The following is a 60,028-nucleotide window of genomic DNA, read 5'->3' as shown; positions in this document are numbered from 1 at the left end:
GAAGGGAGAAGGATAGAGAGTTAGAAACACTGATGAAAGAGAAACATCCATCAGCTGCCTCTTGCACACCCCTTACTGAGAATGTGCCCGCAACCCAGGTACATGCCCTTGACCAGAATCGAACCTGGGACCCTTTAGTCCACAGGCTCTATCCACTGAGCCAAACCGGTTCCGGCTTAAATATACATTTTTATTGATTTCAGAGCGGAAGGGAGAGGGAGAGATAGAAACATCAATAATCATAGAGAATCACTGATCAGCTGCCTCCTGCCTGCCACCTACTGGAGATTGAGTCCGCAACCCGGACACGTGCCCCCACACCAGAATAGAACCTGGGGCCCTTCAGTCTGCAGGCTGACACTCTATCCATTGAGCCAACCTAGCCAGGGTGCATAGTATTATTTTCTATTGCTTCATAAGGAGCACAAAAATGATTTTAAAAAATTTGCCCATAAATGTTCAGAAAAGGCAAATCCACAGACAGGAAGTAGATTAGCAGTTGCTGGGGGGTAGGGGGGCGGGGGCTGACTGTGCTAAGGGATATGGGTCTGTTTTCTGGGGTGATGACAATGTCCTGAAATTGTGAATATTCTAAAGCCACTGAGTTGTACACATTAAATGTACAATTTAAATGTGAAAATAAAATAAAATAAAATCATTAGAAATAAAAATAATAATAAAAAAATAAAAAAAATTGTCCATAGATACAGAAAACAGTCAGCTGTCAGAGGGGATGGAGTGGGTCTGGGTTAAACAGGTGAAGGGATTAAGAAAAAAAAACCCCACCTCATAGACACAGATAACAGTATGGGGATTACCAGAGGGAAAGGGGCGTGGGGGCAGGTAGAAGAGGGTAAAGAGGGATAAATGGTGATGGAAGGAGACTTGACCTTGGGTGGTGAACACACAATATAATATGCAAATGATGTATTATAGAATTGTACACCTGAACCTATACAATTTTATTAACTTATGTCACCCCAATAAATTCAGTACAAATTTTTAAAAATTGTTCTTCATAATGTTATTTTTATTTTAAAGTGTTTTTATTGATTTCAGAGAGGAAGGGAAAGGGGGAGAGAGAAACATCAGTGATGAGAGAGAATCATTGATTGGCTGTCTTCTGCACACACTCCCCCTCCCCCCCCCACTGGGGATCGAGCCTGCAATGCAGGGCATGTGCCCTGACCAGGAATCAAACTGTGACCTCCTGGTTCATAGGTCAGTGCTCAACCACTGAGCCACACCAGCCCGGCAGTGCATCTTTTATTGATGGTGAATATTTAGTTCCTGCCTCTCCAGGGTACAGCATATGGCTCTCTAGCTCTCCTGGATGCCTAGACCAGGATCCAGTCCTTGTATCTTCTCCTTTCCCCTCCCTCCACCCCTGCAAACCTGTTCCCCTGGAACTCTCCCAGATCACAGGAAGTGATAAGTCCATACTTCCGGTCGTCAGGCCAGAAACCTGGGCGACATCCTTAACACCTCTCCTTCCTTCCTCCCTACATTCAGGAAATCCTGTTGGCTCTTCCTTCAAAATATTTGCACAGTCTGGCCACTTCCCCCGTCTCCATTGTAGCCTCTATTCCACTCCATTGATGGATTAGCTCCCTGCTTTCCCGTGTCTGCCTACATTCTTTTTTTTTTTAACAGCCTGTATTTTGTGTGTGTAATCTTTCCAGTGTTTTTTCTTTTAGTTTTATTGAGATGTAATTGACATACAGCACTGTATAGGTTTGAGGTATACAGCATAATTTGACTTACATCTACTGTGAAATGATTACCACAGTAAGTATAGTTAACATCTATCATCTCATACAGACACAAGGGGGAAAAAAGGTTTTTATTCCTTGTGATGAGAATTTCTGGGATCTACTATCTTAGCAACCTTCAAACATACAATAGAGCAGTGTTAACTACAGTCATCATGTTGTACATTACATTGTGCCTGAATTCTATTATTCATACAGCAGCCTGAGTATTAATCATATTGCCTCTCTTCTCAAAACGTTCCAATGGTTCCAATTTCTCAAAGGCCAAACACTTGGGGGGAGGGGTAGAGATGGAAGAGAGTATAGGGGAATAAATGGTAAATGAGAAAAAATAAAATAAAATGAAGGGGGAAAAAGGCCAAAGACTTTACAATAACCTACAAGGTTAGATGATTCTCGTCATTATGTTTCTATCAAAGGATCCCTCCTCCCCAAATCCTCCCAGTTAGAATTGGAACACCCTCCCCACCGGCATTCCTAATCTCTTTTATCATCCAGCTCTATTATTTCCCATAGCATTTGTCCCGTTATAGCAGGCCACATAATTTATTTATTTTGGTTATTGCCTGATTTATGTAATTTGCAAGAAGGCATGAATTAAAAAAATATATAAAATCTATACTAATAAAACTGTAATATGCTAACTAGACCAGATAGATAGGATGTCTTCCGAATGTCATTTTGGACCTCCTTCCTGACAAAGCCAGGGGTGTGGCCAGCTTGCAAACCACCCGTGGCCCCTTGCCCCGCTGGCCCTGCCCGCAGCGGGGACCCACCTGATCAGGGGCAGGGTCAGCCTACAAATCCTGTAGCCCACATGTGTCAAACACAAGGCCCGCGGGCCAAATCCGTCCCGCCAGGCCTTGCAATGTGGCCCGCACCGCGCTGTCATCACTGCACTCCGCTGCGTTTCCATCACAATGACAGTTTATGACTGTTCAGTAAACCATTCGGCCCGCGATTTAGGCTGGATTTTAGATTTTGGCCCCTTCTCTGATTGAGTTCGACACCCCTACTGTAGCCCCTCGCCCCAGCCAGCACCACCCCCAGCGGGGACCCTCCACCCCGATCCAGGGCTCCCTTCGGGGCAGGCCAGCTGGCCCCCACCCATGCACCAGGCCTCTATTCTGTATAATAAAAAGGTAATATGCAAATTGACCCTAATGGCAGAATGACCAGAATGACTGCTGGACCAATCACTATGAGGCCCACTGACCACCTCTTGGTTTCTTTCCCCAGCCAGCAGGCTCTGATCGCCTGACGGCCATCCAGCTTGCAGACTGAAGGGTCCTGGGTTCGATCCCAGACAAGGGCACATGCCCAGGTTTCGGGCTCAATCTCCAATGGGAGGCGTGCAGGAGGCAGATGGCTGATGATTCTCTCTCGTCATTATGTTTCTATCTCTCCCTCTCCCTTCCTTACTGAAATCAATAAAAAAAAAGAAACATCAATAACGAGAAAATTATTGATTGGCTGCCTCCTGCATGAGCCCACAACTGGACATTTGCCCTGACCAGGAATCGAACTTTGACCTCCTGGTTCATAGATCAACATTCAACCACTGAGCCACGCCGACTGGGAAAGGCATGGATTTTTATATGTTTGGTTGCTGATAGATTCCCAGTGCTTACAATGGGATTTATAGTAGTCATTCATAAATATATATGAATGATGTAAGTATTCTAGTATAGTAGATTAAACAGGAACAATTTATGGAATTAAGTAGGAGTAAAAAAAATGCAACAACGTGAAGATTATTTGCTATGTTAATCCCTATAACATGGTACAGTGGAAAGAGCATGGGGTGAGAGGCAACACAAGAGGGGAGAAGCCCTGACTGCCAAGGTCTACTATTACTAGACCCATGGTCGGCAAACTGCGGCTTGAGAGCCACATGCGGCTCTTTGGCCCCTTGAGTGTGGCTCTTCCACAAAATACCACAGCCTGGGCGAGTCTATTTTGAAGAAGTGGCGTTAGAAGAAGTTTAAGTTTAAAAAATGTGGCTCTCAGAGATGGAACCTGGATGTTTCTGAACACCTGCTGATTGGCCCCAGGTCAAAGCAGTTATTCTTTTTAAAATATATCTTATTGATTTTTCACAGAGAGGAAGGGAGAGGGATAGACAGTTAGAAACATCGATAAGAGAGAATCATCGATCAGCTGCCTCCTGCACACCCCCCATCGGGGATGTGCCCACAACCAATGTACATGCCCTTGACCGGAATCGAACCTGGGACCCTTCAGTCCACAGACCAATGCTCTATCCACTGAGCCAAACCGGTTTTGGCCAAAGCAGTGATTCTAACAACGGCCAGCAGAGGATTGTTTGCTGGAGCTTTAAGGAGGGAAATGAAATAGGAAGAAGCAAAGTTCCAGGACGAATCCCATAGTGGAGTCCACTTGGACTTGTAGATGTGTCATGTGATCAGTTCATTTTCCTTTAGGTAGTTTCATGGGTGTGGCGGGGGAGTGCCCTTTGAAGGGTTTTTGTTTATTTTTGCACTTACATCACTTTGTCATATTTAGGGATTTGGTATTCTTGTAGCTGAGCCCAGGGTGGGGTTTGAGAGGAACACGTGGTATGTATGCTCAGGAAAGGGTTCCCACGACTACAGATCATAGAGACAAGAAGAGAGGACTCTCTGTGTAGGGATCGCTAGAAGCCATGACTTGTTTATTTATTTATTATTATTATTATTATTATTATTATTTTATATATATTTTATTGATTTTTTACAGAGAGGAAGAGAGAGGAATAGAGAGTTAGAAACATCGATGAGAGATCGATCAGCTGCCTCTTGCACACCCCCACTGGGGATGTGCCCAGAACCAAGGTACATGCCCTTGACCGGAATTGAACCCGGGACCCCTCAGTCTGCAGGCGCTCTCTCTCCACTGAGCCAAACCGGTTTCGACATCATTCCTTGTTTAAAGAAACTGAAGTTTCCTTGTCTTTGCTTTGCTAGGAAAGTGGAGGGAGAGTCGTGTTAGTCAGGAAGTGGAGAGAGAGAGAGGGTGAGCGAGCGCGCTGGAGAAGTGTGGAGAGGTGGTGACAAACCAGAAGGCCAGAGGTGATGGGACAAACTAAGAGGAGCCACTGGTGACAGGTGACCAGCAATGACCAAGATGTGTATCAGCCAGGAATCCTCCAACATTCATGAAGACACCCGTTTCCTATCAGTCGTGTAACATAAAAGCTCAAGTCGCCTGGCCGGGTAGTTCAGTTGCTTAGAGCATCGTCCCAATAAACCAAGGTCGCGGGTTTGATCCCCAGTCAGGGCACATATAAGATTCCACTAATGTGTGCATACATAAGTAGGACAACAAATTGGCGTCTCTCTCTCTCAACTCAATAAATAAAAAATTTAAAACCTCGAGTTATTTTATTTGGCTGTTAAAGCAATAAACTTGAAAGCCTGGAAAATTTTGGGATCCTCCAATTGCATTTTGAAGGTTACATCAGGGTTAGGAACCAGGAATTAATACTTAGGACACATGTGTCAAACACAAGGCCCGCGGGCCAAATCCGTCCCGCCAGGCCTTGCAATGTGGCCCGCACCGCGCTGTCATCACTGCACTCCGCTGCGTTTCCATCACAATGACAGTTTATGACTGTTCAGTAAACCATTCGGCCCGCGATTTAGGCTGGATTTTAGATTTTGGCCCCTTCTCTGATTGAGTTCGACACCCCTAGCTTAGGACAACAGCTATCAGCCTGCGGCAATGTGTCAGTGGCCAGAGTATGGACCCACAGAAGTTAGTACTGATTTGGAAGATACTGGGGGACCCCCAGGGACTGAAATAGACTACTCGCCACAAGACCCCTTAAAAAGCCTCAAGCCATAGAGCATTTGGCACACAGTTTTCAAGAGAAAAGAGAATGCATATGGGGCTTTATTAGAGTTTGCTGAAGATATAACTCTTAGACTCCCAGAGTCTGGGGTGAGGCTAGTTACATGGAAAGTGATTACCAAGGTAAGTGGCACAGACTGGATGTCTGAAAAGCCTCAACTTAATTTTTTTTAAAAAGTGGGGCAGGGGAGACAATATCCTAAATCCTCAGAACTCCTGGGGAGGAATTTCTCCCAACTCAACTACCAGCTCTCTAACCTGTGGATAATCTGGAACCGCTAAGGTAGATACGGGATTTGAGGTCTGTATACTTAAGCTACAGGGCAAGGAAAATACTTTATCTGCCCTAGGAGGGTCTCTACCCACGAGAAAAAAATGTTCTCAGGGTATTTAGTACCATTGTTCCAGTAATTGGTGGGGAAAGTAATCGAATTACCTGGAGGAGTTAATTTTATTTATTTATAATATTGTAATTTTATTAATTTTTTTTTTTTTTTTTTTTTTTTTTTTTTTTTTTTTTTTTTTTTTTTTTTACAGAGAGAAAGGGAGAGGGATAGTTTGAAACATCCATCAGCTGCCTCCTGCACACTCCCCACCGGGGATGTCCCCACAACCAAGGTACATGCCCCTGACCAGAATGAAACCTGGGACCCTTGGGTCTGCAGGCCGAAGCCCTATCCATTGAGCCAAACCAGCCAGGGCTCATTTATTTAAATGACTTGGTTTTACTTTGCTTGGTGTTGGAGTAGCAAAATGCTTCTTATTGTATCAGACCCTTCTATAAAACACGAGAGAGAGAGAGAGAGAGAGAGAGAGAGAGAGAGAGAGAGAGAGAGAGGCATCCTCCATTAAAGATCACTATTTTTTTAGGGGTGGGCACTACATAGTAAATATATAGATTGGTGGAAAGACAGCCTGTTTTCAGAAACAGTTAAGTATATTCAAAAATTACATTTGGACATATCACAGGAGACCACATAATGTCAGAATAAGGCTCACGACATCACTGTAGGTATATTCCCACTGCACAAAACACACACAGTTCAGTTCCTGAATCAAGAACAGAAATCCCTTTCTAGACAGTTTAGTGTCACAATATGTACTATATAGCTCCAAATGTACGTTAGCTAATGTGCAAAAAAAAAAAAAATCAGCATTTTTAGATATTCAGGAATAATGTATGAAAACAAGTGTTCAAAATTGAATATATGCCATTTTAAAGTTTATTTGATGGCTCCTGGTTATTTTTAAAGCTTGTTTTACAGTTTAAATGGGAAAAGGGAAGCTTATTTCCTTATTTCCCGAAGATGTAGGTGCTTCTCTCTTCTCTCTTTCCCCCCCCTCACGAAGTAGTCTGTCTACTTCAGCAAAACAGTACACCGTGTGCTATTTTGGCCTCTTTAGGGAACAGGACGTGTTTAAGTTTGCTACAAGGAGATAATGATCGTTGTAGCAATATATGTATCTCACGGAAAGTACGTGGGGATATTGGTCTCGAGAAAATGGCGGCGGGGGGGTTGGGGGTGGGAGGCGGAAAAATTCCATAGTTTAGGATCTGAAGTGAGCAATGGATGACAATTTCAGGTTAGTAGTAGAACCACTGGCCTCCAAGTGTGTATTTCTCTCATCTACACTTTCCCCAAAAGGTTTCACAACAATGAAGCGACAAAACAGTCCTATAATGCTATTTTCTATTCTAAATCAAGAAAAAAGCGCTGTTTAAAAAAGCGCTTAGCTAGAGCTGATCTGTTAAAAAAAAAAAGGACACCTCCCCGCCCCCCAAATCACTGCGGTCTGCCGCTGCTTGGACGCAAAAGGAACAGAACAGCGTTTTTGAGATCCGGCATTTCTCTGCGTGGTGCAGACACGCCGTTTTCTATGAATCCCCCCACCTCTGGCAAATGTACTTCTGAAACGTGTAATCGCCGTGTACCCAGCCAAGTGGCACCGTGACGCAAGTATCCCCTGCAAGTTGCCTTACTAAACCATGATGTCATTTGCTGCAGAGGCAGTGGCTTCCCTGACACAGGTAGGGCTGGCCAAACTCCCTCCACGTCGTGCCCGATCCCCCCGCCCCCACGGAAGGCAACATGCAAAGCCGTTTCCCCCTCAACTTGTCGGGAGTGGGCGCACTGCGGTGCCCGGAGCCCACGGCTACCGCAGCCGAGCGGGGACCGCAGCGCGGCGACCAGAGCGCAGCCGAGCGCTGCCAGCCCCGACGGCGAGAGACGCCACGTCGGGCCGGGCTGCCGGCCACAGCGCGGGGCCCCCCGATCCCCGCCCCCCACCCCCACCCCCGCCGTGGGGCCCGCGGGCTCGGCCGGCCGGAACGTGGGGGGCCCCCGCGAGCGTGGGGCGGCCCTGCCCCCACCCCGCTCCCACCCCCGCTCCCGCTCCCGCGGCGCCGGAAGTGACGCGCGCCGGCTGAGAGATGGCGGCGCTGGCGCTCGACCAGGGGGAAGGTAAACACCCTCTGGGCCGCCGCCCGCACGCGGGGCCCCCTTGAGGCCCCGGCGGGGACTGGGGGCGCCTCCCGGGCCTCCTGTCCATCTCGCGGCTCCCCACCCCCTCGGCCTCCCTACCCACGTGGCAGGCTTCCGCGTTGCAGCGACCGCGCACGGAGCTCTCCCGCCGGCGGCCCCGCCTCCTCGGGGCGGGGCCCCGGGGCTGTCGCCGCCCGCAGGGGGCGCGCGGCCCGGAGAGGCCCCTGGCTCGCGGCCCCGCTGGCCCCGCCCCTTGCCCGCCCCCCGCCCGCCGCCTCCACCCCCGGCGTGGGTGATCCCGAGGCTCGGCGCGCTTCGGGGGAGAAGCCCGGAGACGCCGTCGTCGACGCCGTCCCCTCCAGCGCTCCCGCCGCTGCCCGCGGCCCCTCGGCCCCGTCCCCGCCCGCGGCCCCCGGCCGGCCCTTCCGCCGACCTCCTCGAGGTGCCGCGCGCCCCGGGCATAGGTAAGGCCGGGCGGCCCCGACGCCGCGCCGCCTCCCGACCGGCTCGACCGTCTCGACCGGCGACTCAGCGCTGTCTCCTCTCCCAGGACCGGTGCGAGGGGGCGGCAGGCGCGCCCTCGCCCCCCGCCGGAGCGCCCCGGCCCGGGAGCGGCCCCTGCTAGCCGGTGGAGGAGCCCGCCGCGTGCCGTCCAGGCGCCCGACCGCCCCCCGTCCGGCCGCCGGCCCGCTCCTTCCTGATGCAAACCGCCGTCTGCTAGGGATCGGACGGACCCCCGAGGTAAGTAGCCGCCCCCGGCCCTCCTGCCTGCGGGGGCCCGGGCTCCGGCCTCGGCCCCGCGCTCCGCACCCGTTCGGGAGCTCTTTTCTGCACCGACCCGAGTCCAAAACGTTGGGGAGATGCCGGGACCTCATTTGTCTTCGAGTTTACTTAATTGTTTGAATGTTCATTTTTTTTTTTCCCAGAGAGGAGGGAAAAAAGGAAGAAGCATAATTCAGCCATTTTTTGCAGCATACAGCTGCAGGTACCATGACTATTTTCGCCCCAACCCGTTCTAGCCCTTTAAAAACCCCATTTATGCCCGAAATAGAACGATAGGCAGTGCGAGGGATAAAAATGTGGAATCGGAAGGTCTGGGTTCCACTGGGGGACTCGGAGGAAATCGCTGAGCGAGCTTTGGTGTCTTATCTATGAAATCGAGTCACATCACAGGGTAGTGAGGGACTGCGAAGCCATATATATGAAAATAATCTGTAGCTATAGGGTGTGAAGGTAAAAAAGGCAAGGCAATTTTGGGAGTAACCTTTGCTGAAGCGGTTAATGTTGAAGTGGCTAACTGTTGCTGCCTCTTTATTTCTTTATTATGAGTATAAGCAATAAGTAGGGAATGTCGAAGCAGTGCTGTAAATCGACTGGATATATAATAGTCACGTTGCTTGGCCTTCTACAAAATGCCAACTGCTTATTTAAATAACGGTATTCTTTAATTCAAATTTAACGTGATTGTAGTGCTTTGCTTTTCATTTACCTAGGCCGCTTATTTCCTTCTTCTCACTCGCAATATGTAATACCTGACATTTGTCTGGTGTCTTCTATTTTCGGAATTGATATTTTCTTTTGTTAACCTGATTAAATTGTCATTCAGAAGATGCTTTTAACATGACTACCCTAATTTGAATGCCTTTTTTCATATCTAGGAAATGGGAGGCATGAATATTTTTTGAAGAGCTTCTAAATGCATTTGGATGTCTGTAATGCTTAATATATCTAGAAATGTATAGAAACTGTCAACTTTCTGACAATATTTATATCATTTAATTCTCGCTTTCAACCACCACAACATTTAGGTGATTAGAAACAGTTTTTCAGTGGTAAAGGATGTTAATTTGCACTCTTTATTGCTGATTAACTGGGGGAAAATAATAGGATAGTAAATATTTGTGGCTTGAAAATTGCACTTATTTGTCAGAATTTATAACATGTATGTGTAACAGATATGTATGGGATCATTCTTACTCGACACATCAAAAATGTAGTATGGTTTGGCTTTAAAAATGGTCCACAAAAAGTGAAAGAAGCATTTGTGTAGTATATTATTTTTAGCTAACAAATGATTTTTTTCTTTTGAATGCTTATTCAATTTATAATCCAATACCAGTTGTCTTTCAGAGTATGCTTTTGTGTTTTGTGAAAAGGCAGAATAATAAAAGGCAGGCAGGATTCAATTCCCAAAGGAAGAGCCTACTTTATAATGTTAGGTTTTCTATATAGGACTTATCGCTTGTCCTGAAGGTAAAATTTTGGGAAATCACTGCTTTAGTGGAAATGTGAAGGTTTGACCTCTCTGCTTTGATTTGTGTTATCTGGGGCTAAAATCTTGGAACCTGGGCTAGCTTGGCTTCATATGTGTTCAGGGTCCCAAACTTGGTTTAATAATCTGCGTAAAACTTGTACAATATAAAGGTGAACAGTAAAGTTCATGCTAATAATTTAAGTTTTACATTTGTCTTTACTTAGAGTGAATTAAACAGCAAATAAACACCATGACAAGTGGAGAGAGACCATAGACGAAAGGAGAAAGCTTTATGTCTTAGTATCTTTAATGATACTTTCTTCCTGGTTTGAACAAGGGGCTCCGTGTATTCATTTTGCCCTGGACCCCTAAAATTTTGTAGCTAGCCTGTTGTCAAGGTTGCCCTTTCTCAGTGTCAATGTTTTGAGAATGAATAACATTACCTGTGAGGAGAATGAATCTTTAGCTAATGTGGGATTGAATTAATTTATTAGCATACATCTCTGAATTAAATGCTATACCTTGTGACAGAGTGGTGGTGGTTTTTATTGAAGAGATATGAAAGACAGTCATTGGTAAAACATTGTAGGAAGGATGGCTCTGATGTCAGGCAGACCCAGCTCTGTCACTTATCAAGAATTATAGCCGTGGGCAACTTAACCTCTGAGCTTTGGTTTTTATTCTCTTTAAATCAGTGGCAGTTACAGAATATGGAGGGTTGTGAGGATTAAATTTATCTATTCGTTCAACAAATATACACTGAGTGGCCAGATTATTATGATCTCTGAACGCATAATAATCTGGCCAGTCAGTGTGTGTGTGTGTGTGTGTATTACAGGCCTGATGCACAAATTCGTGCATGGGTGGGGTCCGGCCAGCCTGGCCAGGGGGAGGGGACATGGGCAGTTGACTGGCCAGCCTGATGGTCGAATTCCTGGTTGAGGGGACAATTTGCATATTAGCCTTTTATTATATAGGACAGTGGTCTGCAAACTCACTAGTCAACAGAGCCAAATATCAACAGTACGATGATTGAAAATTCTTTTGAAAGCCAATTTTTTAAAACTTAGACTTCTAACACCACTTCTTCAAAATAGACTCACCCAGGCCGTGGTATTTTGTGGAAGGGCCACACTCAAGGGGCCAAAGAGCCGCATGTGGCTTGTGAGCTATGGTTTGCCGACCACTGATATAGGATATACACTGAGTGGCCAGATTATTATGTGTTCAGAGATCATCATAATCTCGCCACTCAGTGTGTGTGTGTGTGTGTGTGTGTATGCATGTATGTGTATTATTGATTTCAGAGAGGAAAGGAGAGGGAGAGAGAAACATCAATGATGAGAGAGAATCACTGATCACCTGCCTCTTGCACACCCCCTATTGGGGATCTAGCCTGCAATCCAAGCATGTGCCCTTGGTTGGAATTGAACTTGGGATCCTTCAGTCCTCAGGCCGGTGCTCTTATCCACTGAGCCAAACGGGCTAGGGCTCCAACAAATATTTATTAATCATTTATTATGTGCCAGGTGCTGTTCTTTCTAGGTTCTGGGGACACAACCGTCAAGGAAACAAAACAAAAATTTTAATATACTAAGGAAAAATTAATCAGAAAAAGAATGTGGGGATTTTCTGGTTGATGGGGCATATAGGAGGTTTTCTTATTTTCTTTTTTTTTTTTTATATCTTTTGTATTGATTTGAGAGAGAGAGAGAGAATGAGAGAATCATCGATGATGACGTGAGAGAGAAAGGTTTCCTAAAACAACTTCTGTATGCATCCTGCCCAGGGATCAAACGTGCAACCTAGGTGTGTACCCTGACCGGGAATCAGACCCATAACCTTTCAGTGCATGGAATGACACTCAACCAACTGAGCTACACTGGGCAGGGCTGGGAGGCTTTTTAAAAATTAAAAAATATATATTTTATTGATTTTTTACAGAGAGGGGGAGAGAGCCAGAAACATTGATGAGAGAGAAGCATCCTCCTGCACACCTCCCACTGGGGATGTGCCCGCAATCAAGGTACATGCCCTTGACCGGAATCGAACCTGGTACCTTCCAGTCGGCAGGTCTACGCTCTATCCACTGAGCCAAACCGGTTTTGGCTTTTTTTTTTTTTAATTTTAAAGAGGGGATAAGGGGAAGGCTTCACTGAGATGACACTGAAAGAAAAACCTGAATACTATCTGGGAATGGAGTGATTCAGGCAGCGGGAAAGGCAGAGGTCTTAAGGTGCGCTTTGGCTGGTTTTCGAGAAACAGCAGAGGCCAGTGTATCTGGAGGGAGGGGGGGTAAGTAATGGGAGATAATTATTATTGATGTTTTAGGAATCATTCACTGGAGGGGCTCTCATTGTTCCTCTTTGCCTGGGGCATATCTTGTGCTGCTGCTAGTCCGACAGGGGAAGGCCTTGTCAGAATTCGAAATTCTAACTTCGGAATAAAGAAACTGGAAAAGGCAAGATATTTCCTCAGATATTTTCCTAATATAAGACCTCTAAAACTCATCTGGCTAAATAATTAAAGCAAATAAGAACAGATTGAAAATTTGTTGTCTCCGATAAGATCATTGAATTTAGTTAATGGTTTTTGCGTCACTGAAAGATTTGCAGGATACTCAGATCATAACACTGAGACCTTCAGAAAGATTTAATTATTGCGGAGAACTAGAATGTTCACATTACCGTTTCAGTGATTTCGAGTTAGGATGTAACTTAGAAGATTCAGGGTTTTATTCCCCAATAGAGGTTTTTCCTAGAATCCGCACTGGATCCAGTCTCTGAAGGCTGGGGAAGCTGTTTTCCATGACATCACCCTTGGATTACTTCTACTTGTAGTGAGGAATGAGCAGAGGAGCATTAAATTAAAATCTTCTGATGAAAAAAATAGCATTGAAGCAGGAGTGGGTTTTTTTTTTTTTTTTTTTTTTTTTTTTTAACAAGGCAAGGTTTCGTGTGTTGCAGGATGACTAAATGCTAAACATACCTGAAAAGTGAAGTAATTTGGGTAATAGGTGCTAACCTGGAGGCTGGAGGGCCCAGCCCCCTCCCTAACAGCTTAGTTAAACCGTCATTTGCAATTTGGTCTTGAGCTATAAAAACATTTAGATGGACAAGGAAGAATTTAGTATGAAACAAATGAAAGTTAATTCACACAGCCTTCCCTCCCATATCAAACATATTTCTCAATTTAGAGTATTGTAACTGAGGGTAAACTGACTGCTAACAGAGCGAATGAAGTTAGTCTATTTCCAAATTTTTCTTTCTTTTTTTTTAAAAAAAAATATATTTTATTGATTTTGTACAGAGAGGAAGGGAGAGAGATAAGAGAGTTAGAAACATCGATGAGGAGAGAGATAGAGAGTTAGAAACATCGATGAGAGAGAGTCATCGATCAGCTGCCTCTTGCACACCCCCTACTGGGGATATGCCCGCAACCAAGGTACATGCCCTTGACCGGAATCGAACCCGGGTCCCTTCAGTCCCCAAGCCGACGCTCTATCCATTGAGCCAAACCGGTCTCGGCATATTTTCAAATTTTTCTATCCTTTTAGATTGAGAAGCTGGCCTCTTTGAAATTGTTCAATTTAAACATGTTACAATCTAGGTTACAGAAATTGTGAGAAATTGTATGAACCAGAAGTTAATTCTGCTTTATCTGTAGTAATTCTTGCATTTTCTTTTTAGTATGAAAGTATGGCATTTTGTGCCTAAGCATCAACTTGGGTAGGCTAAAGTTTGAGGATGAAGGTAATATGAAGTACCGTATTTTTTGGACCATAAGACGCACTTTTTCCCCCCACTTCTGGGGGAAAAAGTCCCTGCGTCTTATGGTCCAAATATAGCCTACACATATATTGTACTTTAAAAAAAAAGTTTTTTTACTTGCCCGGCTCTGTGTGGTCTCTGTGTGCTTGCCCGGCTCTAAAATGGTTCTAAATGCTGCTGTTTACTTTACAGGGTTGATTACATGTGTTTATGCCTGTGATGTTGGGTTTTAATGCGCATAAAATATTTTAGGACACTATTTGTTTCAGAATCTTTTTTTCTTCATTTCCCTTCTCTAAAAACTGGTGCGTCTTATGGTCCCGTGCGTCTTATGGTCCGAAAAATACGGTAATTTAAAATTTTCATCGAAGATAAGTATATCAGCAACCTCTGAGAATCGAGCTTTTGTGCTGGATAATGTAGGGTTTGTATGAATTTTCAAGCAGCTGTTGGGGACTGTGAAAGCATTACATTATTGCTGATGGCATAAACATGGAGGTTAGTTAATTTTGAAACATCTATTGAATTGTCTAGAGTTTTGCCTTCAAATCAGAAAATCAGAATGGCAGCCTTCTAACTGAAAAGGAAGCATTTAATTCCTTTCCTTTTAATTTCCTGTCCAATTTTACCCCTACCAGACTTTTTTCCTTACTGGTCACTAGAGGGTTTGAACTGTTCGAAATTTCTGTGATATAAATAGCAGTAATAGTCTTCCAGGGCAGACTATTGGTGTAAGTGTGTGTGTTGTCATTTATCCCTTATCATTGTAACTGTCAGTGGTACTCACAGCTTTTGGTCTCAGTAACTCGTTATTCTCTAAAAAATTATTAGTGTTCCAAAGAGCTTTTGTGTATGTGGGGTGTATCTATATTTACCATAATAGAAATTTAAACTGAAAAATAAAAGAAATCTCATTTGTAGTTCATTTAAAAAAAAAACCTACTCATTTATCTAAATAGCATTTTTTAATGAAAAATAACTATTCTTCAATAGAATGAAAAACTTGGTGAGAAGAGTGATATTATTTTATTTTTGCAAATCTCTAATGTTTGGCTTAATAAAAGACAATGGGCTTCTTATGACTTCTGCATTCAGACTGTTATGGTATTACACACATAGCCTCTTGGAAAACAGAGAATAAGTGAAAAAGGCAAATAACTTTAAAATTATTATGAAAATAGTTTTGACCTTGCACAGTCCTCTTAGGGGACTAAGACCTCAGTTGTCCCTGGACCACACTTTGAGAATCACTATACAGGTATTAATCGTTCTTTTTTAAAAAAATATATTTTATTGATTTTTTACAGAGAGGAAGGGAGAGAGATAGAAACATCGATGGGAGAGAAACATCGATCAGCTGCCTCCTGCACCCCCCTTACTGGGGATGAGCCAAACCGGTTAGGGCTTAATTGTTCTTATGTGTAGAAAAATGCGAGACTTGCCGAGTCCGGTTTGGCTCAGTGGGTAGAGCATCGGTCTGCGGACTGAAAGGTCCTGGGTTCGATTCCGGTGAGGGGCATGTACCTTGGTTGCGGGCACATCTCCAGTAGGGGGTGTGTAAGAGGCAGCTAGTCAATGATTCTCTCTCATGGATGTTTCTAACTCTCTATCCCTCTCTCTTCCTCTCTGTAAAAAAATCAATAAAATATATTTAAAAAAGAAAAAAAAAAGAAAATGCGAGACTTTTTTTTTTTTTTTCCCCCTCTAGTCAGTTGCAAGTTTAGGAAATAAGGCAAACTCTTCTGTATTTCTTTCCTAGTAGTGTAAGTATACCTTGTCACCTAGTTTAATTTGATTTGGTTAACCCTTTTAGAAAAACCTACCATTTCAAATTCTGAAGGCCAAATATAGAATATATACATACACAGGTTTATAAACCATGATTTCCCTTAATCCGATGATCTATTTTGAAAAGCGAGAATACAGAATTTCTGTACATTAAACATTTTATATATTGGTAAATATCTTTTCTCAAAGTTCCTTAATGGATCTCCCCTCAGCCCTTATTGAGAGAGTTCGTTTTCCCCCGTTGCTTCCCAGAGTGGAGGGGACGGGGAAGGGGGGGGGGAGAGAAATATGGATGTGAGAGTCATGGGTTGGCTGTCTCCTGCATAGTGACCCATCCGGGGCTGGGGATCAGATGGAACTTGCATCCCAGGTATGTATGTGCCCTTGACTGGGAATCAAACCTGAGACCCTTTGGTACTGGGGCCGACACTAGCCATTATACAACACCGGCCAGGGTGATTGATAGAGCTCTTATTTGAGTTTTGTTTTCATTGTACAATTAGTTTTTATTATGTATTGCTATAACTATTTAGAGAATTTCAATGCATAAGGTTTTGTATGTTTTTCTTTTGGTATTCACACCTTTTCCTTTTTCAAGTTCTTATTTTTTATTTGCTTGTGTTATTTTAACTGCATCTTCACTTTTTCCCCTTTTCTTTATAGCTTCCAGGGTTTGTATTGTGAACACGTTGGTTTTGTTTCACGTGTGCATCTGTAAGTTGGGTTGTTTGATGTCTTAAAAATTGATGTTATAGATCTGTGCTGTCCAACCAAGTAAAATGCAAGCCTCAAAGGTAATTGTAAATTGTCTCATAGCCACAGTTTAAAAAAGTAAAAAACAAGTGAGTTTCATTTTAATAGATTTTATTTGACCAAGTATATTCAAAATATTTCAACATGTTTTCAGTATAAAAATTTGTATAATGAGATATTTTACATTCTTTTTTTTGGGGGGGGGGATAAGTCTTCAAAATCTGTTGTCAGTTTTTCTTTCTTTCTTTTTTTTTTTTTTAGCTAAGTGTTTTATTTATTTATTTTAATATATTTTATTGATTTTTTTACAGAGAGGAAGGGAGAGAGATAGCCAGAAACGTCGATGAGAGAGAAACATCGACCAGCCGCCTCCTGCACCCCCCACCCCCACCCACTGGGGATGTGCCCGCAACCAAGGTACATGTCCCTGACCGGAATCGAACCGGGGACCTTTCAGTCCGCAGACCGACGCTCTACCACTGAGCCAAACCGGTTTCGGCTATTGTTAGTTTTTCAATTTGGGCTAGCCACATTGGCTTCCATATTGAACAACACTGATATAGAGGAGAGTAGCTACTGTGATTAGGGCAGAAAAGCCCGAGGAGCTAAAAAGCTAGAAAATTATATTTATATGATGAGAAAAAATGGAAAACAATGTCACTGCAAAATGAGGCTGTGTTTTGACTACCAGTACATGTCCTAATCTCTTACAGACGTGTATTGTGATAAACTTCAGGGAGGTGTGGGGTCTACAGAGGGAAATTGGAGGGGGGTCAAGTTACTATGGTCTTGTGGGTGATAAAGAACATTAGGCAAGAGTTGGAAAGGGAAGCCAGCATTGATTGACCTCCAGTGGGTATCCTCCTTGAGGCTAGACATTTAACTTAACGTTAATTCATTTAATTACTACCTCAACTGAAGATGATGATTATTATTCCTAATAAATGGAGTTAACTAAGTTTCTCCAGGTCACACAGGTGGTAAGTACTAGTAAGCTCTCTGATTTCAAAGCTTTTGATGTAACCACAGTATTTTGTGTGTGTGTTTTTTAAAAAAATATATTTTTATTGATTTCAGAGAGGGAAGGAGAGGGAGAGATAGAAACACCAACGATGAGAGAGAAATCATCGATTGGCCGAAACCGGTTTGGCTCAGTGGATAGAGCGTCAGCCTGCGGACTGAAAGGTCCCCGGTTCGATTCCGGTCAGGGGCATGTATGTTGGTTGCGGGCATGTGCAGGAGGCAGCTGATCGATGTTTCTCTCCCATCGATGTTTCTATCTCTCTCCCTTCCTCTCTGTAAAAAATCAATAAAATATATATTTTTTAAAATCATCGATTGGCTGCTTCTGACATGCCTCCCACGAGAGACTGAGCCTGCAACCTGGAACGTGCCCTGGCGGGGAATGGAACTATAACCTTCTGGTTCATAGGTCAGTGCTCAGCCACTGAGCCACACCAGCCAGGCATGTGTTATTGTTTGTTTGTTTGTTTGTTTTGCAAATCAGATTCTAGTCTTAACTCTATTTCTAACTAGTTGTATGACCTTGAAGAACAGTGTCACCTGTGGACTTAGTACCTTCATCAGTCTAGTTAGAGTTGACCTGGGTCCCCGAGAGACTACTGAGAAGGTGAGCGTGGGTTATTAGTGCTGTTGCTAGGGAGAAGGGTTTCTCCACAGTTAAACGAACTGTTAAGGTAGGGGTGTCGAACTCAATCAGAGAAGGGGCCAAAATCTAAAATCCAGCCTAAATCGCGGGCCGAATGCTTTACTGAACAGTCATAAACTGTCATTGTGATGGAAACGCAGCGGAGTGCAGTGATGACAGCAAGGTGCGGGCCACATTGCAAGGCCTGGCGGGACAGATTTGGCCCGCGGGCCTTGTGTTTGACACATATGTGTTAAGGCATCAGGTTTATTATCTTGGTATCAGCACCATGAAGGGGGCTAATAAGCCCTAATGCTATGGAGTATTTAAGGGCCATATACTGTTCTGTCTTTACATGTATTAACTCATTTAATCCTCCCAGCCGCATATAAGGTGGTAGGTTCTATTAATATTAGTATTTCCTGCCGAAACCGGTTTGGCTCAGTGGACAGAGCGTCGGCTTGCAGACTCAAGGGTCCCGAGTTCGATTCCGGTCAAGGGCATGTACCTTGGTTGCGGGCACATCCCCAGTAGGGGGTGTGCAAGAGGCAGCTGATCGATGACTCTCTCTCATTGATGTTTCTAACTCTCTATCCCTCTCTCTTCCTCTCTGTAAAATACCAATTATATATATATATATATATATATATATATATATATATATATATATATATATTAGTATTTCCTTTTCCCAGATGAGGACAGTGGAACACAGAGAGGCTAAGTAGCTTGCCCCAAGGCCACAGAGGTAATACGTAGCCGACTACAGACCTGAACTCTTTTTAAAAAAATATATATTTTATTGATTTTTCACAGAGAGGAAGAGAGAGGGATAGAGAGTTAGAAACATCGATGAGAGAGAAACATCGATCAGCTGCCTCTTGCACACCCCCAACCACTGGGGATGTGCCCGTAACCAAGGTACATGCCCCTGACCGGAATCGAACCTGGGACCTTTCAGTCTGCAGGCCGACGCTCTATCCACTGAGCAAAACCGGTTTCAGCTGGACCTGTACTCTTAACTTTACTTATGATCAGAGACTTATACAAGCAGTCCTCTGGTTACGTTGGGCTCGACGTACGTAATTTTGTGGTTATGTTGCGCCCTCCCATTTACAGTATTTATTAACAAACAAAAAAATTCCGTCATTTCAACGTATGTACATATGTGCTTTTTGTTTTTTATTATTTATTAAGGTCAGGAATTGTTATCTTAAATTTTTTTTTTTTTACCGTTACACTTTATTACTGCTGTGTATGTGTCCATGTGTGACGTAGGTGCTTATGTAGATGGGTTGACTTAAAGCGAAAATTTCCGTTAACGCTGGATTGCTGATGTAATCCGGCTATACCATGTTGGTTAGTCACTGTATATTTTATCACTTTCTACTTGAACACATACTTCCCATAAAAGTGTAAAATACTACACTAGCTGGTTTGGCTCAGTGGATAGAGTGTTGGCCTGCAGACTAAAGGATCCCGGGTTCGATTCAGGCCAAGGGCAGATGCCCGGGTTGTGAGCTCCATCCCCAGTAGGGGAGCATGCAAAAGGCAGCTGATCAATGATTCTCATCATTGATGTTTCTATCTACCCATCTCCCTTTTCTAAAATCAATAAAAAATGTATGTATGTTTTATATATTTTATTGATATTTTACAGAGAGGAAGGGAGAGGGAGAGAGAGCTAGAAACATGCACACCCCCCACTGGAGATGTGCCCGCAACCAAGTTACATGCCCTTGACAGGAATCGAACCTGGGACTCTTCATTCGCAGGCTGGCGCTCTATCCACTGAGATAAACGGGCCAGGGCAATAAAAATATATTTTTGAAAAGTGTAAAATACTGCCGCTGCTCTAAAGCTATGTTTTATTGATAGATGCACAAGCTTTTTCATGTAGAAAATAAGTTAGTGCGTATGCCTCAGCTGCTGGTGTTGCTCAGTGACGTGTCCTCCGTCGCACCAAAAAACGAACCGGTTTGATCTCAGTCAGGGCACAAGCTTGGGTGGCTGGTTTGGTTCCGGTTGAGGTGCTAATAGGTGAGGCAACCGATCCATATTTTTCTCTCACATCGATCTCTCTCTCTCTCTCTCTCTCTCTCTCCCCCCCTCCCTTCCTCCCTCCCTTTCCTTCCTCTCTTTCTAAAATCAATTAAAAAACATAAAAATTAGTTTGTGAAGTTAATTTAGATCAGATAAACTCGACAAGTGCATTGCTAAGACTTTAAAAATAGCTTTAGTTTTACTTTGCATATCTATATAAATGCCTTATATGGTTGTAAAATCATAAAATTGATTAAATTATAATTTTGATATTATGTTGAATGCTGTAATTTTATAGATGGGAAGATAATACCAAGAAAGTAGAGCTATTTTTGTTCTAAAACTATATTAGGAAAAACCTACCTAAGGTAGTAAAAAGACTGGATTTATTGTAAGAATGGAAGGATTTCTTTCACAACCCAAAGGCAGAAATAGAATAGGCCTAGGAACGTTAAAAATGAAGGTGTTGACGAGCATTGCCTGTCCTCACAACTGTATTCTGAGTTCACTGATTTTTTTTTATTAAAAATTAACTCAAGAAGAAAACCCGTTTTAAAATGGCATTCTCACCAGACACACACACACACACACACACACACACACACACACTAAGGTGAGCAGACGTCCCGCTTTTGAACAATTTGTCCCGCGTCCCACGGCGTTTTAAAAACAGTCGTGATAAAAAGCATCTTTCCAAAAATCGGGACTGTTTTAAAACGCCGCAGGACAAATTGTTAAAAATTGCGACACTCCGCCAAAAGCGGGATGTCTGGACGTCTGGTCACCTTAACATACACTCACACTCACACTCTCCCCACTTAACGTGGTTCTACATATATTTTAACTTTCGGATGGCGCAAAAGTGATATCCCTTGGATCTCGGTTTCTAATGCCTCTAAGACCTCGTTCCTTTCCATTGCGTCCGCCATCTTGTGCGCCGCCAGCGTGGGCAGCGTCGTCTGCGTCCGCCATCTTGTGCGCCGCCAGCGTGGGCAGCGTCGTCTGCGTCCGCCATCTTGTGCTGCTGCCCTGTGTCGGGTGCGGAGGCAGCCTGTGCGGAGCTACCGCCAGGGAGACACGCGGCACTGACCCGGGCGCCAGCGACCTTGTCCCTCCGTCCCCTGTGGTGAGTGCGGCCCGCGGAGCCCCTGGCCGAGGTCCCCGAGGAGGCAGCCGGGAGCTGGCGGTGGGAGCGGGGCGGGGGCTCGCTCATGCTCAGCCACGTGGCGGCAGGAGTTCCCGTTCCCGTTCCACACGGGGCCTGCCTTTCTCTTTCCCCGTAATTTCTCCCTCTTACAGGTTTTTGATGAAGGGATGTTCGTCTTAATCCGTTTCCCCCCTGGGTGGTCCATGTGCGATCAGGGTCGGTGGGGAGCGCAGGTGGAAAGCGGTCTGCTGGGAGCCCCCGTGGTGGGCTGTGGGTGCGCTGAGGGGAGTGGGTGCTGTGCTTCCATATTTAGGACCAAAAATTCACTCACAGGTGACCAAGCCTCCCCCCTTTTCGTCTTGCTTCATTGCTGTATGGAACCTAGAGCGGTTTTTGTCTTTTGGTCTTTTGTGAGAAAGCGTAATCCTCGCCTTCAAGTTCTCACCTGAGGATCTCTTTTATGGATTTTAGAGAGAGGAAAGGAGGTAGAAAGTTCGTTGTAAGAGATAAACATGGATGCCTTACTTCCTGTACACACCCCGGCGGCACCGAACCTGCAGCCTGGCCCCAGCGGTTTGGCTCAGAGGATCGAGCCTCGGCCTGTGCATGCCCGGTGCGGGCTCGATCCCCGGTAGGGGGGTGTGCAGGAGGCAGCAGATCATGATCCCATCTCTGATGTTTCTGTCCATCCCTCTCCCTTCCTCTCTAAAATCAATAAAAATATATTTTTAAAAGTGTAAAATACTGCCGTTGCTCTAAAGCTGATAGTCGTACTGATAGATGCTCAAGCTTTTTCATGTAGAAAATAAGTTAGTGCGTATGCCTCAGCTGCTGGTGTGGCCCAGTGGCGTGTCGTCCGTTGCACCAAAAAGCGAACCGGTTTGATCTCAGTCAGGGCACGAGCTCGGGTGGCTGGTTTGGTCCTGGCTGAGGTGCTAATAGGTGAGGCAACCGATCCATATTTCTCTCTCACATTGATCTGTCTGTCTCTCTCTCCCCCCTCCCTTCCTCTTTCTAAAATCAATTAAAAAACATAAAAATTAGCTTTTGAAGTTAGTTTAGATCAGATAAACTTGACAAGTGCATTGTTATGACTTGAAAAATAGCTATAGTTTTACTTTGCATACCTATATAAATGCCTTATATAGTTGTAAAACCATAAAATTAAGTGATAATTTTATGATAAACATTTTTGGATATTGTGTTGAATGCTCTAATTTTATAGATGAAAAGATAATACCAAGAAAATAGAGCTTTTTGTTCTAAAATTGTATTAGGAAAAACCTACCTAAGGTAGTAAAAAGGGAGAATTTATTGTAAGAATGGAAGGATTTCTTTCACAACCCAAAGGCAAAAATAGAGCTAGGCCTAGAAATTTTAAAAAATGAAGGTGTTGGCGAGCATTACCTGTCCTCACAACTGTATTCTGAGTTCACTGATTTTTTTAAATTAAAAATTAACTCAAGAAAACTAACAACCCGTTTTAAAATGGCATTCTCACCACACACACACACACACACACACACACACACACACACAAAGGTGAGCAGATGTCCCGCTTTTGAACAACTTGTCCCACGTTGTTTTAAAACAGTCCCGATTCTTTCCAAAAATTGTGACTTAAAACGCCGCGGGACAAATGGTTAAAAATTGGGACTGTCCCGCCAAAAGCAGGACGTCTGGTCACCTTAACATACACTCACACTCTCCCCAACTTAACGTGGTTCCACATATATTTTAACTTTCGGATGGCGCAAAAGTAATATCCCTCGGATCTCGGTGTCTAATACCATCCTTAGGGCTCTGAGGAGATTCCCGCCTTTAAGACCCCGTTCCTTTCCGTTGCGTCCGCCATCTTGTGCGCCCGCAGCGTGGGCAGCGTCGTCTGCGTCCGCCATCTTGTGCGCCGCCAGCGTGGGCAGCGTCGTCTGCGTCCGCCATCTTGTGCTGCTGCCCTGTGTCGGGTGCGGAGGCAGCCGGTGCGGAGCTACCGCCAGGGAGACACGCGGCACTGACCCGGGCGCCAGCGACCTTGTTCCTCCGTCCCCTGTGGTGAGTGCGGCCCGCGGAGCCCCTGGCCGAGGTCCCCGAGGAGGCAGCCGGGAGCTGGCGGTGGGAGCGGGGCGGGGGCTCGCTCATGCTCAGCCACGTGGCGGCAGGAGTTCCCGTTCCCGTTCCACACGGGGCCTGCCTTTCTCTTTCCCTGTAATTTCTCCCTCTTACAGGTTTTTGATGAAGGAATGTTCGTCTTAATCCGTTTCCCCCCCTGGGTGGTCCATGTGCGATCAGGGTCGGTGGGGAGCGCGGGTGGAAAGCGGTCTGCTGGGAGCCCCCGTGGTGGGCTGTGGGTGCGCTGAGGGGAGTGGGTGCTGTGCTTCCATATTTAGGACCAAAAATTCACTCACAGGTGACCAAGCCTCCCCCCTTTTCGTCTTGCTTCATTGCTGTATGGAACCTAGAGCGATTTTTGTCTTTTGGTCTTTTGTGAGAAAGCGTAATCCTCGCCTTCAAGTTCTCACCTGAGGATCTATTTTATGGATTTTAGAGAGAGGAAAGGAGATAGAAAGTTCGTTGTAAGAGAGAAACATGGATGCCTTACTTCCTGTACACACCCCGGCGGCACCGAACCTGCAGCCTGGCCCCAGCGGTTTGGCTCAGAGGATCGAGCCTCGGCCTGTGGAGCGAAGGGTCCCAGGTTCCATTCGGGCTAAGAGCAGATGCCGGGTGTCAGCTCGATCCCTGGTAGGGGGTGTGCAGGAGGCAGCAGATCGATGATTCCATCATTGATGTTTCTATCCATTCCTCTCCCTCTCTGAAATCTATAAAAATAATTTAAAAAACAACAAAAACCCTGCAACCTAGTTAAGTGTCCTGACGGGAATTAAACCCGCAACTTTTTGGTGTATGGGACAAGCTCCAATCCAACCAAGCTACCCGCCGCATAGTAACATCTTTTTTTTTTTTTTTTAAGCTGACTTTAAATGGAAAAATATATATTTTATTGAGTTTTTACAGAGAGGAAGAGAGAGGGATAGTCAGAAACATCGATGAGAGGGAATCATTGATCAGCTGCCTCCTGCACACTCTCTACTGGGGATGTGCCCACAAGGTACATGCCCTTGACCAGAATCGAACCTGGGACCTTTCAGTCTGCAGGCTGACTCTCTATCCACTGAGCCAAACTGGTTTCGGCTAGTATCACTTTTTAAATATTTCCTTTAGATGGAACTTTTTTCCAGAAAAGTGAATATTAGCTGTTTGAGACCTTATAAGATAGTGATAACTGTTGAATACAGAGGGTTACTTTCACAAGAAGTGAAATATATGGTGTGAAGTACTGATGAAATAGATAAATGAAACAACGAAGTCTACTCTCAAGTAAATGAATGCTGATGTGTAGCCTTCTATTATTAAATCTCTATTAAATGTGACCAGTACATCTTGATGAGTCAGAGCAGTAATTGGTATCCATAATGATGCTGAGAAAGATAATGAAATATTAAACTTTTCGTCCAATTTAATTTGCTACTTTATTCTAATTATTTTGGAAATTAATAATTAGTGAGATGTTGATAGCCAGAATGTGTGATTATTCAGACACTACCTTTTGTTCCTGGTACTCATTTGTGTGCAATGCCTCATATCACTTGGAAAATTCTAAGCTCATTAAATTTTACCTTTAAAAACAATTCAGGGGGAAAAGTCCTATAGTTTAAGCTTTAGTATTTTAGTAAGGCAGTTAATCTGAAGGGCTAAAATATTTCATACTATTTTCCAAATTATAGATAGCTCTTGCTCTACCTTTCCAGAATGAAAGTATATAGCTTTTGGATTAGTGGAGTACTAATTAAAAGGTTTGATATTAATTTCATCTTGTGAATAGTTTGCTGTCAAGTAAGTGAACATATGTGGTAAAATCAATAAGACTTCAAGGTGAATTAAGTGACAAATGGGGATAAAGAGGTACCAAGATTGCCTCTTGGTAAGATGGAAAATACAAAAGAACTGGTTGGGGGAAGATATAATTATGATTCAGTTTAGAAATGATGATTTTGAGATCTCTGTGGGGATCCAAAAGTGTCTGACAGGCCATTTTCGATCTAGAGTACTGGTAAAGGATGGAGATTGTCAAGGTAACAGTAAAGATAGGTATTAGTGAAAACCATGGGTTTAGATGAGACAGTGCTTAGATGAGATGAAGAAAAAAAGAAGAAAAAAAAAAGGTTTAAGCTCTAGCCGGTTTCGCTCAGTGGATAGAGTGTTGCTTGTCATCCGAACTGAAAGGTCCCAAGTTCGATTCCAGTCAAGGGCACATGCCCGGGTTGTGGGCTCAATCCCCAGTTGGGGGACTTGCAGGAGGCAGCTGATCCATGATTCTCTCTCATCATGGATGTTTATATCTCTCTCCCCTGCTTTCCTCTCAGAAATTAATAAAAATATATTTTTTTTAAAAAGAAAAAACCCCTGCAAGAACAGAATCTTAGGGAACACCGGTGATTAAGGAGTGGCTCAAGGAATAGGGTAGCTCAAGGAAAATGAACTTAGGAAAGATAGAAATAAGCAGCTCAAGAATAGGAAAAGAATCAGGAAAATGGTGTCAGCCCAGTGTTGCTTAGTGGTTAAGCATTAACCTATGCACCAAGAAGTCACTGGTTCAGATTCCCTGCCAGGGCACATGCCCAGGTTGCAGGCTTGATCGTCAGTTGTGGAGGAGGGCTGGTGTGCAGGAAGCAGCCCATCAATGTTTCTCTCATCAGTGTTTCTATCAGTTCTTCTCTCTCTAAAAAAATCAATTAAAACATTTTAAAAAGTAGTGCCATGAAGCTGAGTGATGAGCTATGTATGCTGTGTTGCGGAAGGTTTCTGAGAAATAGGGACTGGGATATAACTATTGAATTTGTCACTTAAGGATTTTTAAAATTTTTAAAAATTTTTTTATTTTTTTAAAATATATTTTATTGATTTTGTACAGAGAGGAAGGGAGAGAGATAGAGAGTTAGAAACATTGATGAGAGAGAGTCATCGATCAGTTGCCTCTTGTACACCCCCTACTGGGGATATGCTCACAACCAAGGTACATGCCCTTGACTGGAATCGAACCCGGGTCCTTTATCCATTGAGCTAAACCGGTTTCGGCAGGATTTTTTTTATTTTTAAAAAATGGACTTTTACAAAATAATAATATACTTTGCAGATAAAAAAACAAATTAGCAAAAAGGGGGGAAAGGTAAAACTTACTGATACTCTTCTATCCCAAGATAACAATTTTTAAAAATATATATCTTATTAACTTTTTACAGAGAGGAAGGGAGAGGGATAGAGAGTTAGAAACATCAATGGGAGAGAAACATTGATCAACTGCCTCCTGCATACCCCACACTGTGCCTGCAGCCGAGGTACATGCCCTTGACCGGAATCGAACCTGGGACCTTTCAGTCTGCAGGCTGATGTTCTATCCACTGAGCCAAACTGGTTAGAGCAGAGGATGGGTTTTTTTTGTCTGAGTGAAAGGCCATGTTTTAGAAAAGGGTCTGTAGAAAGATAAGAGAAGGCTTAGAAGATAGGTTTGTAAGCTATAGGAGAACACTTTGTTCTATGAAGAATATAGAAAAGTATTTTTCTTATTTTAATCAGATGAAACTTGATGTGACCAGCATGAGCCTATAGGGGAGTTTGTTTACACTGATGCAAGGTTCCACTGGGCACAGTGGAAAGGGTTGAGAGGGAATTGGGATGGGAAAATGGGTCGTTGGGGAGGATGCTCAGAGCTGTGTGAGGATGAGAATTGAGAGGATAGATGGTCTGGGTTGGGGTTCTGTGAAAAGGAGAAAATTCATAAACAGTCTCTAGTAGACTGGCTTAGTTTATTCGGCTTTACTTAAGAGATCTATTTTAATTTCACTATCTTGGCTTCATTTCTCTGATACTCGAAAATGTGGTTTAATTTCCTTTTACTATTCATATTTTAAATATATATAGCAATGATCATTTTAAAAAACAATGTTAATGAGGTAAGTAAAAGGGAAAAGTTAAACCTCAATAATTCTTGAACTCCTATCCAGGGACATTATTTTGGTATATATTCCTCTGGACTTTTTCTCATCTAAACATATACATGTGTATTTAATTTTTGAAAATATATTGTGTATATTGCAGCTGCCTGCTTTTTTCCAAATAACAATACCTAATAAATATCCTTTGTCAGAATAGGTAGTTGTTATAGTAATCCATTATAGGACTGTACCATATTTAATAATCTTATTATTGGGCTTTTGAATGCTATCCAATTTTTTATTATAAATAAGGCTAGAAAGAAAAATCTTGTGTAGACAACTTGGCATATTTATGTGAGTCTTTCCTTTGGTTCAGTTCTAGGAGTTTTCAAGGTCAACAGTGTAATTTTTTATTTAATTTTTTTCTGTCTCTTTCATAATTTAGTATTTGACTAAGACATCCTCTATGTATTGTTAATCTGGGGACATGTTTAGATACATTTGTCGAGCAGTGTAAAAAAATCAATGGAATAAGCATATTATTGTTTTTAAGTTAACAATTTACCATTTAATAAAAATTTTCCACAGGTAGGGAAGCCAAAATCATTAGCCTGCAAATCTTTAGCTTATCTTCTCCCAAAGGGCTTGTACATTTAGGACTTAGACAGTGGAATTGAGACGATAATTATAAAAAATTGTTTAAGCTCTAAGTTAATAATGTCTTCAGAATGCATGGAAATGATTAACACAGTTTTCTTTGATTACTTTTTTTCCAGGCGATTCATGGCAGGGGAGATGGAAGGATTCTGTTCCTCCCTCCATGACACCAGTGTCTCTGCTGGGTTCAGAACACTGTATGAGGAGCGACTGCTGCTTGATGTCACTCTGGTTATTGATGATCATCAGTTCCATGCCCATAAAGCACTTTTGGCCACGCAGAGTGATTACTTCCGAATTATGTTTACTGCAGACATGAGGGAGCGTGATCAGGACAAAATTCACTTAAAAGGTCTAACTGCTACTGGCTTCAGCCACGTACTTCAGTTTATGTACTATGGAACTATAGAACTGAGTATGAATACTGTTCATGAGATTCTTCAGGCTGCCATGTATGTTCAACTTATAGAAGTGGTGAAGTTCTGCTGCTCTTTCCTGTTAGCAAAAATCTGCTTAGAAAACTGTGCAGAAATCATGAGACTCTTAGATGATTTCGGTGTGAACATCGAGGGAGTTAGGGAGAAGCTGGAATCCTTTCTGCTAGACAACTTTGTGCCACTCATGTCCAGGCCTGACTTCCTGTCTTATCTGAGTTTTGAGAAGCTCATGTCTTATTTGGATAATGATCATCTGAGCAGGTTCCCAGAGATAGAGCTGTACGAGGCTGTGCAGTCTTGGCTGCGGCATGATAGAAGACGCTGGAGACATACCGATACCATTATTCAGAACATCAGGTTTTGCTTGATGACCCCATCCAGTGTTTTTGAGAAGGTTAGTGCATTTGAAAGCAATAGATGGTACTCATTTAGTTAAGGCAAGATATCTTTATAGATAAGATTCCCAGGCTTGGTCAGGAGCCAAAAAGAGAATGAATGGTTGATAAGAATAGTTTTATGTCTAAGAAGTCTAATTTGTTTTAGCTTGTGCATTTAGGTTTTTAAAAACATTTTGTGGGTGAAAGAAGAATTAGGTAAGTAGTGGAGTGGTTTCATTTTAAAAGTTCTTTTAAAGTTGAAACACAATTATTTAGTCCAAAATATTACGAGCTTGCTTTGGCTTTTCTTTCTTCACTAAGTACCGGTAATGAACTCTGAATCGTGTGAGGCTAGTTCCCAATGAATTCATCTCTTTACTGCATATTGCTATTTAAAAAATGTATGATTTCATAACACATACATTTTTTTCTTTAGTTCTCTTTTTTTAAAATTTAAATATAGAGTTGAGTTTTTTAGTTCTGAATGGTGCATTAATACAGTTTCATATTCCTCTAAAATGTAAGAAAACATAAAATAGCTCTAGAAAACCAATAGGTCCTAGTGGCAATTTCTGTCCCCTGCTCTTACTTGGTTCTGTTTTCCCCATTTCACTGTGCATGCTAACTACATTTAACCATTAAAATTATATTTACATCTAAAACCATTGTTTTCTACATTTCTAAACAAATAGATTATAAATCTTTCATCTACATTGATCAAACTGTGTACTTTTTACCATGAATAGTTTTGCTATCGTAAAAATAGTTTTTCTCCAAAGCAGCCTTGGCCTTTTTGCATGTAAGCATTTTTCATTTTTATATTAGAGTCTCACTTGTGATCTTTTCTTGCCCAAAGGAGAGAAAGCAGTTTCAGTAATTGCTTAACTTAATTGGTTTCTAATCACGTGGTTTACCTCTGGGGCTCTGTTTATCTTGTGTCTTCTTTCTAGAAAGCACTTGTAAAGCTTTGGTCTACACCCTTCATGTTAAATAGTTATTAAGCTTTAGTTAACCAAACCAGGTGATAAAAATATAATATTTGTAAAAGAAGGCCATATACACCATTTGAAAAATAAAACAGATTTGCGCCTTCCAATAATAGCAGCCTGGCATATTCTTTTCCCTGTGAAATTTCATTAATATACTTTTATTTTACATGAAAGAGAAGGGAGGGTAAATGAATATTTATATTTTATAATAATACAGAACTCAGTTTTTTGGATTTTATTACCTTTATTCTCAATGTACTGATAAGGCAGAAATAATTGAAACTAAAGAATACATTTCTTAATTATTTTTGTTCAGTGATAATCATAGTACACCAACTACGTAAATCTTTTGTCTCTGTTTTGATTTTTTCCTTCTGTTTTTATCCCTCTCTTTCCCTGGGGGAATCCTGTTTTGGATTTATATATCAAACTAGAGGCCTGGTGCACAAAATTTGTACATGGGGATGGAGGGGTCCCCTCAGCTCAGCCTGCACTCTCTCCAATCCAGGACCCCTCAGGGGATGTCCAACTGCTGGCAATCAGACATCCCTCTCACAATCCTGGACTGCTGGCTCCTTATTGCTCACCCCCTGCCAGCCTGGTCATCCCTCACTGCCTCTGTGTGTCAGCCTGATCACCCCCCTCTGGGCTTGGTCACCCCCCAAAACCCCCCTTCTGCTGACCTGGTCGCCTCTCACGGCTCCCCCCTGCTGGCCTGGTCACCCAACACAGCCTGCTGTTCAGTTGTTTGGTCGTCCCTCATTAACTCCCCACCAGCCCGGTCATCCACATAACCTGCTTGTTCAGTTGTTTGGTCGTCCCTCACTAACACCCCTGCTGGCCTGGTTGCCCCATGCAGCCTGCTTGTTCAATCATTTGGTCATACCTCACTAACCCCCCTGCTGGCCTGGTCATAGGCAGCCATCTTATAAGGGTGTGATGGGTAATTTGCATATTACCTCTTTATTATATAGGATACAAATGCTTTTCCATTACTGCAACAAATAAAAACTCTCCAACTAGATGAAAGTACTTGTGAAATAGAAAGTAAAATTTTCCCTCTTGTGAGACAATATGGTGGATAATTAATAGTGATTTAAAAATATATATATATTTGCCGAAGCCGGTTTGGCTCAGTGGTAGAGTGTCGGTCTGCGGACTGAAGGGTCCCAGGTTCGATTCCGGTCAAGGGCATGTACATTGGTTGCGGGCACATCCCCGGTAGGGGATGTGCAAGAGGCAGCTGGTTGATGTTTCTCTCTCATCGAAGTTTCTGGCTCTCTATCTCTCTCCCTTCCTCCTCTCTGTGAAATATCAATAAAATATATTTAAAAAAAAAAAAATATATATATATATATATATATATATATTTTTTTTTTTTTTTACAGAGAGGAAGAGAGAGGGATAGAGAGTTAGAAACATCATGAGAATCATCGATCGGCTGCCTCTTGCACGCCCCCTACCGGGGATGTGCCCGCAACCAAGGTACATGTCCTTGACCGGAATCGAACCTGGGACCTTTCAGTCTGGTTTCGGCAGATAATTAATAGTGATTTTTAAGTGCTGAGCTACAAAACCTTTTTATATCCAATTATCAGTTCAAGCTGGTCATTAGTGACAGTGGCTGCAAGTTATTACCATCAGATAGTTTTGTAAATCATATAAAATACCAGTTGTACCTTCTGATGGATTGTTTGCATAGGAGGTGATTATTACCCATTGGCCAGGGATTGGGAATCTCATCTGAATGAAAATGTTGTAAGGCTTCCTTCTTGAGTTGATTTCTTAGGAAAACTTAATAAGGCCCTGGCCACTGAGAAATCTTTGTTTTATTTTATAATACTGGTAAGATAAATGGAAGGTAGTCAGTGATTCTTGTCTTAGTGTATGAGTTAATGATTATCAAAAGAATATGGTTTTCAAAATGTTGCAAAACACTAAGTTAGCTAGATTTGAGACTTTAGTAATAAAACTTCAGAAACCAAACTAAACTGGAAAATTTGCTTAGGAAGTAAGAATTTGGACTATTTCACACCATTATACAGGGTGGGGCAAAAGTAGATTTACAGTTGTGAGTACATGAAACACTAGAGTTTATTTTTGTATTTATTTTATTGTTTTCCATATGAACAACTGTAAGCCTACTTTTGCCCAACCCTATATTTTGAGCTTGAAAATTGGATCCATCTATTTTCCCTGTGCTTAGCAACTGCAGTTTCAAACAAGGTGGTTTTAATATCCATTATATATGCTCAGTGCCAGAAAGGGCACAGAAATAAAAACATGTTACATCTGTGCTGGTTCTTTTTTACTATGAGAATCTATGTGCGGAAATGTATAGGCAGTTTTGATTTGTAGTTTTATCCCATCTGCTGAAATTTAGAAAAATGGAATATTGATACGCACTTTTTTCTTTTAGGTTTAATTTTTTAAAAGTCTTTGTATTAGACTTTCTAAGCATGTAAAAAAGCTGAAAGAATAGTAAAATGATCACTCATAAATATATCTTGTAGGTTAATAGTTGTTACTGTTCTACCACATTGGCTTTAGCTACCTAGATAGGCTTGTCATATTTGCCTTATATAGATTTGTTTTGCTGAATCTCTGAAAATAAGTTACAAACATCATGACATCTTATTCCTAAATACTTAATGTTCTGCTCCTCTGAATAAGGACTTTTTTCTACCCAAGTTCAATACCATTTCACTAGGAAAATTGACAGTAACACCCTAATATCATCTAATAGATAGTCCATAATAAAATTTTCTCAGTTGTCCCCAAATTGCCCTAGAATCTAGTCATGGTTTATGCATTGCTTTTTATTATCATATCTGCCTAATATTTCTTAATCTAAAAGAGTCCCCCACTTATTTTGTTGTTAATCCTCACCTGAGGATATTTTTCCATTGGTTTTTAGAGAGAGTGGAAGGGAGAGGGAGAGACAGAGAGAGAGAGAAACATGGATGCGAGTGAGATACACATTGATTGGTTGCCTCCCACATGCACCCTGACCAGGGCCAGGGATTGAGCCTGCAACTGAGGTACATGCCCTTGACCCGAATCAAACCTGGGACCCTTCAGTCTCAGGCTGATGCTCTGTCCGCTGAGTCAAACCAGGGCACTTTTTTTTTTTTTTAAGATAAATCACTGATTGTCTGAGTGTGTTCCAAATTCTGGACTTATCAGATTATTTCCTTGTGTAGGTGTTAATTTAGTTCCTCTATTCCTTATATTTCTTGTTAACACATCTCCTTATTACCACCATTTTTTTTTCAGGAACAATTACAGGAAAATATTTCAACGCCAGAGTTAGTTTTGGAAAACAATTTAATAACTCTGACCAAACTTGGAATATAACCTTGTTTTTTTTTATTTTTTTATTAGGAGGCTAACTAATCCAATCCTATGAACTAAAATCATCAAAATTTTATTTACACTATTTTGTGTTTCGTTTAAATTCATAAAATTTCTCTCCCCATTTAATTTATTGGGGTTAAAGCCAACTAAAGAGTTAAAGTTAAGATTATTTATTCTTATATAAAAATTAGTGTGTATCAGTGACTCTAGAACTGTGCTGTTCAATATGGTGGCTGCTTGTGGCTATTGAATAGTTAAAATTTGACAAGTCGGAATTGAGATTTCAAAGAACAGTGACAAAAAACAGATGTATATTACCTTCTTAGTAATTTTTATGTTGGTCACATGTCCAAGTGATATTTTGGATATATTGGGTCAAATAAAATACCGTATTTTTCGGACCATAAGACGCACTTTTCCCCCCCTGAAGTGGGGGGAAAAAGTCCCTGCGTCTTATGGTCCAAATATAGCCTACACATATACTTTAAAAAAAAAGGTTTTTTACTTGCCCGGCTCTGTGTGGTCTCTGTGTGCTTGCCCGGCTCTAAAATGGTTCTAAATGCTGCTGTTTACTTTACAGGGTTGATTACATGTGTTTATGACTGTGATGTTGGGTTTTAATGCACATAAAATATTTTAGGACACTATTTGTTTCAGAATCTTTTTTTCTTCATTTCCCTTCTCTAAAAATTGGTGCGTCTTATGGTCCGGAGCGTCTTATGGTCTGAAAAATGCGGTATATTAAAATCAATTTCATTTTTTTTTTTGGTTAATCCTCACCCGAGGATAATATTTTTCATTGATTTTTTAAAAAAGGAGTCTGAAAGTTATTTTTAATTTTTAATTAATGCTCATTTGAGGATATTTTTCCATTGATTTTTAGGGAGAGTGGAAGGGAGAGGGAAAGAGAGAGAAACATCAATGTGAGAGAAACACATTGATTGATTGTCTCCTGTAAGAGCCCTGACCAGGGAGGGGGTCAGGGCCAGGGAAGAGCCTGCAACTAAGACACATGCCTTGACTAGAATGAAACCAGGGACCCTTTGGTCCATAGGTCAACACTCTATTCCCTGAACCAATCTGGCTAGGACTTTTTCCATTGATTTTTTTTTAAGGAGAGTGAAAGGGAGGGATGGGGGGAGAGGGAGAGAGAGAAACACCAATGTGAGAGACACATCAATTAGTTGCATTTAGCACATGCCCCAACCTTTTAGTTTGAGGGCTGACAACCATTGAGTCATGCCGGCCAGGGCCAGGCTATCTCCATTTTATAAATAAGAAAACAAGCTCCAAAAGGATAGGAATTTTATCCCAGAACAAGTGGCACTGCCCAGACTGAAACCCAAGTCTGTTTGTTTCTCTCAGTCTAAGGATTTCCGATTATAGCTGCCAGAGGTGCAAGAAGCATACAGTTAATTAACCCTGTGGCCCAGCTTGGGTTGTTTTAGAAGTTGTTACGGAGATGTGAAAATTCTAAAGTATTGTATTTGCATGAACAAAATATAGCCTAAGAAATTTAATGGTACTGAAAAAAGTAAAAGGCAGGAAAAGATCTGAAAGCACAATTCTGTGGTTTTCACTGTATAATCAAAGCTGTAAGTAAATGTAAGGATCATGTCCTTTTGATGTAGTTGTTTAAGAGTTCTTTTGATTACTTTTATCAGTAGTGGATTCCCAGTTTTAAAATTAAACTTCAGTGTCAGTTTTTACATATGTAAATGTCTGTGCCATGTATTTTTGCTAGTTTCAACAGAGGTCTTAGCCTCTCATAATTCTAAATTAAGAGACATCATAACCAAATGCATTCTATGGACCTTGATTAAATCCTAAAAAAATGGCTAAAAAAGACATTTTGGGACAACTGAGAAAATCAGAAAATGGGGTGGGTATTACATGATATTAAGGAATGACTTAATTTTTTAAAAAGATCTTATTATTTATTTCACAGAGGAAGAGAGAGGGGGAGAGAGAAAGAAACACCAATGATTTGAGAAAAACGTTGATGGGCTGCCTCTTGCATGTCCCCCATTGGGGATCAAGCCCACAACCCAGGCATGTACCCTGACTGGGAATCGAACCTTGATCTCCTGGTTCATAGGTCGAGGCTCAACTGCAGAGCCACACTGGCTGGGCGGAATGACTGTTAATTTTAACAATGATATGGGTAAGCAGAGACTACCCCTTCTAGGAGTTGAGATGTTTGCTGAAGCAGTTAGGAATGAAGCATTATGATGTCTACAACTTGGTTTGAAATGGGTTCTACACCCTCAACCTATCTAGCTAGCTAAAGCCAATATGGCAGAACAGTAACAGTTATTAACCTACAAGATATGTTTAAGAGTGATCATCGTATTAGTCTTTGTTTAGAAAATTCATAATAAGGTTTTAAAAAATTTAAAGCTAAAAGTAAAAAGTATATTAATGTTCTGCCTTTCATGTATAAATGTAGAGTGCTCTTACTTTTCTACCTTTGACTCGTATTGCTCCAGGTTCACAGGTTCCTGAAGAGTGCTGGTGATCTAGGGTGTTGACTACTGTTAGATCCCCTGGCAAAGAGATGATCTCATAGTATATTTGCTTATTTTCATTTTAAATAAAAAGGAGATGAAAACAAAAGCATAGAATTGGAAACTAACTATGAAGTTAAAGGAAAGGAAGATATGGAATGGGAATAGCTATATTGATTTTTAAAAAGAGAAAACCTTTTTTAATTTTTAAAATTAAATTATTATCTGTGTACATATACCACTGCCCCCCCCCCCCATACATGCCCTCCCTCCCCAGAGAAAACCTTTTTTAATAAATTGGATAAAAAAGAAATGATAACTAGAAATAAAAAAGGAAGGATCAGAGAAGTCAGAAAGATGGATAAAAGTTTAGGAGTAGGAAAGAAGTCAGGAAAAATACTAAGATTTTAGGCTTTAAAGTTTTAGTTCTCACATTAAAAATTTACTCAGGAAATGTTACAAAATATAAGCCTTCGTCATTCAGAAGCTTTATTTTTTATTTTTAAGTTTTTCTTAATACCATCTACTTTTACTTATTTATCTATTTTTTGTTAATCCTCACCCGAGGATATTGTTCCATTGATTTTTAGAAAGAGTGGAAGAGAGAGGGCAAGATAGGGCCTAACCAGAGCCCACCTGCAACCAAGTTACGTTAATCGAACCTGGAACCCTTTGGTCCACAGGCCGGCACTCTGAGCCAAATTGGTTAGGGCCACAAATTAGTTTTAGATTAAACCTTTGATTTGGCTGTCTTTCTACCCTACCATAGTTACAGATAAAATATTTACATGATTGAGCATACTTTCATAAATAGAAAAATTCCACCTAAAGCATAAATTCTAAAACTTCCTTGTATTACCTAAATATTAATATAATCAGATAATAAGGTAATCTTAAGTTTTTTCCCCCCTACCTTTTAGGCTTGTGCACTTATTTAATTTCCAGTGATGCTCTATTACCATTGCACCAAAATTGGAAGGAGCTTAGACTTTCTAAGTACATTTTAGAAGTTTATTTTTAAGATATATTTTTATTGATTTCGGAGAGGAAGGGAGAGGGTGAGAAAGAAACATCAGTGATGAGAGAGAAGCATCAATCAGCTGCCTCCTGCAGGCTCCACACTGGGGATTGAGCCTGAAACCTGGGTATGTGCCCTGACCAGGAATTGAACCGTGACCTTGGGGTTCTTAGGTCGATGCTTAACCATTGAGCCACCCAGGCCAGGCTAAACACATTTATTTATTTATTTATTTATTTATTTAACAGAGAGGAAGGAAAAAGACAGAGAGCTAGAAACATCGATGAGAGAGAAACACTGCTCAGCTGCCTCCTGCACACCTCCTACTGGGGATGTGCCTGCAACTAATCTTGACTGGAATCAAACCTGGGACCCTTCAATCTGCAGATTGACGCTCTATCCACTGAGCCGAACCGGTCAGGGTAGCACATTTATTTTTGAATTAAATAGTTTTCACTTTATAGAAAAGTTGAAAGGCTAGAGAACTAACCAGATTGTGCTGAAACTTATTAGAATACTAGAGGCCTAGTGCACAGATTTGTGCACTGATGGGTCCCTCGGCCTGGCCTGCAGGGATTGGGCAGAAACTGGCTCTCCTGAGGAGGTTCTGGATTGCGAGAGGGTGGTTTTTGGGTGACACCCCCCAGAATCAGGCTCCCTCCTCTCTGGTTCCAGGTGCATCACCCGAGAACCATAGCTGCCAAGTCACCGCAAGCTCGGCAGTTCCTGTGTTGAGCGTCTGCCCCCTGGTGGTCAATGCACATCATAACTACTGGTCATATGGTTGGATGGTTGCTTAGGCTTTTATATGTATACTACCGTGTTTCCCCGAAAATAAGACATCCTCCGAAAATAAGACCTAGTGCATGGAAAGATAAGACATCTCCTGAAAATAAGACTTAGCGCAACTTTGGGAGAAAAAAATTAATATAAGACACTGTCTTATTTTCGGGGAAACAGGGTAACACCACTTCAAAATATGTAACATTTTGACAGTGAAAGTAGAGACGTGGAATTTTTGCTCAGTGATAATGGCTAGTTATTATTTCTTAGACTTAATATATATTTACAAGAACCACATTAAAAAATATCTCAAATTTTCTCTAACTACATGCATATGAGCATTACACAGAATTACATTAAACTAAAAGAAGATTAAAAGAAGAAATGACCAATTTAAAATGATCAGATCTGTTTTTAAAACATAATATATGCTTTCATTTTGTATTCAGAATAAGACAAAATGCTTTTTGTAATAATTTTAAGGTATCAAAGCAAGAAAAATAGTAAATAATAAATATAGTCTTTTCAAGTTTCTAAATAAGACAACTTTTTAATTCCTATGAAAGGAAAAGAAAAGTAGTTCAGAACATGAAAGAAATGTCATTCTTTCCATATCTTTCTTTTTGAGAGAACCTGATAAACAGTGTAACTGTTATATGAGGAGCAAACGATGGCAGAAATGCTTTCTCTATGAAAAAATGAGCCACATGTTCCTTTTTGGATAGCTCCTTTCATCAATGCATTTTGAACGATTCCATTCACATAGGTTTTTAGCCCTCCCGTATTTTGTTTTGAAGCAGAGAATATCTGTAATTATGCTGTGCAGAATTATCAGAGAGGCATTAATTCTATGTTTCTATAATGAAAGAAGAAATCAGTTATGCTTATTGACATTTGTGGTTTTAGAGGAAAGCTGCAGCAATACATAGCTCTGGGAAAAGGACAAGATAGATCTAGAACTTCTGACATTGTTGGGGAGAAGTAGGAGCTACATTCCTTTGCTTAGATTTTTTTTATGGTACAAGCAGCTATCTCAAATGGCACAACTTCCTTTATCAGAGGCTTAGCGGTAGGACAGACTGGATGCAGATATGTAGCTTCAGTTTGGACTTTAGCATAGAGGTGAAGTGAATCTTGGAAACTCCTTGGAATCCAAGTTTCAAAGGAGCACATCGAATGAGTGGGTAAGAGGAAAAGGAACCAGAAGATTGGGTATAAATGAGAGGGGAAACTAACTCTGAGAAGCAGTTAAACTGACCTAGTTTGATGGGATCTGCAAGACCCTGGAGTTGGAAGGTGGAAGGCCAGTACAGGCCATTCTCCTGGACCTTGTGTGACACTGGAATCCCTCTTTAGTGCTCCTGATATGTGGTCACACTTGGACTACCTCCAGTGGCAGGATGCTCACTGACTCTGGAGGTAGATAGTCCCTGACTTGAGAAAATGTGTAGCCATACTTTTTATTAATGTAGCCCTTGTAGAAAAGCTAAGTACAGACCTATATGGAGTCTAAAAAGGGCAAGTCTCCAGCAGCTCACCGATGAACGTTATCCACGTATACATGTTTTCCCCTGCATGTGCTGTGAACTGTGTAAAACAGCTCATTTTTGTTTTTTGAGAATACTATATTCTTTTCTGCAGTTTTTGTCATTTGACATTTTGAATGTCTGCATTAGTGCATATGGATTAGCCTAATTCTTTTTAATGACTACCGCATATGGTGTATACCAGAGTTTATTTGATGTGTTTTTAAAAATATATGTATGTTTTATTAATTTCAGAGAGGAAGGGAGTGGGAAAGAGAGCTAGAAACATCAATGATGAGAGAGAATCATTGATCGGCTGCCTCCTGCATGCCCTTTGCTGGGCATGTACCCTGACTGTGACCTCCTGGCTCATAGGTCAGTGCTCAACCACTGAGCCACACCAGCCTGGTCAACCAAGGTCTTACTGATATATATTTGAGTTGTTTCTAGTTTTTGTGCTCTTAGAGATAATAATGCAATGAACATTTATTATCTTGACAGTTCTAAGTACAAAGCTTTTTTTTTTTTTTTTTTTTTTTGTACTGGCCAAACATCTTCCTCCTAACTTTACTTACTGGTTGTAAAAGCAGTTGCCATCTTCTTCAGCCATGGTCTTTTTTGCCAATGTCTAAAATGTAGTAGTGATGGAACTGAACACTTTTAATTGTGGTTTCACCCAAATGCAGAACATGGGATTGTCTATTATTTTATTATTTCTCTTAAATGTTTTTTATTGACTCCAGAGAGAGGAAGGGAGAGGGAAAAAGGGATAGAAGTGTCAATGATGAGAGAGAATCATTGATTGGTTGCTCCCTGTATGCTTCATGATTTTATTACCTCTTAATCCTATCATGTCACACATTGTTAGTTCATGTTGAGTATAGAGTCAGGTAAATGTTTGCATTTCGAGTTGGTGGATCCCTGGAGTATCTGATAAAAGCTGTGGACTTGTCACCACTTCACCCTACCCCCCAAATGCATTAACACAATTATTGCTGCAGTTTCAGGTGGTTCTTGGGTCTTCTGTGTTTCTAATTTCTTTATGATTGCTTTGCTGAAGTCATAGATTCTCTCATCCTCTATCAGTGCTGTTACATAGTCAAAAATTAAACCAGAGTGCTCACTTCAGCAGCACATATACTAAAATTAGAACGATACAGAGAAGATTAGCATGGACCCTGTACAAGGATGGCATGCCAATTAGTGAAGCATTCCATATTTTTTAAAAAGAAACAAATTAAACCAGAAATGGTCAGTTTCGCATTTTTTAGTGAGGCTTCTATTGTGTAGTAGTTTATTTGCAAGTGCTGTTTTTATTTATTTTTTAAACAATCCAGGATCAGCCTCAAGCTAACCAGTCCGTAGTTGAGAAATCTGTCTGGCTTCTAGTCCTCTCCCATTCTTCACGATTCCACACAGATTACAGAAAGCAATTAAGCAGCCTTATCTGTGAAGCCTCTCAGGATCCCAGGATGTGATTTGTGAGATCAAATGACTTGAACTCAGTGAGAATATCTAGCTGGTTTTCTTTTTTTTTCTCAGCCATCTTGGATTTAAGTTTCTTCTTAGTCATTGTATTTGATCTTCAGATTGGAAAGAATAAAACATTCTTAGCTGAGAATGGAAATAAAATAGGAGTAAGGCTGTTTGTCTTTGTTAATATTATATTAACCACCTCATCCAGAGGAGACTTCACCTTTCCCTCTACTTTTTACTTTAACCTCTAAACTACCATTTATTCAGTATCTGGCACTTTATACAGTCACAATTCATTCAGAGGCTTTAGCCTTGTTTACAATTTTCTTAAAATTCCATTCCACTAATACTTATTTTATGTGCCTGTGTGTGTGTGTGTGTGTGTGTGTGTGTGTGTGTGTGTTTACCATCTGTTGTAAGTAGTTTTTTTTTTTTTTCTTCTTTTTTTTTTCTTTTTTTTTTTTTTTTTAATAAGTTTTTATTGTTCATATTATTACAAATGTTCCTTTCCCCCCCCCCCCCACCATTGCTCTCCTCCACCAGGTTCCCACCCCACCCTCTGCCCTTTCCCCTCTCCCCATTGTCCTCATCCATAGGTGCACAGTTTATGTTCAGTCTCTTCCCACGCCCCACTCTCCCCTTTTCCCCAAGAATCGTCAGTTCACTCCCCTTCCATACCTCTGATTCTATTATATTAAACAGTTAATATTGTTCATCAGATTTTTTTTTTAATTTCCTTGGTTTTTAGATTCACTTGTTGATAGTTACGTATTTGTTGTTCATAATTTTTATCTTTGTTTACCTTCTCTTCTGAAAGAACCCCCTTCAGCAATTCATATAATTCTGGTTTGGCAGTGATGAACTCCATTAGCTTTTTTTTATTAGTGAAGCTCTTTATCTGGCCTTCGATTCTGAGTGATAGCTTTGCTGGGTAGATTATTTTTGGCTGTAGGTTCTCGCTATTCATCACCTTGAATATTTCTTGCCATTCCCTTCTGGCCTGCATGGTTTCTGTTGAGAAGTCAGCTGACAATCGTATAGGTGCTCCTTTATAGGTTACTACCTTCTTTGCTCTTGCTTCTTTTAATATTCTCTCTTTGTCTTTTGCTCTTGGAATTTTAATAATGATGTGTCTCGGTGTGGTCCTCTTTGGATTCCTTTTGTTTGGAGTTCTGTGTGCTTCCTGGACTTGTAAGTCTAATTCTTTCACCAGATGGGGGAAGTTTTCTATCACTATTTCTTTCAGTATGTTTTCGATATCTTGCTCTCTCTCATCTTCTGGGACCCCCATAATTCTGATGTTGGTTCGCTTGAAGTTGTCCCAGAGGTTTCTTACATTATCTTCAATTTTCTGGATTCTCTTGCCTTCTAGCTTCTGTGGAGGAGTGTCTTCTGGCTCTTTATGTTCCAAATCTTTGACTTGATTCTTGCGATCTTCCCTTCTGTTTTTAGGACTCTGTAAAATATTTTTTATTTCAGACAATGTATTCTTTATTTCTTGTTGATCCCTTATCATTTCTTGTTGACTCCTTATTAATTCTAGTTGATCTCTTTTCATATCCTCATAGGCCTTATCCATCTTTTCTAGGAAATTCTTGAAAAACCTTGTAAGCGTAGATTTGAACTCTATATCCAGACGCTTTTTGTCCTCCATTTCTTTTGTTTGTGATCTATTTTGTTGTCGCATTTCGCAGTTACAGATGGGGCGGGGTTTCAGGGTGGAGCCTACAGCCTTGGCTTCTGTCAGCCCCGCCCTATGCGGGTCCTTCAGTGCTCGCTGCTGCCGGCGCCTCTGAGAGAAAGGTGCCCTCGATTTTCGCCTGCTGCCAAACAGTCTATGCTCTCCCCCAATGAGCCCGGAACTGGGGTTCAGTTCAGTTGGAAGTGGAGTTGGAGGTGGCGTTCAGAGCAGTCTGGAACCCCAGTCTCCTTCCCGTCAGGGCAATCCCGCGGCACAGCCGACCGTCCTTTCTCTGTGCGCAGTGTGCGCGCCGCCGCCGGGACCTCCTTTCACTGCTCCCCGGGGTTCTGCCTTACAGCCCGGCTCCCTATGGCTGAGCCTGAGTCCCCGGGGTCTGGCTTAAAACTGGGGATCAGAGCAGTCGGGGGCCCAGCACAGTCGGAGTTTTATCTCCTTTCCGCTAGGGAACGCCCGCCAGGCACTCGGCCTCCCTCCTCTCCGGCTCTGTCCTCTCTGCGCGCCGCGTCTCCGCGTCTCCGTACCTTGGCTTTTCCAGCTCCTCCGCGCCTCCTTCTGGTTTTCTCCTTGCTTCTCGCTGTAGAATTTCCAGTCAGTCAACCTTCCTGTAGTTCTGGGCAATGTCCGTTTTATATTTTAGTTGTATTTTATTGAAATTGTTGTGTGCGGCTGCGGCTAGGTGTTCACCTGGGCGCAGCCATCTTGGATCTCGTAAGTAGTTTTTTAACATCTGAATTCCAGAAAGCTCTGTGCAGCACATTAGATTTTTTAGATACTTTACTATTTTCTTCCCCTTATGCAGTCAACATTCATGCTTTTGAGAACCTCCAAGCTTTTGAGAGCCTTTACAGTTTCTGATCTTGGAATCTATCCTAATTTTTCTTTGAAAAATTTGAAATCTGCCTATCCAATATGTGCATCCTTCCCCTTCCTTTCTTGTTCTCCAAACAACACGGCTGCTGGCTGCTTTCTCCAAAGCTTCCTTCTACTGGTATATTACTAATCATGTATTACTGGTGAGGATTAGATCAAAGTAACAGTTTCTCTCATTTCTCCTCTACTTTCTAAAAGATTGAATTTTTACACAGACGGGAAGCACATCATCTGATGCATTGACTTAAGCTGAGTGACACTTCAACAGATGTACCCTGGTCAGTAAAATAAAGCTAGTAACTGCTATTATTTTTTTTTTGTACAGTACCCTTATGACAGACACCATACTAAGTTCTTTTCACTTATATTATCTTGCTTATCTCCTTTCTTAGGGTTATGAGGTGTAGGTACTATTGTTATCCAGTAATTCACATGAAGAAATGGGCTTAAGAATGTTGAATTGCCCAAGATTGCACAGCTTGTGAGTGCCAAAGTCAGATATTTCCTAAATCAGGTTTTGTTGTTGTTGTTAACCTCACCTGAGGATATGTATTTTTTCCCTACTGGTTTTTAGAGAGAATGGAAGGAAGCGGGAGCGATAGAAACATCGATGCGGGAGAGAGATCGATTGGTTGCCTCCTGCATGTGCCCTAACCGGGGCCAGGGATCAAGCCTGCATCTGAGGTGCATGCCCTTGACTGGAATCAAACTCCTGACTCTTCAGTACTTGGGACAACCCTTTAACCACCGGCTAGGGCCTAAGTCAGAGTCTTAATCATCATACTGGGCTGTTTGACATGGTACTTAATTACTATGCCGGACAAGATTCTTATACTTCAAAACCTGTGTAGTTCTCAGACCACTGGCTGTGCACAGTAGGCTCTTAAATATTTAATTGGAGGTTTGTTTCTTGTTGATTTCCAGGGTATTATTGCCTTTTAGCTCTTATAAATCAGTAAGAAAATGATGAGAAAATGAGTGAGGCACACTACACTATTAGGCAATTCATAGAAGAAATGAAAAGAAATATTCATTTTTTACTAATCAGATCTTTTTTTAATAATATATTTTATTTTTTTTTACAGAAAGGAAGGAAGAGAGATAGAGAGCTAGAAACATTGATGAGAGAGAAACATCGATCAGCTGCCTCTTGCACACCTCCCACTGAGGATGTGCCCACAACCAATGTATGTGCCCTTGACCAGAATCGAACCTGAGACCTTCCAGTCTGTCTGCAGGCCGACACTCTATCCACTGAGCCAAACTGGTTTTGGCTAATCAAATCTTTTGATGATTTTAGGAGATCCATTTTTTTTAAAAAACAAGTTTAAGGTGGTTTTTTAAAAATATATTTTATTGATTTCTTATAGAGAGGAAGGAAGAGGGATAGAGAGTTAGAAACATTGACCAGCTGCCTCCTGCACACCCCCAACTGGGGATGTGACCGCAACCAAGGTACATGCCCTTGATTGGAATCGACCCTGGGACCCTTCAGTCTTCAGTCTGCAGGCCGACGCTCTATCCACTGAGCCAAACCAGTTAGGACAGGAGATCCATTGTTAAAATACAAGACTCTTAGTGCTCTCCCTCTCTGGAGCACCCTTGCCTTTCCCTTCCCCATTTTGATCCTCTAGGTGCATTACTTTTGCCTTTGTCTTTTCCTCTTTTTTTTTTTTTTTTTTTAATAACTTGTTTTCTTAGCCCATTTCTTCTGTAGATCACTTTTACTACCTCTGTAACTTTCTAAATAAACTTCCTCTTACAAGTTGGAGAAAAAAGGCAAGACTCATTTTATATAAATATATAGGCTTTTTCTGATTGTCTTCAACTTCTTACTACTTTCATAAAGTACCCCTTGGGTGTTTAAGGCTAGTTTGATAATCTTTTATATCTAAAGTTCTATAGCACTCACTGATGTGCTATACAGCTTCATGCCTGTCAATTGCCTCATTTACTTATTGGTAAATGTGTATGTTTTCATTTCTCCAAATATTTTTCTAAATTCTCTGTTGAAACAGACCACACCTTATCCTTTAAATTTTTTCCCCCCCATTATTGATTTCTAGAGAGGAAGGGAAAGGGATAGAGAGATAGAAACATTATCGATTGGCTGCCTGATGCATGGCCCCTACTGGGGATCAAGCCTGCAACCTGGGCATATGCCCTGGACTGGTGACCTCTTAATTTAGAGGTAAATGCTTAAACATTGAGCCATACCAGCCGGGCTTACTCATATATATATATATTTTTTTTTTTATTATTTTTTTAATATATTTTATTGATTTTGTACAGAGAGGAAGGGAGAGAGATAGAGAGCTAGAAACATCGATGAGAGAGAGAGTCATCGACCAGCTGCCTCTTGCACACCCCCTACTGGGGATGTGCCCGCAACCAAGGTACATGCCCTTGACTGGAATCGAACCCGGGACCTTTCAGTCCCCAAGCCAACACTCTATCCATTGAGCCAAACCGGTCTCGGCTATATTTATATTTTTAAATCTACCTGTAGCATTATCACAATACTTAAAAAGTGTGCTTTATAAGATCTTAGTAATCATCTTAATTAGGTAGGTTTTTTTTTTTTTTTTTTTTTTTTTTAATATATTTTATTGATTTTGTACAGAGAGGAAGGGAGAGAGACAGAGAGTTAGAAACATCGATGAGAGAGAGTCATCGATCAGCTGCCTCTTGCACACCCCCTACTGGGGATATGCCCGCAACCAAGGCACATGCCCTTGACCGGAATCGAACCCGGGTCCCTTCAGTCCCCAAGCCGACGCTCTATCCATTGAGCCAAACCGGTCCCGGCTTAATTAGGTAGTTTTAACTTAAAAAAATTGACCTTTTCTTATCAACTGAATTCTTTTTTATAACTGAATTATTTTTTTTAAAATATATTTTTATTGATTTTTTTACAGAGAGGAAGGGAGAGAGATAGAGAGCTAGAAACGTCAATGAGAGAAACACCGACCAGCTGCCTCTTGCACACCCCGTACCGGGGATGTGCCCGCAACCAATGTACATGCCCCTGACTGGAATCGAACCTGGGACCTTTCAGTCCGCAGACCAATGCTCTACCACTGAGCCAAACCGGTTTCAGCTTAACTGAATTCTTATCTATAATAGCTGATGACACCAAGTCTTTATGTGAAAAACCTACTGAGAATTGTGTGTTTTTACTAACTCACTAATTTAATTCCCCAAAATTTTCAGTCATGGTTGTTCTTATATTGTTCCTTGTATTTAAGAAAACTATGGTCTTACTTTTCTCTTCTGTGACACCTCTATCTGTCCTTGTAGCCACCACTTGTAGCCCAGGGCCTGACATATAAAGATGATTAATACATTTTAGAGGAATTTAGGTTGTGCCTGGAAAGTAACTTTTTTACTTTTAAAAGTTTGGAAATGTGCATAGGTTATTACAATTATAGATTGCAAAAAACAAATGATAAAAGCTTTAAAAAAAGTTTGTGATCTTAACAGGAAAAGCAATTTCAGTAAAATAGCCTAAAATCATATACTAACCATCTTAGTGGGTTTTGATATGTGCCATTGATGTTGTTTTGGTTAAATTTTATTACTTTTTTCTTAGGTTAAGACATCAGAATTTTACAGATACTCTCGACAGCTGCGCTATGAAGTTGAACAAGCATTGAATTACTTTCAGAACATTCACCATCAGCCTTTGTTGGACATGAAATCGAGCCGCATCCGCTCTGCCAAACCCCAAACTACAGTATTCCGAGGAATGATCGGACATAGCATGGTTAACAGTAAAATACTCCTCTTAAAGAAACCAAGAGTCTGGTGGGAACTAGAGGGCCCCCAAGTACCCCTGCGCCCTGACTGCCTTGCTATTATCAATAACTTTGTGTTCTTGTTGGGCGGGGAAGAACTGGGCCCAGATGGTGAATTCCATGCTTCTTCCAAAGTGTTCAGGTATGACCCCAGACACAACTCGTGGCTCCGGATGGCAGATATGTCTGTACCACGTTCAGAATTTGCAGTTGGTGTTATTGGGAAGTTTATTTACGCCGTAGCAGGCAGGACCAGAGACGAGACTTTCTATTCAACTGAGAGATACGATATCATCAATGATAAATGGGAATTCGTGGATCCTTATCCAGTTAACAAATACGGACACGAAGGGACAGTGCTCAATAACAAGTTGTATATCACTGGTGGAATCACCTCATCGTCCACCTCCAAGCAAGTGTGCGTTTTTGACCCCAGTAAAGAAGGGACCATAGAACAAAGAACCAGAAGAACCCAAGTTGTTACCAACTGCTGGGAGAATAAGAGCAAGATGAATTACGCGAGATGCTTTCACAAGATGATCTCTTACAACGGCAAGCTTTATGTCTTCGGTGGTGTCTGTGTGATCTTGAGGGCCTCTTTTGAATCTCAGGGCTGCCCTTCCACAGAAGTGTACAACCCAGAGACTGACCAATGGACCATCTTAGCCTCCATGCCAATCGGTAGAAGTGGCCATGGTGTGACTGTGCTGGACAAACAAATAATGGTTCTTGGAGGCCTTTGCTACAATGGTCATTACAGCGATTCCATTCTCACTTTTGATCCAGATGAAAACAAGTGGAAGGAAGATGAGTACCCACGGATGCCCTGCAAGCTGGATGGTTTACAAGTGTGCAACCTGCATTTTCCAGAATATATATTGGACGAGGTCAGACGTTGCAACTAATGACATCTTTCTCACTTCAAAGCCAAACAAAAAAATTGGTTTGTGACAGAGTAGTTAATTGAAAACATATGAGAAAAACCTCACCAGTTTTACTATCAAAGCCATTGGTCTAATAGCATACAAATTTTTCATTCTGTGCTAGCATCCGTTGTTTTCTTTTTTAGTGGCCTCAAACTCATGCAATAAGTTAGTTCTAAGCACTAGCTCTTGAAACTACTTCCTGAGTCAATTTACTAGAATGATACACTTATCTGGGAAGCTGATTTTATGCTTTAAACATTTCTCTCAGATGTCACTGTAGGAGTCATGCATCTTCTAAGAGAAGACCTGATAAGTGTCACTTGTAATTTCTGTTCCTACCTTGATCTGAAATCTTTTTGAACATTTATTTCTGTCCGTTAGACCTTTTGGTTTTATTGTTTAAGTTTAAAACCCTTGCCCTTTTTTTGCATGGCTTTTTGCTGAAAATGCAAAAATATAAATTTTCTACAAAGTTAACTTTTTATATTCAAAACACTATTTCTAAGCTGCCTTCTCTTATCTGCATTGTGTTAGTGAAAGCGTACCCATACGTGCATACATCTTATGAATATATAAGGCACATCCTCTTTTATGCGTGGTTAGTATTCTATATTTTTAAGCTAGTGCACTTGCACACACACGGTTTGCCATACTTGTTGAATTTTAGATGTAATGTCTTTTCATGTATTAACATTTTTAGGAAGTTAAAATAACTGAAGTCCTCATTTGGTGTCAAAGTAGTCTATCTTCAGTCCATACTGATTCAGTAATATTTGAACTCCTCATATTCCTGAAACATGTATGGGTTTCTGAAAACTAACATTTTATATTTTCAAAAGTAAACGTTAGTGTTCCTTATCGATATATGTCTTCTTTTTGAACATGTTTTTCTTTGCAGTCTGTTTAACGTTGCCCTGTTTTTAGTGAGAATTGGAATGATATATGACAAGCCCTGGCCCTGCAGCGTGCAAGCACTTTTAAAGAGAATTTAGGTAATACCAGACTTCTAAATAAAGGCCCCCTAAAAGTAAGTGCAACTTCCATTCTTTATATTCAGTGAGGCTACTGCATCTGTTATTGAATGGAAAGTAGCAACTTGTGGAAAAGTTGAGCTCAGTTTTGACTTAGAGGTAAGGAATAGAATTATAATCTAACTGGTCATATCTATTTGTTTATTTAGTACAAAAAATTTAGCGGCACTGGGATATAAGCCCTCAGCTTTTTTGTTTGTTTTTTCTGAAAGCTACTAGCATGAAGGACAGTAACCTCAAAGAGAATGGATGGAGAATAACTGTTTAAAAGCATTTATAGTAAGTGTTTTAGGATTAGCCGCACCTTTCAACTCGAAGGAAAAATAAATGGTTGAAAAAGTTAAGAATAACAACCAGGGAATGGTTCATTCATATTGATGCCATTTTTTCCCCGAGTAGAGTCTATAGCTGATACAGATTAGATCTACACTGGCGAAACTTGCCAGATCTTAGGATATTGGTGCAATATTGCAATGCCTTCTGTATGGCTGTTGTATAAATTGTCTAGTTTCACTTTTTTTTTTTTTTTTGCTGCTGCCACCACTGAACATGAGATAGAAGAGTGAAGTCATGGAAATGTGAAGACTTTTGTTTTGCAGTTAAATGAGACAACTATTTTTTTAATACTCCAAAATTGGAGGTGTTTGGGTTTAAGAAACAATCAGGTACACAAGTAGTTTTTGAAAAAGAAAAACATTGGCATTGGTTTTAGAAGTCAAATTAGTATTCTTTCGTATATGAGACTTAAATTTTTATTAGATGATTCATTTGCTTTTTATCACTGTTTTAAAAAATGAAACTCGATACCATTTTCATTTAAAAATCATTTCTACTCATTTTACTTTTGAAAGCTAGGATTAGCTAAGTCATTTAGTTATTTTTCTAATATAATAGCTTGTTTAGTGTTTTGTATGTTTGCTGCTTGCTTTATAGGAAATAACAATAATGTCTTCATTAATTTCCTCATTGTTGTCTTTTGCTGGAAAAGACCGAGACAGGGTACCCTTCATCAGGCTTTTACACTCCAGTGGTTCTCTTTAATTGCTTAGATATGACTTCATAGCCCTAGTTAAGGTGAGATCTGGGCAAACAGTTGAAGTTCTTGGTTTTCCATTCTAAAGTCAGAAGGCCAAGGTCAAAGCTCATGTTTTGGAAATTTTGTGAAATCGTAACTTGAAGTAACTTTGGGTTCAGCTTCACACTTAAGTCATGTCTGACCTGATGTTAGCTGTAATCAGTTTTAAGCTTTAAGAATAGTTGCTATTGCTTGGGTTCTTTATGAATGTATGAGAAAATTCTTCTGTTTATATGTAGAGCTAATTTAGGTTCTTTTAAATCCATGATAACTTACATTCCCTTTTCAAGTTATTGTTTAATTGCTGAAAGAGATTTATTTTTGTTATACTAAACTATGGAAAATTTTCATAGTTTTTTTTTCAAGTTTATTTTTTGAGTGCTTCATTTGGAACCAGTTTTGTTTGTATACATTATATGTGTTCAAGATAGTTCTTAAAAAATTCAGTAAGAGATTTGAAACTATTCAGTGCAACTGTTGTGATCTTTGTGTGTTATTTTTCACTTTACATTTTAAATGCCATACTTTATAAAACTAGCTGGTCTTCATTAGTTGCATCTTAATTAGAAATGTTTGTTCTCTTTCATGTTTTTGACCTAAGTTTTGACTTTAATCTGCTTAAAGAAAATTCTTGCACTACAACCTTTTCATAAAACTCAAGATTGTCTCATTGAAGGTTTTGTATTGGAAAAAAATACTACTGTTTTTTATTTTATTTTAAAGCAAAGCTTAATTAATAGAATTATTAGCTTTTGAGACAGCTTTCTCTGTGTCCTCATTACTCTGCTCTGTGTGAGTGTTACTATAATTTGTGAAATTTGACTGAGCCCTTCACTTATCTTTTCTAAAGCAGCACCTTTGGACACCTCATTCTGGGAAGCCTGCTCGAGTCATAGTAAAGGACACACATTTGTATGGGGAGAAGTAAAAATGGAGAGTTTTGTCTTAATTACAAGAAACTAAGCTTTAAAATATTTTATAACAAATTATTTGAGCTGCATAATCTAAACATGTCAAACGTTCAGTGGGACTATTTTTATATATGTATATGTGGTTGTAGGTCATAACATTTCAGTTTATAATATAAATTGTTATTTCAGTTTATAAGCTATCTCTCAAAAAAGGCTAGCTCTTTTGAGAATACATAATTTAAAGTTTTAGATTGAAGTGAAACACAACATAGATAATAGTGAAATTAGATATAATTGAGGGCTATATAGCAGTAAAACTGCTAGTGCCATTTTTTTTGTTTGCCTATTATACATTTTTTGATTTTTTTTTGTACTCTGAACATTTTTAGGGATCATACATTTGTTCGATTAGATTAGAGTTGGTTTGGGAATAAATATCTTCTATAAAGAGATTTATCTTAAAAACAAAAGTCCTGGGAAATTAGTTTGTTGAGAGTTTATAAAGTCAAATACTCAATAGACATAGAACGGAGTAAGTAAACTCATGATATCCTTTCAGTATATCAGTGTAACTTCAATATTACAGAGTAACACTAAAGAGAATGCCATCAGCTTGGTTTGTTCCCCCTGATATTCTTGGATTTTTTTTTTTTTACATCTTTGGGAACAACTGCGTTAAACATTTTTGTTCATCAGTATACCAGTAAGGATTAGGAGTTTGCTTTCTGAAGGAATGTTCCTGTGAGGTGGTTGGAGAGGTTATTTTCTACCTAACTTGTAGTATATGCCCTGTACCTCCTGGGCATACTTTGTCTATTAGAAAAATATTTTGACCTTTAGGTACATTTTGGGCCAACAGTCAATCCTAGGACAGATTTAAAAAAATCTTAGAATAATTTAAGGTTTGCCTTTTATACCTGTTTTGAAAGCCTTTACATTTTTGTCAGGTAATTTTTCCCAAGCCGTGAATATAATCTATTCAAACATGTTTATGCTATCCATTCTGTTTTTAAATTGAAAAAAATGTTAAAAGTGTTTATGAAGAAAAGTTTAAATAAAATATTTTTCATCTTTAAAACATACTTCTTTATCTCTTATTATTTACTATCTTTAATCCATCACTGTCAGAGTCACTCATGACTTGATTAGCATTTCCATTTTGTTTTCCCTTCAACGTGCCAAGGAAGTGCCACAAAGATGTGATCTGTACTGATGCTTTCAGCCACAGATTCAAATGAGAGCATTAGAGTGAATTATTTACACTTACATACTATGGAAATTTTATAATGAAGCCAAGTAATTAAAGTTCCACTAACAGAGTTTTCTAGACTGGAAATACAGAATTGAGAGAAAGCTTTTGCAAGCCTCAAGCCTTAGTTTGGTAATTTATAGGTTTCCTTTAGCATTTTTGATTCATTGTTCTTATAAAGGCATTTCTAAAAATAGAAAATAGGCAGGAATGAATCTGCTATATCACAAGCACTTGGATTTTCATAGGCCAGCGTGTGCCTCCTTTAAATGGCCTCCGGAGACACCTCAGCAGGATTCCCTGGATCCTGGCCCCACGCTACCTCTCCGGGTCTCCCCCCTTTCCCCCCCCCCCTCACTTCCTACATGCACTCCATTATGTTGGGATCTTTGTGTGTGAATTTCCAGTCTCAAATTACTTGCTTTCTTTCCCTTCCCCTGCTTCCAAAATGCACTTCTTTTTCAAAGCCCAACTCAAATGCTTTCCTCCCCTCTTGCAACCTGTTCTCTCCCATTGAATTAATTGCTTCTTCTACACTCAATACATTTATAGTTCTTATTTCATTTTGCATAATAGCTGGGTATAATTCATTCTCCACACCTAGATCATAGTCTCTTTGGAAGAAAGGACCTTTTTTATTCCTCTTTGTACCCTCATATCTAGCATGACACGTTTTTTACACGATAGGCACGGAGTTCTAAATATTTATTGCAGCATGTGACAAACTCCATGTGAGTTCCAGGCAGATGCTATAAGCATCTGAAAGAGGGAGTTAAATTTCTTTATTGATTAAGGTATTTCATATTTGTCTTTATCCCCCAATTAGCTTTTCACTTACAACTTTTACTCTGCTACCTGCCAAATCTTTTATTTCTCAACTCAGAGTTCCAACCATCGAACATTTCCCACATGTTTTATTGGAATTTCAAACTGAACAAGTGTAAACCTGAAATCATCATCTCCTTCCAAAACCCCTCCCCCTTGTCCTGTATTTCCTGTATAATGATGTGGTTTTACCATTGTCTGGGACTATTTAAGTTGAAAACCTGGCAATTGTGTACTAATGCCTTTTTCCCCCTTCACCCCAACATCGTGGTTCATCCAGTTCTATCAGTTTAAGCCCTTACTTGCCATCCCCTGTCCATTCATACTTCCCTCATTCAGGTCCTTGTCATTCTTGCTGGCCTCTGGGAACTTGCTTTCTGATCTTCTTCCTCCACATTTCATTTTCTCCACTGCTGCTAGAGGGAGCTTTATTTATTTATTTATTTATTTAAATGTATATTTTATTGATTTTTACAGAGAGGAAAGGAGAGGGCTAGAGAGCCAGAAATGATGTTGAGAGAGAAACATCGATCAGCTGCCTCCTGCACACCACCTACTGGGAATGTGCCCACAACTAAGGTACATGCCCTTGACCGGAATCCAACTCGGGACCATTCAGTCCTCAGGCTGATGCTCTATCCACTGAGCCAAACCAGAGGGAGCTTTCAAAACATAAATCAGATTCTGGGATTCAGCAGCCTTTAATAAGCGCCCTTAATTTTGAGAATAAGATCCAAACTTTCTAGCCTGCCACAAAAGGTCCTTCATGTTTTACTCTCTTTGTACCTATTCAGTCTTTTTTATCCCATATTCTAGCGATGCAAGCTCCTTGGAGTTCCCTGAATACACCACATCCTCTCTAGCTTTTCTGTCTTTGTGCCCTTCCCCTCTTCCTTTCCTGGCCTAGCCTTTCTTGGCCTTCAAGAACCAGCTATTCATTTTCTTCACTATGCAGCCTGGTGTTGCGATTGGTGACTGATGGCCAACTGGGCTGCGCTTTCCACAGTGGCTTCGTGGTTCTTCGGGGAGATGTTGTGAGCAATCTCAGCACAGTGAGATTTGTTGCACATCAAGCAGCACTCCAAGCTGTTGTGTATGTTGTGGACCAGAAATTTCCGAAAGCCACTGGGCAGCATGTGCCTTGTGTTCTTGTTGCCCCCATAGCCACTGTTGGGCATCAAGAGCTGGCCCTTGAATCTTAAGCGCACCCTGTTGTCAGTGCCTCTGGGTTTCCACCAGTTCCGCTTAATTTTGACTTATTGGACTGACTGGTGCCTGATGAACTTCTTGGCCCTCTTTTTTACTGTCTTGGGTTTCATGAGTGGTCTGAGGGCAGCCATGGTGCCGAGTAGGAGATGGCTGCTGCCTTCATAGGCAATGCTGAGGAAGAGACTTGATCAAGTCTTCCTTAAACCTCTGGGCCAGATTAATGATGCCCTTGATCTTACCATAGTGCCTTGTGGATACTTAGACCCCTGCCTCCTCTGACACTTGATTTCTCTATCCCACCTTTCACTGTACTCTTTGAGGGCAGATACTGTGTCTTTTTATCTTGATTTTCCGTCTGGCACATGGCAAATCCTCCTTAATAAAAATAGAACCCAGAAACTTGGAAGGTCACCAATGAAATGCTTCTGGTGAGGAGGGGCAGCTGTATTAGAGAGCTTGATTGCCTGCCAACATTGACCTCCCTGAGGAATTCCCTCTGCTCGTTTTTACTGCCACTGCTCCCCCATCTGGAAGGCTGATGCATACAGCTATCCCAGTGGTCAACAGATCCTTCTTCCCTCAACATCTCAGTGTTTCTGAACCAGGCTGAAATTTTCAAGTGAAATAGGCCAAAAGCAAATCATTAATCCCATGGAATGCTCTATGACAAAAAAATGTTCAGTGGTCACAGTAATTTTAAACACTACATAAAATTTATTTTTCTTACAGAATCTCAACAAATAGCTTATTGAAGTCTCTTAGAAATCCTGATGTTAATTTATTTTGATGTTTAGCTCAGTGTAAACCAAACATGTGACCACTGAGCTCTTTTTGACATTGAATATACATTGAGTGGCCAGATTATTATGATCTCTGAACACATAATAATCTGGCCACTCAGTGTATATTCTATATAATAAAAGGCTAATATGCAAATTGTCCCCTCCAGGAGTTCGACAACCACCCATGTCCTCTCCCCCTGGCCAGGCTGGCCGGATCCCACCCATGCACGAATTCATGCACCGGGCCTTTAATACACACACACACACTCTGAGTGGCCAGATTATTATGCGTTTAGAGATCGTAATTGCCCACTCAGTATATATGATCCAAGAATGTTCTTGAAAAAGCCAGGCTAAGGAGTAAGTAAAAGAAAAGAAGGACCACTCATTCAGATACTCTTGTCTACAAAATAGGACTGCCTCCTGTAGGGCCAGTTAGTTTCCAGGCTGAAGTCAACATTTAGCCAAGTTGACATTACCCTGGGGTTTTCACATACCAAAGAACGTACCACCTTCTCAGGAGTTGGATGAATTTATACAATTATTTGTACAACTTCTATAGTTTAAGGAGCGGAGCAGGACTTGCAAAATGGCCACAACTTCCAGCAAATCCTCTCCCTAAAAAGTAATGATAAAACTGAGCAAACTTGTAAAAAAATATAAACTGAAAATTGACCATAGGCATACAAATTGAGCAGCATTTAAGAAAATGCACTACCTTATATAATAAAAATAATATGCTAAGTGTCCAACCAATTGGTTGACTGGTCGACCAGTTGCTAAGATGCACACTGACCGCCAGGGGGCAGGCGCTCCCACTGGTAGGTTAGCTTGCTGTTGGGGTCCAGCTGAGTGGGACTGGGCAAGAGGGTCAGACATGTCCTGGAGCCCTTCCTGTGGTCCTCCCTGGCTGGCCAACCTCTTGCAGTCCCTCTCTGGCTGGCCAACCTCCATCAGCCCCAGTCCCCCGCCAGGCTGAGGGACCCCACCCATGCACGAGTTTGTGCACCAGGCCTTTAGTACCTCAATAAGAACCATGGGAGTCTCTGATTTTTGCTTGGGGCTTTTCCCATCCCAACTCTCCTTCCCCTGCTCTGTGGCACGGAAGTTCTTCCAGGACTATTGCAGGGATCTGTCTGTATTTGGAGTGGAGTGTGGAGAATCCCATAGGTCACTATGGTGACATTGCAGCTAGCTTGAGGCATCAATAGTGATTGTGGCCCTAGCTGGATTGGCTCAGTGAATAGAGCGTCAGCCTGCGGACTGAAGGGTCCCGGTTCTATTCCGGTCAAGGGTATTAAAAAAATAGTGATGTGTTTAGTAATAGATTGGCAGACCAGCCAGAAATTTGACAAGTCGGAATTGAGATTTCAAAGAACAGTGACAAAAAACATGTATATTACCTTCTTAGTAATTTTTATATTGGTCACATGTCCAAGTGATATTTTGGATATATTGGGTCAAATAAAATACCGTATTTTTCGGACCATAAGACGCACTTTTCCCCCCCCAGAAGTGGGAATGAGATAGCCTACTTTACCCCTGGGGGTCCAGAAGTATGTGCTCATGGACAAGGCTGTGCACGTACAGGGAAGCATAAGAGCTAAGACTTGGGCCATAGTAAGGTACTTGCCCCTGGCTGGACGTGAGGCCTTGCAAACACATAACATCAGGAATAGGCTTGGAAACTGAACTTTGAATTCATTCCCCAGGTCACGTAGCTTTCTTTATCAGCAAAGGGCAGAAGGAAGCTTACTGCTTCAAGGTGTTATGTATAGCTTCTGACCAATCACTGGCTGACCACTAAGCTATGCTGACTCGGTTGTTGCCTTGGAATTTTTGAAAACAAGCTGATGAGAGAGATATCAGTGGCCATCCACTAGGGTGGGGGAGAAAGGAAGTGAGTGGAGAATAAACTGCACAGAATTCCTCCAGGAAAATCACTAAGCAAGCATACCACACCAAAAAACAGCAAAAACCACACAGAATCTAGACTTGCTACAATATAGTAGCAAAAATGTCATTTTAAAAAAAAATTGAGACAAGCAAAGAAATAGGAAAATGTGATCCATACCCAGAAAAATAAGGACTAAATATAATAGAAAACTGTCTAAGAGGGATCAGAGTGTTATGGAGAGCAGAATATTTATAGTTTTGTATCCTGTATTTCACAAGTCATTTCAATTTCTTTGAGAAAATATAAAAGTGAATTGATTGTGATTCACTTTTAAAAAAAGTATTTTTATTGATTTTTTTTGTTAATCATTTGAGGATATTTTTCCCATTGATTTTTAGAGAGTGGAAGGGAAGGAGGGAGGGAAACATTTATGTGAGAGAGAGACATCAATTGGTTGCTTCCCACATGCACCTAAACAACCGATAATCAAGCCCACAACTGAACTGGCAACCTTTCAGTGCACAGGACAACACCCAACCAAGAGCCACACCAGCCAGGGCTGAAAATAATACCTTGAATGATTGCTAAGTGTTTCATATGGCTACATCATAATTAAACATAGTCCTACTGTGGGCATAACTACATTTTTAAAGTAGTTCGTTCATTTTAAAGTCCATGACAGATACTGCTAGTTTAAGCTTCAGGGAAGTTGTATAATATTAGACCCACATCAGCATTGAGTCTAAATTGTCACCACACCCAATCCAAAGTTGTATTTTCATTTTTATTTGTTTGATTTTAGTGTTGAGTAATTTTTTATGTTGATTTGTCAATATGTTCTATGAATTCCTGTTTGTGTCATTTCTGCATTTTTCAATGGTATTCTAGTGTTTTATTATGGATTTGGGAGGATTCCTCGTCAACTATATGTGCCACACTTGACCATACTATCCCAAACTAAGTATCTTTAATATTGGGTCAATTTTAAAAATCATACAAATTCCATTAAATGTGGAGAGCGAATGAAACAATTTAGAGAAAACAAAGGGGTGGGAATTATTCTGATGGAGCAAAATGATTTAAGAATCACATATTTAAGAGATAGGCACAGCTGATAAAGACATTGAGAAAGGTATGGTACACATTACAGGGTCAAAAAGATCCCTATTCAAAAGTTAACAGCATTCTCCTTAGACCTGGGCTATGAGAGGTTTCTTTAATGCAGGGGTCCTCAAACTTTTTAAAGTGGGGGCCAGATCACGGTCCCTCAGAGAGCTGGAGGGCCGGACTATATGAACTACTAATTCCTACTGTAACACCTCGGCTGCGCTCACTGCCCAAAAAACCTGGCGGCCGGATCAGACTCCTCTGCGGGCCGCATGTGGCCCGCGGGCCGTAGTTTGAAGACGCCTGCCGGAAACGTGCGTTCAAACTTTTATTGAATACCTGCCTTGGGTACTAGTGGGAGTGAAGTTAGCTGGTAGTGGAAAAAAAAAAAGACCCCTCTGCTCTCAATCTAATGAGGAATCATAAGTAACTAAAAATCACTGAAAGCAAGAAATAAAAGTAAAGAAGGTGAGAGAGGAAAAAGCAGGGTGCTGCGGAGCTCTGAAAGTTACAATTACCATTGATGACAATCAGGAAAAGGTTCGTGGGAGAATTGGCATTTCTACTTGGTCATGGACATTAAGCAGGATTTCTCTATAGAAAAGGGTTTTCAAGAAAGGATGTACAAAAAAAAACGCAGGAAGTGCTGACCCAGGCATGCACACAGGTCTAATCTGTCTTCCATTCAAGCGTGTTCTAGCACTGGTGGAAATAAGCAACATAAAACAGCACCTAGTAAAACTTTTTATGAATGAAAAAAATAGGTGGAGACCTATTTTAGCTCATTAAAAATGTATGTAAAATACAAACCATGGAAAATTTAGACTCCATAAAAACAACAGTAAAACTGACAATGGCAAAAACTTTATACAATTAAACTTGTCTCGGGCTCCCTGGAAGTTGACTCCAAAATGAGAATGAAAGTGTAATTTTTTTACTTATATTTATTTTTTATTTGTTGTTCACATTATTACTGATGCCTCCCATCCCCCCTTCTGTTTTGCCCACCTCTACTCACCCTCCACTGCCCCCCTAGTCTTCACACTGTTGTCTTTGTCCATAGGCTAGGCATATATGTTCTTTGGCTAATCTTTTTACCTTTTTAAAAAAATTGATTCCAGAGAGGAAGGGGTGGGGGGGAGAGAGAGAGGGAGAGAGAAACATCAGTGATGAGAGGATCATTGATCCATTGATCAGTTGCCTCCTATACACTCCCCTACTGGGGATCAAGCCCAAAACCTGGCATATGCCCTGACCAGGAATCGAACCGTGATCTCCTGGTTCATGGATCAACGCTCAACCACTGAGCCACACCAGCCAGGCTATAGTTTTAATTTGCATCTCTCTGATGATTGGTGATGAGCATTTATATTTTCTTGTTTATTGGCCATCTGCATATCCTCTTTGGAGAAGTGTCTATTTAGGCCATTTGAGAATTTAAGTTATTTGAGAGGTCATTCCAGAAAGCATCAGCAGGGACTGGGGTACTGGGATGAGCCAGTAAAGGTACTTCACCAAGCAGTTTTCTACTGGGGGCGAATGGGTTCAATCTCTTTTCCACAGACAACTGGGGCGAAAAGATATAGAACATACCTCAGAGTAATCCCACCAGAGGATGAGGAAGCTGGAGTATTTATCCTCCAACTGCCATCTATCATGGGAACATTAGCTCCCAGCATTTCTGGGTGACTAGTCTGACAGTCCAGGATTGGGGCGGGAGTTGCAGGTTTTTGCATTCAGAAGCCAAAACCACCATTGTGTACTGAAGAGTGAGTGTCAGTGGGGCATGGGTGGGCCACCACCGCTACCTGCTACATTTGTTGTTGACTCAAAACTATCGAAGGGTCATGGATTCAATTCCCAGTCAAGGGCATGTACCTCAGTTGCAGGTTTGATCTCCGGCTCTGAACATGTTCAGGAGGCAACCAGTTGATATGTCTCTCTTACATTGATGTTTCTCTCGCTCTCTCTACCTCTCCCTCCTCTCCCTCTTCCTCTCCCTCTCCCTCTCCCTCTC

At 41.1% G+C, this 60,028-nt stretch overlaps 1 protein-coding gene, 1 non-coding gene and 1 pseudogene across 5 annotated transcripts; 2 read left to right on the top strand and 1 right to left on the bottom strand.

The window, feature by feature from the left end:
* The first annotated feature begins 7,953 nt into the window (after positions 1-7,953).
* KLHL15 (kelch like family member 15) lies at positions 7,954-51,622 on the top strand. Of its 4 annotated transcripts, none has more exons than XM_045582327.1 (4): positions 7,954-8,086; positions 8,658-8,848; positions 28,280-28,991; positions 46,795-51,622. In XM_045582327.1, exons 3-4 carry the CDS (start codon positions 28,287-28,289, stop codon positions 47,902-47,904), a joined length of 1,815 nt encoding a protein of 604 aa, XP_045438283.1. In that variant the 5' UTR covers positions 7,954-8,086; positions 8,658-8,848; positions 28,280-28,286; the 3' UTR covers positions 47,905-51,622. The 4 variants fall into 4 exon arrangements, with proteins under 4 accessions (XP_045438283.1, XP_045438285.1, XP_045438284.1 ...); XM_045582329.1 differs by lacking the exon at positions 7,954-8,086 and adding an exon at positions 16,675-16,761 and having other exon boundaries at positions 8,372-8,848; XM_045582328.1 differs by lacking the exon at positions 7,954-8,086 and adding an exon at positions 8,373-8,571.
* On the top strand, positions 40,271-40,377 carry LOC118720297. Its single transcript, XR_004988392.1, has one exon. It is a non-coding gene; the product is annotated as a U6 spliceosomal RNA (small nuclear RNA).
* A 2,325-nt stretch (positions 51,623-53,947) lies between the features above and the next one.
* Positions 53,948-54,400, bottom strand: LOC118719851 (annotated as a pseudogene).
* Between the last annotated feature and the right edge of the window lie 5,628 nt (positions 54,401-60,028).

The sequence above is a fragment of the Pipistrellus kuhlii genome, unplaced genomic scaffold, assembly GCF_014108245.1.
Source record: "Pipistrellus kuhlii isolate mPipKuh1 unplaced genomic scaffold, mPipKuh1.p scaffold_m20_p_16, whole genome shotgun sequence".
In the NCBI taxonomy this organism is placed as follows: domain Eukaryota; kingdom Metazoa; phylum Chordata; class Mammalia; order Chiroptera; family Vespertilionidae; genus Pipistrellus; species Pipistrellus kuhlii.
The sequence above is the reverse complement of the archived record's forward strand: the minus strand, read 5'-3'. Positions and strand labels throughout refer to the sequence as shown.

What these genes read in the sequence shown, in the direction of transcription:
- KLHL15 (XM_045582327.1), top strand. Translation starts at nt 28,287, where the DNA reads ATGGCAGGGGAGATGGAAGGATTCTGTTCCTCCCTCCATGACACCAGT. An exon ending in CATCCAGTGTTTTTGAGAAG is followed by an intron (nt 28,992 to 46,794) that starts GTTAGTGCATTT and finishes CTTTTTTCTTAG; the next exon opens with GTTAAGACATCAGAATTTTA.